The sequence below is a fragment of the Lacerta agilis genome, chromosome 14 (assembly GCF_009819535.1).
Source record: "Lacerta agilis isolate rLacAgi1 chromosome 14, rLacAgi1.pri, whole genome shotgun sequence".
Lineage (NCBI taxonomy): Eukaryota > Metazoa > Chordata > Lepidosauria > Squamata > Lacertidae > Lacerta > Lacerta agilis.
This window is the reverse complement of record NC_046325.1, coordinates 50,549,543-50,610,490: the sequence shown is the minus strand read 5'-3', so window position 1 is coordinate 50,610,490 and position 60,948 is coordinate 50,549,543. Positions and strand designations below refer to the sequence as shown.

Sequence of the window (60,948 nt, the reverse complement as noted above, 5' to 3'; positions counted from 1 at the left end):
AGGGCCACAGGCTCCCCACCCTTGGCACACACAACCCATGCCCTGTTTCTAAGCATATGACCACATGATTGTGCTGGTCATGCAACTCAGCAGCCATTGGGGGGGGGCAGACTAAACAGATCTATTTGGAAGAACAGTGTTGCTGGATAAAAATGGCACAAAGAAACTTTGGGTTTTCTGTGCAACCTGAGCATCTGAGAGGGAGAAAGAGGCCTCCTTGGGCACCCATGTCTATTGAAGGCAAGGGGCGGAGGGTGCCCAACATGGGGTGAGATGCAGCAGTGTGACTTGTTCACAGTGACCCGGCAGACTCCCTGCCTGTTGCACGCTTGCACCCCACTCTCTCCACCAGGCAAGACAAGGAGGGGCAGCTGACATACTTTGGCTTTTATTACTAAATAAATAATCAGATAAGACCTTGTGCAAAATAAAACTATGTGGAGTAAGAAATGCAGCAGCCAGCCCTTGGGCCATTTGCCCCGGCTCATCATCACAGAAGTTAACCCTGAATTTAGAGCCCGCTTGGACACAAAGAGCCACTCCAGGAGTCACTGGCCACTTCAAACAGCCCCCGCAAGAGTCACCGTCGCCACCCTGCCTCCTATAACGTCAGCGTCATGGAGCTCGTAGCCTGGCTGCACAGGACGATGTTCCCAGTCACCAGCCTCTGCAGCTTCCACCCACTGGTGTATAATTTGGTATTGTGACAACCCTGTTTTTTGTGTACAAAAGCAAACCCATGGAGATGTGCCTCTGCTGTCCACCTCAAGTTGATAACCTGGGGAAGGCTCATCCCCCTGCTGCTCTGGAGGGGGCAGGTGGGCCACATTCTGCAGACTATAAGTGGGACCCTCACGTGAAGGTGCAGGAGCAAGAGGAAGCTCCCTCCGCACAGGGTCCAAGCTGCGCTGTGCCCGCCAAGTGCTTGCAGGTGGCAAAGAGGCTGGGCAGCTTCTTGATCCTAGTCCAGAGACCAGCTCCCTCTGCCCCTGCTCCTTGCGCATCCATTAGATGTGGGAGTCCTCCTTCCTCCAGCTCTGGGGGTAGCTGGGCTTGTGCTCATTTGCTGCAGGGGAGCGCATGCTGTCCAGGGGAACAACCACCTCATCTGGCTGCGAGTTCTTGTTCAGCTCCACCACCCGCGGCACCACGGTGGACCACCGGTCTACAGGGAGACAAAAAGAATCACGGAATCATAACACTGTAGGGTTAGTCGAACCCCCTGCAATGCAGGAATCTCAACTAGATCATACATGACAGGTGGCCATCCAATCTCTGCTTAAAAACCTCCAGGGAAGGAGAGTCCTCTCCCTTCCGAGGTTGTCCATTCCACTGTCCAACAGCTCTCACGGTCCAACAGCTCTCTCCTTGCTATTTGAGTGCATTGGTTTGGATCCCACCCTCCAGAGCAGGAGAAGACAAGTGGGCTCCATCTTCTAGGTGACAGCTCTTCAGGTGATTGAAGGCAGCTATCCTGTCCTTTCAGTCTCCTCTTCTCCAGGCGAAACCTACCCAAATCCCTCAACCATTCCCCACAAAGGAGGATTGGCCTCCACAGTTCCACTTGGGCACCGACGTCGGAGAGAAGCCTGCCCAGCCCACTCCCTGGGTTCTGCACAGCCTCCACAACCAAGTGCCTCTGATTTGGGGCAGGGCAGCTGCACCTCTGGACTTCATTCCCCAAGCAACACTTTTGCTGTTTCTACCAACCTTCCAGGTGTTCACAACTACAACTCGCACCCGCCCAGATCTGCTGCAGGGCTCCAGGATGGCGAAGCAATGGATCACATCCCTCATCCAGCTGCCAGAGCCTCATCTCCAGCAACTGGCATTGGGAATCCTTTCTGCCTCCAACTGCAATCAGAGCAGCTGCTGGAAGCCTCACCCTCTTCCATGAATTTGTCCTGTCCTCTTTTACAGCCATCTGAGTGGGGGGGGGGCATTGCTGCCTGTTGCAGGAGCAGGTTCCTCCGTGTAGACTCTAGCAGCACCCCACTCTCCTGTGGGCAAGCTGACAAGTGTCTGCTTCCAGGATGCCCCCCCCGATCCCTTGACCTGTTCCAGCCCCCCACCCCACCCCTCCAGCAATCAACAGCACTTACCTCTGCGGAGGCGGCCCACTGTGTGGGAAAAGCCATAGTACTGGTAAGTGTCGTTCTTGCCGGGGTCCTCATTGATGATGCCCAAGTTCTGGTTCCAGTGAGACCAGTTCACCTCGTCCACTCTAGGAAGGAAGCATTGTGGCATTTGAGGTATTGGCAGGGGGAGGGGGGAGAGAGGTGTCAGCTGAGGACTTCCTGGGCGGTCTGAAATGTAACCTGGACAGTGCTATAGAGTGGTTAGAGTGCTGGGCTAGGTCTGGGGAGACTAGGCTTCAAATCCCTGCTCAACTGTAAAACTCACAGTGTGACCTTGGGACTGTCACAGTCTCTTGGCCTCGCCTACCTCACAGGGTTGCTGTGAGGATAAAATGGGTGCCACCTTGAGCATATTGGAGAAGAAGGTGGGGCATCCATGTGATAAGGGCAGGCAGGCAGGCAGGCAAGGCTTGTGGCTCTGGGGCAGAGCGTCTTCCTTGGATGCAGGAGCTCCCGCGTTCTCCAGGGAGGGCTGGGAAAGGGTCCCTCTCTGAAACTCTGGGGAGCCTCTGCCAGTCAGTGTAGACACTACTGAGTCAGATCTGATTCTGCAGAAGGCAATGCCCTGCACTCCTGTGACAAGAAAGGGCCTAGGACCATCTTCCACCAAAGCTTCAGACCTGGTTCAGGGTCTAAATCCTCACCCACCACTCAATCAAATGCCATCCCAAATACCCCCCCCCCACTTCTGGCTCTCTTATATCCCTACGTTGCTGTCTCGGCACCATGAAGGGTCCTGACAAAAAACGGCTGGTTTGGGAGCACTGTCTAATTTAAAACAGGCGTTGCCTGGCCTGGTCTTAAATTTATAGGGCAGAATACAAAAAAGAAAAATATTCCAGTTTGGAGAGCACCTTCTAAATCAGGGGTAGGCAACCTAAGGCCCGTGGGCCGGATGCAGCCCAATCGCCTTCTCAATCTGGCCCGTGGACAGTCCGGGAATCAGCGTGTTTTTACATGAGTAGAATGTGTCCTTTTATTTAAAATGCATCTCTAGGTTATTTGTGGGGCATAGGAATTTGTTCATCCCCCCCCCAAAAAAAAATAGTCTGGCCCACCACATGGTCTGAGGGATGGTGGACTGGCCCACGGCTGAAAAAGGTTGCTGGCCCCTGTTCTAAATGTTGGAAAGATCTCTCTCTGCTGATGTAAGGCTTTCTGCAAAGCGTCAAGAACCCGGCACCATTTGCAGAGGCAAAAAGGAAGACTGCGTGTCAGAATGGAATCATAGAGTTGGAAGAGACCACAAGGGCCATCCAGTCCAACTCCCTGCCAAGCAGGTGCACCCAAGGCTTTTTTCAGCCAGAACTCACCAGAACTCAGTTCTGGCACCTCTCAAGTGGGCACCATTGCCATTTTAAGAGAACAAGGGAAGCGTTCATGGCAAGTTCTGGCGCCTCTTTTTCTAGAAAAATAGCACTGGGTGCACTTGTGTTCCAGCAGGAGTGCAGAAAATGTAACCCTAATCCAGGATGCAGTTTCCTGAGTATCTCAAGTGCCTAGTCCTCATGGATGTGAAGAGATGGTTGGAAGGGCATGGGCAATGCCTGCTGACACCCCAGGTGGGGTGGGGGGGTTTCCTTGGGGCAAAATTTGGGATGTCACCCAGACTGGCGCAGAATTTCCAACAGACAACTCTGGCTCAAGGGCCTAATCCAGAAATGGAAAGGTCTCCCTGCTGAACCCCTGCCCCGCCCTTACCTGAAACACCATCTCCGGTCTGGCGTCCCATCCAAGGACTTCCCAACGGTGACCATCTCTCCTGAGCGGAAGGCTTTCCTGACAAACACGGGGAAGAACCTCTCAATATCCAGAATGGTGGTAGCCCACTGCAAGCAGAGAAGTCAGGAGAAATATGAGAGTCCACTCCTGACAGGGTTTCAGTGGTTCTACTGATCCAGATGTCAGTCTCAGGATGACACCCTCAGGCTAATCCAAGGACAAATTCAGGCAACCCACTTGATGCAAAGAACTTTTTTAATTATTTTTTTTGAGTGTTTGAATTACAGCAAGTCAAAACTATGTTGTCGGAAGTGATCTATTGCACAATTGCCTCTGCAGCCTTTTTGGATGCTACCAATGCTGAGGTCATCTTAGCATGGAGTCAAATCACATGCCAGGGCATGAGAAAGTCCATTTGCTGGAATCAACCTTATAATCATTCAAACTCAATTTCATACTATTCATGAAAACAGCAAGAAACAAACACACCCACCATAAAGTCTTCTACAACTTTTGCCTACACTATAAAGCTCCAAATTTCTCAAATCATACAAATTTTTCCCCAAGAAATGATTAAGGAATCCCGCATTGCAAACTTGTGATTTCTTGTGTTGTTTTGACAGTGCACTGCATTTTACTAAGCCACTCCCTTACAACTGGGTTTTGTCTAGGCTTTAATTTAGATCTGAATGGGGAACCGGGGAGTCCTCTCTGCCCCAATCTGCAGGACGGGAGTTCAAGTCTAGAAGCAACGGAAGAGATGCAAGCATCCCATCCCTGTGCTATGAAACTTCAATAAAACCTATTATTATCATATTACCATTTATTAAATTTGTTACCTGCCCTTCACTAGCAGGTTCCAGGGTGGGTTACAGCAGCTTAGAATTCAGAACTGAAGACATTGCATTCACGAACACAGGGTGGTTCCAGAACATCAAGGTGTGTTCTGGACTTGCCTACCTGCAGCTTCCAGATCTGCTTGCTCTCCTTGGACACCTGCCCCACCGTCTCCCCCATGAGGGCGATCAGCATGTTCAGCAAAAGGACGAAGGTGAGGATGATGTAGGTGACAAGGAGGATGACAAAGACCCCAGGGTACTTGGCGTTCTCGATCATCTCCAGGTCCCCCATTCCGATGGTCAGCTTGAAGAGGTCGAGGAGGAAATTGCTGAAGGTCTTGCTGTCCCGGCAGGAAGGGTAGGCAGGGGCTGTGCAGTTGGAGCGCTCCTCGTTGCAGGCCTCGCTGCTGGGGCAGGGGTTCAGCAGGGAGACCAGTGCTGCAGGGAAGCCAAGGAGGTCCTGAGCAGTTGCACTAGCCCTGGGAGAGTTGCCATCGAGGGGCCCTCTAGGTGCTGCACACTGAGCATTGGCCATTTGGCTGACTGGGGCTGATGGGAGCTGGAGTCTAAATGATCTGGAGGGCACCACGTCACCTTCCTCTGGATGAGAACGTGGTGTCAAGGCTAAACAGTCCCGATTTCAGTCACACTTCAAAAGCTGCATTCATAGGACAGTTTAGTGCATTTTATTCTTACTGTGATTTCATTACTGACTTTATATTCCACCTTTTTTTCTCTAAGGATCTCAAGGTGCATGAGTCTCCTCCTCCTCCTCCTCCTCCTTTAACTCCCACAACAATCCTGTGAGGTAGGTGAGGATGAGAGTCACCCAGTGAGCTCCATGGCCAAGTGTGGATTCGAACCCTGGTCTCCCAAGTCCGATCCCAACACTCTAACCACTGCACCATACCTCCTCCCATTTTCCTGAAGTTTTCCTAACTGCTCAATATCTGCCTCATATTTGGGCTTTCACATGATGTAAAAGCCACTTCCAGAAAACAAATGTGTTATTTTTGTTGTTCAGTCGTTCAGTCGTGTCCGACTCTTCGTGACCCCATGGACCAGAGCACGAATGTGTTATTAGATTCCAGCAAAAAACAAAAACAGGAAACTGTTTGCAGGCCTTTTAACCTGAAAAACCGCAGTACAGTGACAAAATCGGGGGGGGGGGGGGGTGTCCTACCGGCTTAGTTCCTTCCTTCCGTTTTCATGGAGGAATTATTGAGGAGCACATGCAGGCATGTTCAGAAAGGCTGGCAGAGTAGCAATGCTGCCCAGTGGTGCCGATTGTCGGGCCGCCACCCCACAGTGTGAATGAAATTTAGCACACCTTGCCGCTATATTGGTCACAAAGCCATAGTTCACAGCAACAGGCATGCCATGCAGAAGGCTAATCAGAAAACAGGGCAAGAGTTCTAACCTCAGGAAAATTCACACAATATTCACAATGTCTGAAGGCACCCAAGGAGATGTTGTTCCTGCTTTGAATATTTTTTTACAGCAGTGCTTCTAGTTATAAATATTGTTGGATTTATAAGTTTTTTTGGGGGAGAAACAAGGTTTAAAAATACCAAGCCTGTCATTTTGCTGCTTAATGTCATCAAACTCCAAATGTTTATCTATAGGAATTAAACCTGCCTGCCGACTGAGCGCCAGAAAAATTTCAACCAATTTGAGCGTGAAAATTCACTCTATTGAGCATGCAAAATTCAAATCTCAGCTTTAGGTGGGCAGGAAAGAGCAACACTAGGTCATCCCACTTCTATTGAACAGGACCATTTTAAAAAATGCTTCTCCAAAATGGTTTTAAATATCGACCAAAGTGTGGCAATGTAACACAATCCTGAGGGCGAACAGAGTGCAGAAGAAAAAGGACTCATTTGGGGAAATATGGAAAGTGTTTGTTTACTATACAATTGTAAAGGATAAGTCTGCCCCCCACCCCTGATATACTCTATCCCAGTGGCTCTCCCCTTGATTCCATAAACTCACCCCCAGCACCCCCTACCTTACCCTATAGAAAGCATTATTCAGTATAGCGGGTTGCCTGACCCACCAAGGAAGATATTAACAAAATAACAAAACCACAACAATTAGTTGCACCTTTATTCAAAAGCCATTTAAAACTATTTTGTTTAATTATGTCAATAAATTGATGGACTTGATGCAGTGATAGCCGCTTACGCCTTCAGCGCCCCCCCCCCGCCCCCTGCTGCCTGCTTGCCTCTTATGTCAGGGACTGGACTGAACAGGGGGAATGGGAATTGAGCCCTCGCTCTGATCGGCTCCTCTCAGAAGAGGAGGAGGAGGAGTGGGAAGTTTCAACCCTGTGTCTCCAGCAGTTTCAGGAGGAGAGGGAGACAGTGTTGATGTACAGCTGAATGAGAAAATCCCTATAGTGGAGGAGGGGGGGGGGAGTTAGAGAGCAGACAGCAGAGACCTCCCGGGAGAGTCTGGGAGACCCTCCTGCTCCAAGCGCTCACCGGTCCCTCCGCATTCAAGAACACCAAATGCAGAGGGATGTGACTCCTCTGACTTCCCGTAGGTTTCCAGGAATGTTGTGGGAGATGGAAGAAGAGGGACTCCTTTGCATGGAGACATGGATCCTTTGTCTTGCAACCAGACGACTGAATAAAAATCCATAAAATGTGAGTTCTTCTTGCCTCTGAGGCTACCGGGGGAGGAGAGGATACTACACGCCTGACATCGTAGCACCCGTAGGAAATCCCATGGCCCCCCAGTGGGGAGGAGACCCCTCTTTGGGAACTACTGGGAAAGACAATGGACTTTCTGAGTTATCTCTCCATCTTGAAACTCCATAAAGAAAATATAGAGGAAGGAAGTTATAAGGTTGTCTAGTTATTGAGCTGTCTCAAACCTCTAACATCCATAACTCACCCTTTGCATCTGTCTCCTTTCATTTCATTTTTAGTTTGTATTTCATAACTATTCAATAAATAAATATTTTTAAAACAAACCAGTTCATTCAGGAAAAGCAGTGGAAACTTGGCTGTTCAGGAATGTGGTTGGGTGATTGAAATGTTCTTTCTGTTTTGCTGCTAACCAGACTTGTTAGATTTGCTGTTTTGAGTTTTGTGGTTTCCAAATTGTAATTGATTTGTTTTAATTTATGTGCTAATAGATTGCTTGATGTCTAAGTCTCAGTAATAAACATTTGGAAGTGCCTTACAGCAGCTTGTCAGAGTCAGCATCTTTTACACCTTGGAGGCTGTTTTTAAAAACCTCAAAATCCAACAATATTTGTGTCAAGAAATGTTGCTCCCCGAGAAGAGCCTTGGCAAGGCCCGTTCCAAGCTTTGCAGGTATGTGAGGAGCTTGCTCAGCTGAGCAGCAGGGAGCAGCAGATCTTCAAATATAGGAAAGCCAAGGAGCCCAGAAACCAGCACTCCAAAAAGGGCAGCCACCTTACCAGACGCGTAGCCAATCATGAAAAGCACATAGACCAGCAGGAAGCGGAAAAGGTCCTTGAACAGGATCTGCAACCAGAGAGGGAAGGCAGCCACTCAACACACCAGGGCAAAGGCTCAAGGCAGCTGCTTCTGGGGTGAGCCCCACATTAGTCGTCTAACAGTCTGAAGCCAGAGTGAGGAAATTCAGGGACAAATGTGGCCCTCAGTGCCACTCCCTTCGGCCCTGATTCCCACTCTCCTTCCGTGTTCCTGCCTGGCTGGGATGTCTCTTGGCTATGGCCAGAGATGTTGGCAGACTCTGGGGGCCAAAACCTGGCCCTTTGCGCTTCTCTGTCTGGCCCTCAGAACCCTCCCCAGGGCACACTTTTCACTGCCCCCAAGTGCCTGCCTGGAATGTGTCTTTGACCTCTTGCTTGCCCAGAGGGAGAGGGGCATGGGAGCATGTGTAGAAACTGAAGATAAAAAATGCATTTGTTGCTCTGCCCACTTCCGCCTCCAGCCCCACCCATCACTGCCATGCGGCCCTTGGGAGGCTGTCCAGAAAGGAATGTGGCCCCTGGGCTAAAAAAGGTTCCCGTTACTGATCTGAAGGAACATTTGCAGCAAGGAGCCAGAGCAACTCTTGCACGGTTGGAGGGGTGGCGGCAACACCCCACATTCCACAAGTGTTCCACAACTTGGGGACCAAAACAGCTTCTTGACACCATCAGCCGAACCAGGGAGTTAACCTCCAGGAATCAGCAGCTGTATATTTGAACACAGCGCATGTGCAGAGGTTTCTTTGGGTCCCCCTGCCAGGCAAGCGCAGGGTGGGGGGGGCGCTTCACTGTTGTTCTCCAGCAATGCTGGCGGAGCTTCAGGCAGCATGACTCTGAAGATCATGCCAGCCCCTGCGCTGCAGAGTTTAGCACTTCCCAGAGTGAGGAGGAAAAAGCCAAGGCTTCACAGTGCAGTGCCCTTAGGATAAAGTTCTGTGTGAGACTCTGTTTATTAAGGCAAGGCGGTTGCCCCGGAGAAGACCCCATCAGCCACACACTCTTCTGAGCAGATGTCTTTTAGAGGGATGACAACCTGATGGGTTTTGCAAAGATAAGCACACAGGAATGCAGCCTTGTTGGTGAAACCCCTTGAGCATCCCATAGTCCCTTCAGCTTTTTGCCCACCTTCAAAGGAGCCGGCCCAGACCTCCTCACAGGCCCCGGACACTGCGCTCTGCTTTGCCCAGACCCAGAGGGGCCCCCTCACCTTCTGGATCATGATGCTGTAGGTCCCAGTCAGCTTGAGGCCGCGGGTGAAGTAGAGGGCATTCATCCAGCCCAAGACCAGGGCAAAGACCATGACAGCCAGGTAGGCTTCGATGCCTGTCAGGTACAGGGCAGCTGCCACTAACACCAGGACAGAGTAGATGAAGCTGGAGGCAAGAAGCATCAAAGCCCAGTCAGGAGCAGGCAGGGTGGGGTGCAGTGGGTCAGGGGGTGCGCACTTCAACACTGCAACCACCAGATAACCTCACCCAGGAGGGCTTCCACAGAGGGCAGATTCACACCATAGTTTTAAAGTACATCTAATGTGCATTTAAAGCACATGTTACCCCCCCCCCTGCAAGAATTGTGGAAACAGTAGTTTAACCCCTCGCAGAGCTACAATCTGCCAGTCCCCTTAGCAAACAACCATTCCCAGGATTCTTTGGGGGAAGTCATGTGACTTTCCTGGCTCCCTCCCCCAAATGAATTGAGGGGGGAGCCAGAAAGCACCCCAGCAGGTGCCCTGGAATGTGTGGCCCCCACACTCTAAAATGCAGGGGTGGCTAGCCTTTTGGCCCGAGGGCCACATTTGTCCCTCGTTGATCTGTCGGGGGCCACACAGGCCACAAATTTGATAATGCTGCACTCTGGTTTCTTTCTTTTTACTTACTAGAGCAACTGAAAGGAGCCATCAATGAAGAAAGAATTCACCCCAGGGCACTTCTTCATGAAGAGGTCTTTTATCTGGGGAGGAAGAGAAGACAAAATGTCCACAACGGAGAGGAGGCAGAAGCTACTCAAGGAACTGGGCATTTTTAGTCCAGCCTTCCTCCACCTGGTTGCCCTCTAGACATTTTGCACAGCAGCTCCCATCCATCTCAGCTTAGCCACCCAACTCTCTTCCCAGGGAACTCTGGGAATTGTAGCTCTAGGACGGGAACTGGGGTCTCCTCACAACTCTCAGCACCCTTAACAGACGACAGCTCCCAGAATTCTTTGGGGGAAGCCATGGCTGGGTTGTGGGTTTTTTTTGGGGGGGGGGAGTATTTTTGTTGACTTTTATCCATATAACCCAAAAACCAAATTGGAACTTCATGAGTCAAAAGCATAAAAATTAAACCAGCCCAAACCAAGGTTGGCAAGGGATGTTACATTCACAAGAAGGAAAGATAAATCTGCATGTTTGCGATGAGATGCAGACAGGCAAGTGGAAAGAAACATCCTAAGAAATGAGAGCTCAAGCAACGTGGCACACAGGAGTTGCAAGAGATGCAGAAACATTAATGTATGGCTGAAACCGTCAGAGGCACAAGGAGAACCAATAATAAATGGCTCTCTATCGCATCAAGAAAATGTATCAACCAAGCAGATGTTACTTATTCCAGATTTTTTGACATATTTATGGAAGAGACAAATGCAAATTTTCTCTTTCTAACATTTCCACAGAGGCTTAACTGTCAATCCTTCTTCCCAGGGATCTCTGGGAATCGTAGGCCTTTGAGGGGGAACAGGGACTTGCTTACCACTCAGCAACTACAGCTCCCAGAATTCTCTGGGAGAAGCCATGACTGTTTAAAGCAGTATCAAAGCAGTGTAAAAGTATGAAGAGAATGTGGCCTACAAGCTCTGTAATCAGGCAATGAGTATCCTCTAGAGCAGGTACGTCCAACTCCCAACAGACTGTGATCTACTCACAGAATAAGAAGACCGGCTGTGATCTACCCATTGTCATTGCTAGGAGTTGTTGAGATTGGGGCGGGGGGGGGGTTGGCATAAGTTTTTTTAAGGGGAGGGTTGGCCAAAGGCGATCACTACACTTCATACACACACTCCGCGATTTACCATTGGATCGCGATCTACCTGTTGGGCATGCCTGTTGTAGAGACACAGAATGGCAGGAGGAGCCCACAAAAGGGGAAAAGAAAAACACACCTGCTAAATTGGCAAGGAAGAAGGGGGCAACAGTGGGGGGAAGGGGGAGGAGGAGATCCCTTTGCCAAGTAACACACGGCTCACACTTACGTTGGTGAAGAAGAAAAGGACACCCGTGAAGAGTGTGACAATCTCCCCGGCGAGACGCAGATAGTCGGTGGTGGTGGTGTACGGGTACGGGGGCTGCAGAGGGGAAGAGACAGTGCTGAGAGGCTGTGCCAAAAGACACCTGCTAAGCATGCAGCAATGGCCACGCTCCAACGGGATGGCCAGCTTCAGCATGTTGCCTTCCCAAAAGCAGCCGGGTAAAGAGCACCTCCGGGAAGGTCACAAGGTGATGGAAGGGACTCACAGGGGCCATCTAGTCCAACCCCCTGCAAAGCAGGAATCTCAGCTAAAGAATCTCTGGCCACCCAACCTCTGCTTAAAAACCTCCAAGAAGGAGAGTCCACCACCTCCCAAGAGAGACATTTCCACTACTGAACAGCTCTAGCTGTCAGAAAGTTCTTCCTGATGTTTAGTCTGAATCTCCTTTCTTGTAACTTGAAGCCATTAGTTTGAGCAGGAGAAAGTGATCTCCCTCCCTCTTCCCTGGGACAGCCCTTGAGATAGCAGAAGATGGCTATCGTGATGCTCAGGTGATGGAAACAGCTCCCCCTGCCTCACTCTCAATCCCAAGCGTCTAATCAAAGGAGGTAGATTGTCTTTGAACCCGGAGGTGCCATTCTTACCCTATCAACAGATACAATGCCTTATACAGACTTGTTTCATAAGTCAGAGTTTATTCATTGGTGATTTATTTATCTATCCTGAGCTTGCCTCCCCAAGGAACTTACAAACTTGTGAGGTAAGTCACACACATACACACCCTCCCCGTCTGTGAGCTTCTTGCTAAACTAGGGTGTTTAATTAGCAAGGCCAATTAGGAGCCCATTGCTTGCCTACCTTAAGCCTGAGGGGCTTCCTCCATTTCACTCAACTCCAATAATACTTCCCCCGCTCCAAGTTAAAGAAGCATTTAGAGATTATAGACCCATAGCACGATGGAATTGTAGACTTGGAAGGAAACCCAAAGGTCCTCTAGTCCATCCCCCTGAAATGCAGGGCTGAACAGCTTTTTCACTCCCCACAACTACTTTTCTTGCGGAATTGCCAGACTGAAGTTCTGGGTATAAATAAAGCAAGCTGATAAGTCATGGGTTCCTCATTATTTACCATGTTCAAATGCCTGAGAGGATCAAAGCAAATCAATTCAATTCAATAACCTTTATTAGGCATAACAGAGCAGACAATTTCAGAGCAGATATTGTATATAAAATATTTAAGCTATAAACTCAACAAATCAAGGCTTGTATTAATTAAATCTTTAGCACTAAAATTCACTACTAATCCATAAAAAAATAACTTCAAATTTCTCATAACAAACCTAAGTTAAAACTTCAGATGGCAAAAATGATATAACAATATATCAATTCCGTTTTACTATTTAATTAAGATCCCTTAATCCTCTTTGTAACGGCTTATCTTTCTGCATGGACTAAGCTTAAAAATTCTCCCACTATTGAAGTGATTTTATCATTACTATCCGATAGTTGTATTTGAGTGGTTGGAAACATAGAGGTAGACCTGTCCATTTGTAAAGCATTTAATAGTTGACTTCTAGCATTAGTGCCAAAATTACAAGATATGGACCAATGTATCAAGTTCATTCTTACTGCATTTACAGAAACGTTCAGATTTTGGAAGAGCGAAATACCTTCCTCTTACCATCATGGAGGGAAACATGTTAAATCTAGCCAACATAAACAATCTACAGGATTCGTGGTTCTTAAGATTTGTAATATATCCCTTTTGGAAATCTCGGCATAAAGGGAGATTTTAGCAAGTGCTGTACTTAGCGACATCAAGAATGGAGAGAAGACTATTTTCTAAAAGCTTCTTCCTAATAATTGCCCAAATATATTTAGGGTCAGAATTTTCGAGGCCAATTAAGTTAAACCCTATGGAACTCAGTTTTCTTCTGCACATCTCAGACAGATTGCAAATTACATTATCACTTAAAAGATCGTAAAGGAGAGAGGAGGCAGATAGGGCTCTGTAATGAAGGAAGATCCAATATTTCAAGGTTCTCAACCATGCTCTTACTGATAAGGGAAGTATTCCTAACTCACAACATATTGATTCGTCTCCTAACTCACAACATATTGCAAACTCAGTAGTTTGCAAGTCCTAGTAATGACCTGAGAAGGGATTCATGAAATTTATCCAACCTCATAAGATCACCTAAAATCCACACTGGGCTACCATATAAAAGTTTGGCACAAAGTTTCATATCAATCACTTGCAAAACAGCTGGGATATATCTATTTCCTAAGGGAGAGAAAAAATAAGATTTGATATGATGCGCCGTCACTTTAGCCTTAGCTATTGCAGCACAAATATGTGATTTCCAGTTCATGTTGTTTTTAAATACAATCCCCAGATAATTAAAATGCTTAACTTCTTGAATGAGATGTCCATCTATTATCCAATTTTTTGGGTCCCCCCTCTTTGTAAATTGCATGATTTTTGTCTTATCATAATTAATTTTGAGATTATTGAGAGAACAGTAATTTGAGAAACTCTTAAGTAATTTTTTTAAGCCAGGGAAGAGAGTGAAATTATTGTAGTGTGGTCTGCATAAAGTAATATGAAAACTGGAATATTATTTAAATAGGGAATATGAGTGGTTACATTTTGAAGATAAGATGGAAGGTCGGATAAAAAAAGATTGAATAGGGTGGGAGCCAGGATACAACCTTGCCTAACTCCTCAGTTGTTCACAATTGGACCTGCAAGTCTACCATCTTTTGTAACTTTAACGTATATTTGATTGTTCAGTTGTTGAATCAATGAGAGTACGTAGGGATCAACACCAAAGAGTTCCAATCACCCCACGTTGACCAATCTCTTACCAGCCCCAGCACAGCACAGCAACATTTTGCTGGGGCATCATGGGAACTGGAAGTGGGAGGCTGTGCCCCAAGCCTCAGAGCCCCAATTTAAATCGCAGCCCCTCTGCCCCGCTCGGCAGCCTTCGAGATCCATGGCGGAGTAGGTGCAGTACTCACAGTGCCCTCCAGGGGGCGGTAGTAGGCCACCATGGTGAAGATGATCATGGCACAGAGGTAGGAGACCACACTGATGTAGAATGAAACGGCCCCAAACTTCCGCCACTTGTCCCGAAGCAGCTCGTTGATGGGCTCCACGGCCAACATCTCATGCCGGTTCTGCAGGGAGAGGGGCCCAGTGAACAAAGACGGCGGCAGCCCCCACTTGGCCACACCAAAGGCCCAGCACTGTCAACCCAAGCTGCCTTGATCTGCAGCTTCCTTCTCTGCCCCCCGTCCCGGAGCCTCACCTCCATCTTGCTATTGTACACCAGGATCTCCAGCACCGAGACCTCCTCCCCACACGTGTCCAGGGAGGAGAGGTCGTAGAGGGAGGAGTAGACAGGGCCATAGGCCCAGTCCTTGAACTTGCGGGAGAGGTGCCGAACATCTTCGTCCTTGATCTCCCGCCGGATGATGTGCTGGAAGGTCTGCAAGACAAGTGGGGAGGAGGGTCAGGCAGATGACGGGAAGGCCCTCCCCTTGCAGCGCAGAGCTGAACTGTGAAACTCCCTCCTGCAGGAGGCAGCAATGTCCACCATCGTGGAAAGGCACTCTGGACATGCTCAGAAAGACACCCCAATTGCAGGACATCCTCTGGGACCATTAAGTCTTGAAACGGAAGATTCAGGACAGTGAAAGAAAGGGCTCCTTCACCATGCAGTGCGTAGTTAACCTATGGAACTCGCTTCTGCAGGAGACTGCGATGGCCACCAACTTGGATGGCTTTGGAAGGGCGTGGAAAAATCCATGGGAGAGAAAGCTATGGATGGGAACCAGCTGGGAAAGCCAGCTGGAACAAAAATGTCTTCAGCTGTTTCCAGAAAGTGGGAGCCTGTCATGCCTCGACAGGGATGCTGTTCTAGAGAACAAGAGCAGCCACAGTACAAGTCCTGCACCAAGTCACATGACAGCTAGGGCTGACAGGAATTGTGCTTGAAGGGCGCCTGGGGGTGGAAAGAGGCCCCTTTCCATCACCCGCCTGCTCAGAAGCTCCTCTTCCCTGGAGATTCTGCCTGGGCAACCCACCTGCTCTCTTGTGGAGCCTCACTCCTCCCTACACCCTCTAAGTCGCTCAGGACTTTGGGCATGGCTCCCCCCATGATTATTTTATTTTAATTTATTTATTTCAAAAAAGTTATATACCCCATGACTGTCAAAGCTCAAAGTGGTTTACAAAAAGAATGAAACAAAAAAAATGGCAAGAAAAGCATTTAAATACAGCAGATTTAAATATTCAAAAAGTAATTAAAATCAGTGATAAGCTAAAAAAACACACCACCAGATGTCAACATTCCCCATATCCAGGGAGACTTGTCTAAACAAAAATATTTTTCTCAGGAGCTGCAAAGAGTGCCGTGAAGATGCCTGCCTGGTATCCATAGTCAGGCAGTTCCAAGGCTGCCGCTTCTTACATTCCTATCCTCACAACACCCCTGTGAGGTTGTTCGCCCTGGGGCACCCGGTGTGCTGCCAGGCCTTGGGCCAACAGGGCTGGCTTGTTTCCGAGCAGCTCCCTTCCCTCCGGACGCCCATCTCACCCCAATCTTGCCCGTCTTGGCAGCCATCATCAGTGGCGACAGACCGTCGTTGTTCAGCAGGGCCTCCAGATTGGTTTCCGGGAAGAGCTTGGCGCATTTGATGAGGAGGAGGTCATACATCTTGGTGACAAACTTGGTGTTCTCACGAGTGTTGTCTGCGATGGCCACCAAGGCGTGGAGCACCGTGTTGCCACGAGAGTCCTGGCGCCGCAGGTCGGCCTGCTTGTGGGCATTCTCCGTCAGGTAGTGGACAATGTGCGGCTGGTTGGTGCAAGCCGCCAAGGAGAGGGGCAGCTCACCTGGGCAGGAGGGCGGAAGGAAAGAGGGAAGATGGAAGATGGAGCAAGCTGGTTTCCTGCTGCTCCAGAGCAGGGGACCTGAGCCAACAGAGTCAAATGACAAGAAAGGAGAGTCCAACAAGCCGTTAGGAATAACTTTCTGGTGGTCAGAGCTGTTGCACAGTGGAACAGACTCCCTTGGAAAGCGGTGGGCTCTCCTTCATTGGAAGCTTTTGTGACTCCTGCACTGCAGGGGTTGGGCTAGAGGACCCTTAGGGTCACCCTTCCAACTCTATAATTTTATGAGTCTATGAAAAAGAGAAAGACAACCAAATCAGTCACAGAGCGCTCTGCTTCCTCAAATAGGGCTGCTGGATGGATGTGTCTCCACAAAGCCTGGGTGAAAAAGGGACTCCTGGCCTTTGAGTGCTGCAATGCACAGAGGCTTCTTGCAAGAGCAGCGGACTTTTATTGGGGGTGCCTGTTTCTTAAAATTCTCACTCACTGAGTGCACCCCCTCCTTTAATGCTTACAAGGGTGCACTTGAGGTCTTTCCCTGACACCCACAAATCTTCTGAAATCATTCCCTTTGCTCCCTTGGTGGTGAGGGGGTGATCTTCCCACTCCTAAACACAAGAGCATCAGCAGAGTCTGCTGGACCAGGCCAAAGGAGGCTCATCTAGGCCAGCATCCTGTCCTCACAGTGGCCGACCAGATGCCTCTTCTGGAAAGTCCTCAGGCAGGACCCACTGATATGGAGAAGCATGGCTGGCGCTGGCTCCAGCTGTGGAGGCAGAGCAGAGCCACTGGGTCTAGGAGCCATCAAGAGCCATCTCCTCCTCCAAGAACGTGTCTAATCCCCTTTCACAGCCATCCAAGTCAGTTGCCATCACTGACTCCGATGGCACGGAGTTCCCTAGTTTATGGATCCAATGGCACTCGCTTAAAATCCAAATGTGCCCATGGCGAAACTTGTCCTACTCGGTGCCCCTGTCTACCTCCAGATCTCATATCTCCATGCACCTAAATGCACCTCCATCTACAGTTAACCAAACCTACAACATCTGTAGGTGTGGTTTGTTCTCCTCATTCTGCCATGCCTCTCTCTCCTCCTCTGTTGTGTTCTTTGCTGGAAAAAGAATCAGATTGTAAGCTCCTCTTTTGTACACTTTTGCAAAAAGAACAGTATTTATGAGGCGGCGGCGGCAGCAATCGGCAGAAATCAGGCCAGACCCCATGGAGGGACCTCGAGGCTTCCCTGTCCCACTCACCGAAGTAGAAGTAGCCGCCCTCATCCTTGGGCTGGAAGAAACGGCCCCGGGCTTGTGCGTGGACGTCTGCCCCCTTCTCCACCAGCAGCTCCACATAGTGCTTGCAGCGCCGCTCAATCGCAATGTGCAGCGCAGTCTGGCCTGCAGGGGGCACACAACCCAAACCACAATTCAGGCACAAGCCACTAGGCTTCACCACTAGGCCTGCCAGCCAATCTCCCATCTCATTGCTGCCAAGCCTGTGGCCCCTCTGATATGTTTCCTTGCGATTCCACCACAAATCAGACCCGAGTGCCACCGCCTGGTCAATTCGGCTCACTTGGAATCTCGCCTGCCAGCGGTAGGCGTGGCCAGAGGGGAAAGTGGGTGGAGCATGAGGTGTGACCCCCTGCCTTTGTACTGCATTATATGGCTCAGTACCTCAAGGACCAGCTCAGCTCATGCAAACCAGCCCAGAGCCTGCGCTCATCACCTGAGGCCCTGCTCCGTGTGGCAAGACAAGAATGGGGTCTTTTCAGTGGTTGCTGTCCCTGGGGAGGCTTGCCTGGCTGGTGCCATCATTACAAATCTTTAAGTGCCAGGCCAAAGCAATCCTCTTTCCTCAAGCCTTCCTGCGTGGGTGGAATGTTTTAGCGTAGATTGGATTTAGTTTTTTGATGCTGGCTTTCATGTATGTATGTGCTTGTTTTTTGCTTAAAATATTATTAGTCAGTTTGAGTTTCTGTGACAAGAAAAGTGATTGATAAATTTAATAAATAATAATAATAATAATGGTGTTCATTTAAAAACAAATGAACAAGTTTCTGGCCCTCAGGACTGAGAAACCCAGAAAGAAGTGCCTGGTGGAATCTCAGGGCTAGGTGTTCAGCTCTTTCCTGCTCTCCTTGAATAGCAGAACCAAAGTAAAAAGATGGGGAAATAGGAGCCTGTAGATAACTGGCTTGATCAGGACTCAAGCATGGGATTGAGGCCCCCTGGACAATAATTTCAAGGAGTGATTAAGGCCAAGTTCACCACAGCCTCCAGGCACGGTGACCTGTTCCCCACCTTGGAGCAGCTGCCCTCCCACCCAAACTGCTCCTGCCAGAGTCCCCCTCCCACCTCGGTAGTAGACATCCCGGAAGGGCGAGTTGATGAACTCCCGCGTGCTGCCCGTCTTCTCTGCGATGTCCAGCAGGAATGGGATGGTGTCGTTCTTGCCATTGTTCAGGTTCAGCAGGGCCTTTGGGAGGCAGGTCTTGCCGGTGGAGGGCTCTGGGGGGGGAGCAGGGGGGGGGCGGACAGAACAGGATGTTGCACCACAAACATGGAGCTCAGTATCTTGCTCACTCCCCAAGAAAGCACTTCTCTGGAGTATGCTCAGCAATTACTCCTTTACAATGTTCACCTCTCAACTTTTCACCAAGGAGATCAGGGCAGTGTACGTTGTTACCCCACCCCCCCACCCCCACCTCTTATTTTTAACAGACCTGTGAGGTAGTCTGAGAGACAGTGGCTGGCCCAAGTCACCTAGCAACTTTTGAGTCTGAGTGGGGGTTTTGAACCCAGGTCTCTCCAACCCTCATCAGGAACTGCAGACACTCTCCAGTCACTTTCTAGCAGTAACAGCCATTTGGCAGTGGAATGGTCTCCCTAGGAGGTTTTAAAACAGAGGTGGGATAGCTATCCATCAGGGATTCTTTAGCTGTGATTTCTGCATCGCAGGGGGTTGGACTAGATGACCCTTGGGGTCCCTTCCAGCTCTACAATTCTATGGTCCTATATGTGCATTTGCATCACCCCATGCTAACAAACTGAGGCCCATTCCCCCTCTCTTCTGCATGCTCCCCTACACACTGAGCATGTGCAAAGCACAATGTTCCAGTGCCCTGGCTCCACATCATCAATATTGCTGGGCACGAGCAATCAAGTGCATTCTGAGCTATAGTTTTGTGTTTTAAAGCGGCTTTCTACAGCTTTTATTTAAAGAAAGAAACCTGAAAAAGCTGGGCAGAATCTTGGGCTCAAGATGGACTGTGGCTTTGAAGTGAGCTGAATGAGAGCAAGGGACTGAAGAGCATGGCAAAGTATTTGTCAACCGTTTTGCTTTTTAAGAATTCTGATCCACCTGAGGAAATCTCATTGGAATGCTCTAAGAACATAATGGAAGGCCTTGCTGGTGCGGCCAGTGGGGGCCCACCTCGTCCTGTTCTCACAGTGGCCACCAGGATGCCCCCAATGGGAAGCCCGCAAGCAGCAGCACTGGAACACAAGAGCATCTCTGCCCTCCTGCACCTTCCAGCAGGTGGCATTCACTAGCATCTGCTGCCTCGGAGCGTGGAGGCAAGAGCACAGCCAGGGGGCTAGGAGACATGATCTAGTAGCACTCTTGGTAGGTGGTGAGGTTTGGTCTCTTTCTCCCCCCCCCCCGCCCCCCGGTGCTGGAGAAACCTGCATAAACAGGGAAACTGTCTTTGCTTCTAAAGGAAGGCACAGACACCCAGACACAGGCATCTTCTGCCCCACTGGAGTCTGTGGCCAAGCAGATTTTGAAACAATTTTTTAAAAAACACAAAACCTACCCAACCTGTTTGACTACAGGGACGAAAGCACAAGGAGTCTCCACAACACAATCCACAATTAATATTTGAAACGCTGGCCATGCTCTGGAAAAGCTCCTGTCCATCTCAAGCGGAGGAGGAGAACTGAGCAAGACTCCCAGCATCCAGTAGGCAGGAAAGAGCCAGGGTGGTGTCATGTCAGTCAAGGACCCGAGAGACCCAGGTTCAAAACCTCCGCTTGGTCTTGAAGCTCCCTGGATGACCCTGGGTGCCAGTCACTGCCTCTTGCCCGGACACACCGCACAGGGTTGTTGTGGCGATTAAACGAGGAGGAGGAGAGCCACCTTGAGCTCCTTGGAGAAAGCAGGGGGACAGAAGTCCCTGCCTTGCAGGCAATTGGACAAGGGACCCTTTGGGTGCCTTCCAACGCTACAATCCTGGGATTCTATGAAATGCAATAAAATAAAATAAACAACCCTGCCACACGTACCTCAAGGACAGGGACACCCTGCTGCCCCCCTTTTCCTTCCCTTGCCTGGGGCTGATCTACACTCATGGTTTATAATGTTAAGGAAGGGTTAAGGATTGGTTTTCATAACACAGATGGACACATTACATTCTGCTTTTAACACTCATAAGGCGTTATTAAAATGTGACACCAGAGGGCGCTGCAGAGGAACCAAGAACCAACAGTAGGAAAACAGTGTTTTTATGGAGAAAACAAGGTACAAAATGCTTTTAATTTACCAGTATGCCCTTTCACGTTTTAGAATGATATATCTAATTCCGTCCTAATAACGTTAAACAGGTCAGTGTAGATTCAGCTCTTGTCAGGTTAAAGAAGTAAGTCTGCATTTGCAGAATTCATGGCAGCTGCAGGCCCCCTGACCAGAGAGCACCCAGCTCCCTTGGCAGCACACCTCAGCCACTGCCTGCTCAACACCCTTCTTCACCGATGGGTGGCCCTGTCTCTCGTCCCCCTCACCTCGAAACTCCTCATCTGTCAGGCGCTTCTTGTGGGTTAGCAGGAAGGGCAGGAGCCCATCCAGGTCGGCAGTGGAGCCCCGGGAGACGATGTCGAAGAGGATGGGCCGGTTGAACACCTTGAGGATAGGTGGTGGGTGGGGGGCAGGTCCCTTGGTGCTGGGGGGTTTCTTCCTGGGGACAAAGCAAGCTGGTGAGCAAACCTCCATGTGCTGGACCAAACAAGCCTCAGAGGTGGCAGGCGACAGAGCGGCCTGGAAGAATTGAAGTCCATTACAAAGTTGCTAGGATTTATCACACTCTGCAGAGTTGATGCCTCAGTTTCCAGTCCTAGGTGTAGGAGAGGCGGCTTTGGTTGTTTGGGGCTGCAAAAGGGCACTGTAACCCATATTCCAGGCCTTGCAAATAGGTTTTGGGGCTGATCTCTGGCCTCTGTTTTTGTTTTTATATATACACCCTGTAGTTATAGATTAGGAGGGTCAGTCTGCATGATACCTGTTGGTTCCTTCCAAATCCATGGTTCTGTATCCGGTAAGGTTTACAGTCTAGCACAGGGGTGTCAAACTCAAATTCATCGGGGGCCGCATCAGCAGTTTGGTCACCCTCAAAGGGCCGGTTTTATCTGTAGGACTATGTGTCCACTCCGTGCACTACTTCAATCATTTTAACTCGGGGTGAAAGGAGAGCACGGTGGCACTGGTGTAAATCATGGCCCTTCTGATAGGACTAGCATACACAAACCCATTAATTAGTAAACAAGCACCATGCCTGTCACCATGTGAGAAGACCCAGGCACAAAGCAATCTGTTACATGCAGGAGGGAAGCTGAAGGGCATTTTCATAAGTGATGCTATACAAGCCTTTTAAACCACTTCTGAAACCGAATGTGAGGCACAAGCTTTAAATTGGATGTGCTTGTGGCTTTCCAAGGTGACACAGGTTTCACACTGCAAAAAATGGTCTCGGTTGAGTGTGAACCAGCAGAATTGGGGGTGCAAGGGAACCCGTGTGTGTGTGTGTGTGTGTGTGTGTGTGTGTGTGTCTTATTGGTTTGCTTTATTATGTATGTTGTGCTTTTTCATGTCGTGAACTATCCTGAGATCCAAGGGCAGCAAACAAATTTAACAAATAACAATAACAACCATAACAACCCCAAACTTTTTCCTCAGGGCAAACCCCGTCGACGCCCAGTAAACTCGCTCCCCATGCAACATGCATAGCTGTCAACTTTTCCCTTTTTTAAAGGGAAATTCCCTTATTCCGAATAGGATTCCTCGCAAGAAAAGGGAAAAGTTGACAGCTATGAACATGTGCACCGTGCAGTGGTGTTGGGCGAGGGCAGGGCCGCCAGCGGTCTACCTCCCAAGGTTGTTGTGTTGAAGTTGAAGCAGCAGCAGCAACCCTAACCCTAACCCACCATGGTGGGTGGACGAAAGAAAGAAGAGAGAGAAAAAAAGAAAGAAGGAAGGAGAGGAGAGGAGAGGAAAGGAAGGAAGGCAGCTTCTTGGATCCATCCGGTCTTCAGCTCCATCTCCCCGGCCCTCACTCACCTCGTCGCCCCACTTGAGCACGTCCTTGTGCCAGGGGCGTCGCTGGGGAGGGGCGGTAGGGACGGTACGCCCCCAGTGACAGGGTGACAAGCGGCGGGTGGGGGTGACAAGCGGCGGCCCCTCCCGCCACTCCCACATGCCGCCGCTCCCTCCGTCACCCCGGGAGCAGCAGCACATGGACGGGGTGCTTTCCGCGCTTGTCACCCCCTCCTCGCTGGCCACCCCCCCCCCCGCCGAAAAAAACGCTGGGGGCGGGGAAAGGAAGCAGAGCCGGTGCATTCAAACGCCGGCTCTGCTTCTTTTTCCCCTTTCCGCCGCTTTTTTCGGCGGGGGGGCGACCAGCAAGGGGGGGTGTCACGCTTGTCACCCCTCCTCGCTGGCCACCACCCCCCGCCAAAAAAAAGCCTCGGAAAGGGGGAAATTCCCCCTTTCTGCATCCACGTGCGGCGTGTCCCTCCCCCAGGGGGGTGCCTCTGTGCTGCCCCCACCCCCAGCAGCGCAGAGGCTAGCTACGCCTCTGCCTTGTGCCTCTCTCCCACCGCCTGGTAGATGTGCAGGAACTGGAGGATGCCGTGTTTGCGCACGTGCTCCGCGTGGCGCTGTGTCTTCTCCCAGCTCAGCGGGGAGCCCTGCGACAGGAGCCCCATGGCCCCCCAAGGGAGCGGCACAAGGGCGCGCGGGGAAAGGGAGGAGAGCCGGCCGGCAACGCCAAGGAGAAAAGCTACCTCCAGGCGGTGGCGGTGGCGGCAGGAAAGAGGAGCAGGAAGGAGAAGGATCCTCCGCCAGTGGCGAAACAGGAGGAGGAGATCGGCGCCGGCTGCTATTTCTCTCTTCCTCCCCGCCGCGGCGCCTCTTTCTCCGCGAGGCTCCCAGAGGGGAAGCGCCTGTGCCGGCTGCGGACGGAACAAGAGAGGCCAGCTGCGCGGCTGTGTGTGTGTGTGTGTGTAGATGCAGGGAGGGGGTGGTGCTGGTGACCGTCCCGGCAGCAGTGGGGCACGTGATCAGGGGGAAGGGGAAGGAGGTTGCTCTGTGTGCGCACGCCTGTGCGTGTGTGTTTGCGTGCGTGCAGTGAGCGCGCGCGCCCTCCCTCCCCGGTGCGGGCGGGCGGGCGCCGGGAGGGAGGGAGGTGCGCGCGGGCCACATGACGAGGTCTGGCGGGCCGGATTAGGCCCCCGGGCCTTGTGTTTGACACCCGTGGTCTAGCACAATAAGCCTCTAAACCAGCCACACCATTTTTGCTGCAAGGTAATGGCCTTGGCTGGTCAGGATAGTACCATCATTTACATATTTGATGCGGTTGCCATAGAGACAAATGGGCAGGCCTTTTCCCCACCTCACTGAGCTGGCTGCCTCCTCATCATCGCAGGATGGGGAATAACAGGCCAAGGAGTTTGTTTGAGGGAGTTTGTGGCTGATGCCTAAAGCTGGAGACACAGAGGCTGGACTTACTCTGTGCTAGACCCCAAAGCTGTGCCTTGCGGCTTCCCTGAGACCCTAAAGGAGAGGCAAGATCTGCTGGGGTGTTGGTGCTCTTGAGTCACTCCTTCCTCTGTTAAGGTTGTATATAGGTGCAAATAAAACACCCCCGTCTCTCCATCAGCCTTCATTCCCAGGAAACCAAACCTCGGAAAGCACAGGAACCCTTGGAGTTTCTTGGCACTCGAAGATTGTGGGGCACACAATGTTATATAAACACAGAGGAACAAAAGGTGTATCTATCGCCTCCCACAATGAATGACCCCTTTCTTCACCTCATCCATCTTCTGTCTCCAAAGCAGCCTGGAGGAGGGGTGGGGCTGGGCCTCAGAGAGAGAGAGAGAGAGAGAGAGAGAGAGAGAGAGGCAGCGTGCCCACCTCAGGCCTCCTGCCACCTTGTGGGGTTCTTGGCACCCGCGTGCCCCCGTTCCTCAAGCAGCGCGTTCATCTAGCTGGTGCAACCCCCCCTCCCTCCCCCCCTCCAGGCCCATCCAGCCAAGGCAGGAGGGCTCCACAGAGGACTCTTTGACCAGGTCCCACTCCTGCCACACCTGGCCCCAAAGAGCCATGTGGGAACAAGATGCTCTCCCTAGCTGGGGAGGGGAAGGAGCCCTTGCTGGGTTTCAACAGGGAAGGACATGGCAGGGCTCAAGCTGGGCTATCCAATCCCAGGAGAGGTGGGAGAGAGAGAGAGAGAGAGGCATTCTTCACATGCTCAAGGATCCTCTCTTTATCATCAAATCACAAATTACAGGGACCAAGTCTTGTGGGCTCCAGTAACGCTTCCTAACACCAGTTCTCCCTCCCGCTCTTTTTCCTCTTTTACCAAAAGGACCTCACGGCAGGGTACATTTTTAGTGTCAGAATTTGAAGAAGGGGGGGGGGGAATGAAACATCCTTTTTCATCCTGAATTTGATGTCCTGCCAAGTCAGTGCACACACTTCCTTTTGCAATACGTCCCACTAGAGGCTACACTCTGCTATTCGTTTGCTTAGGTGAAAAATGGCCCCTCATGGGAATGTATCCCACCACCCAAGACATTCATTTGGGGAAACAGTCTTGCAAAAATGCCCTTTCGTGGTGAATCCTACAAAATGTTTGTTTTCTAGTGGTGTTTCAAAACTATGTTAGTGGTCATTCCTCACTCCCTCACTCCACCCCATTTTCAACTTATTCAGGAAATTAACTGCAAAAAGTGGGAAGGTCCAGACGCAAATACAGAACTCCAGGGATCTTCCTTAGAAATTATGCATCTCATACCCAGGACAGACTTTTAGACATTACAGATATTCTATTTGTATTTTTATGTTGTGAACCACCCTGTGATCTTCAGATGGAGGGGTATAAAAATTTAATAAGAATACAACAACAACAACAACAACAACAACAACAACAACAACAACAACAATTTAAGAGCCACCCTTCAGTGTAAGCTCCCTGGGGCAGCATATAGTTGCAGCTCAGCAGCCAGATTACTGGCAGGGGTTCCCTTTAGATTTTGTACAACCCCAGTTTGTTTCTGGGTGGAAATCAAGGTGTTTGTGTTAGTGTTTAAAGCTGTAACTGATTCAGGTCAGGTCAGCTCCTTCCCTACAGACCCTCTTTTTAACTCCCCCTGAGACCTGCTGGTGAATCATCATTAAGCTTTTTTCTGACTGCTCCCCTTGTCTGGGTTTTAAAAAAATGTTCTTTGGGATATATTCTGCAGCTGAAAGGAGATTCTGACTAAATATTAGGAAGAACTAAAGCTAAACATTACGCAGAACATTCTGACAGTAAGAGCCGTTTGACAACGGAAGAGACTCCCTCAGGAGGTTGTGGAGACTCCTTCCTTGGAGGTTTCTAAGCAGAGCTTGGCTGTCCACTGGTCACGGATTCTTTAGCTGTGACTAAAGTCTGTGGACTAGATGGCCCTTTGGCTCCCTTCCAACTTCAGTTCTACATCCTACATTCTATATTCTGAGGCTGCACGGTTTGCCCTGACCCCAGCACCAGCCCAATGGTTTTGGCTCCCAGCCCCTTTCCAGCCCAAGAAGATGCCACCCTCCAGCAGGACCAGCCGCCATACTCACTCCAGGGCCTTCTTGCGCCTCCGCTTGTTGTCACTCGGGTGATGGCGGTACGTGCCGTAGTCAAAGAGGGAGTCCATGGGGGCTTTCTTGGGTCCTGGCACGACCGAAGACTCATAGATGGTGGACTCCAGCAGGTCCATGGGGTTTGGAACACCCTTCCGGAAAGCCCCGTGGAATTTCATCCGGAGATTCTGCTTTCCATCCCCGGCTCCTGGGGGGCTTCGTGCCGCCTCGGCCGAGGGGGCACCATCCTCATTCTCAAACAGGTTGGCCAGTGAGGAGAGTGGGAAGGAGTCGTTCTGTGGGGAAACCTCCTCACTCGGACTCTCGGCGGACTCACTGGGGCTGGCGTGGGCTGCGTCTTCCAAATTTGCCATGAGGGCTGTGGCGAGGGGCAGAAAGGGTCACACCTGGTCTGGGAGAGGGAAAAGGAATGGAATAAAATACAGAACAGAAGGGAGCATGCCCCAATTTTTACATATCTTTCTGAACATTGTTAACAACCCAAAAGGGGAGTAGCAGGAGATTATATCATACGGTATATACAAAGCAAGCAAACAATAAATAATAAGAGAAAGAAAAGGTGGAATGCCAATATACATCGAGACATCCATATGTAGAGTGCAGAGAGAGCATCTAAGTCCAAAGTCCACACACCCCACCCCGGAAATGTGCAGCTTGCATGCATTTTTATTTCTCAAGCTTTTCAAGGTTCAGAAAAGGGCCACCAAAAGGATCCTATGAAGAAAGGTTGCAGAATTTGGGACTTTTTAGTTTAGAGACAAAGCAAGCGAGAAGCTCCCCCCGCCCCCATAACAACTCATGGACATCCAACGAAGCTGAGTGTTGGAAGATTCAGGCAGGACAGATAAAAGAAAGTCCTTCTTCATGCAGTGCATAGCTGAATTGGGGAACTCCCTCCCACAGGAGGCTGCGAGGGACACCAACTTGGATGACTTTGAAAGAGGAGAGGGCTATCGAGGGCTATTAGCCACCATGGCTCTGCTCTGCCTCCACCGTTTCTGGAAACCACAGGCGCGCAGAGAGCCCTTGGCAAACCCTGTGAGAACAGGAGGCTGGGCTAGATGGGCCTCGGCTCATCCATGTCCAAAGCTCTCTAGAGCAACCAAGCTTTCATGCTGTGTGTTCACATATTCAGTAATGACAGCTGGGGGCGGGGGTGGTCCTAAGCACCCTTAACCCCCACCCCCTGACAAGCAAAGCCTTCAGATGTGTTGGGGGTGCTCAAGAGACCACCTTTTGCTTAGAAAGGACTCTGTAAACTCAGGGAATCCCTTGTCTTCATTTTTTGAAGACATATTCCTGCCTATGCCCCAAATGGCAAAATTTGGATACATCAAAAAAAGAAACAAAAGGTCAGTTCCTGTGGTCCCTATGGAATCCCTATGGAATTTCTGCCAGTCACCAAAATGTCTTGAAATCATTTCTACTAAAAGTGTACATTGGGTGGTGGGTGAGAGCCTGTAAATCTGCATGGAACTGCAGTGCTAACTGCAGGTAGCCTAATCTGCTTAAATTAAATTGACTTCATTTAATGAGCAGTTTTAATTCTTACCAAGCCATTAGGGCAAAACAACACCTGTTTGTGCCTCCAGAACGAAGAGGACTAGAAACTTGCTGTGTTGGGTTCCTTTGGTTGTTTTAAATGAAAGCCGAACGTGAGCTCAGTGGCACAGCATCTGCCTTGCATGCAGAAGAGCCTGGGTTCAATCCCAGGCATCACCAATGAAAGGGATCAGGAAGCAATGGCAAAGACCACTGGCTGCCTGAAACCCCAGAGAGCTGCTACCAGTCAGTGTGGACACTACTGAGCTAAGATGGACCAGGGGTCTGACTCAGGAAAAGTCAGCTCCTGTGTTCCTGTGCCAAGAAAGGGTCTGGAATACGCCTGCAAAGGCAAGGACCACACCACCCCAGCCTAACTTCAGACCTGGCTCTGGGCACAAATCCCCACCCCACCTGAAACTCCAATTGCGTTCCAAATACCACCCACCTCGGGCTCTCGACTGCAAAGAAGCTGGATTTGCCTGGCGCTCGTTCTCCTGGGCTGAAACGGCAACAATTTCCATGTGCCAGATGTGCTCCCCAGGCACACAGGAGAGTGATGTGGGGAGGAACTGGGGAAAGGAGGGAGGCTGGAGGAGGGAGGCTGGAGGAGGGAGGCTGGAGGAGGGAGGCTGGAGGAGGGAGGCTGGAGGAGCTCCACGCTCCTGCTGCTGCTCCTGCTGCTGCTCTGTCCCATCTGCCAGCCACCCCACCAGGGCCTGCTTCAAAGAGCGCCGTGGGGAGGACGGTGGGGCTGGCCACCAGCCCACCCACGCCCAGATGTGGTTGCTCTACGGCACAGATGCCAGCAGGGCAAGGAAACAAGGGCAGCTTTCACCAGCCCAACCCCACCCAAAGTCCAGCTTCCTCGGGATGTAGACAGGCAGGAGGATTTGAAGTTTCAGGGGCCCTGAGCCGCTCCATCACCAAGGCAAAGATTCCCGGAACAGCAAATTGTGTGCTAAGGAAGAAAAGGCTGCCTCTGAGCACATTCTGACAGAGGCAGATTTAGGGGAGCATGACCAGCTCAGTTGCACTGGGCACAGAGTATTGGGGGAACCACAACCACTATTCAGAATGAAGCGTGAGAGGCAGCAGGCGGCACATTTGAGGCCCAAGGTCCGGCTCTGGTTCTGAGCCCAGGGATTTGTTTTCAGGACCAGAATGGAACTGATCCTACCATCCTTTCCCATTGGAGTCAACTTCTGGCTTAGCTCTCTTCATTTCACCAGCCTAATCCGGAGCAGGGGAAGTCATTTTGATGCTGATGCTGCTAAATCCTTCCTGCAAGTTGCCCAGAGATCTACCAGTAGTTCCCAATCTACCTGCTGCTAAGCTTCTGGTGGATGCTCTGAGACTGACAGAGCACCTCTACACACCTATGCTCAGAGCTATGCAAAGAGGCCAACTCCCAGTTATTGCAGCCGCTGTCACAAACCAGCAAGGCACAAACACCCTTGGGCAGCCTCCCCAGCTCAGCAAACCTCCCCAATCAGCAACATGTGACCGATGATAATACTACTACTACTACTAATAATAATAGAAATAGTTGTGATCCCTGCATTGCAGGGGGTTGGACTAGATGATGCTTTGGGTCTGGACTTCTGCAAGGGAAGCACACTAAATAATTCGAATCACAGAATAGTAGGAAGGGACCCCAAGGGGTCATCTAGTCCAACCCCCTGCAATGCAGGATTCACAACTGAAGAATCCCTGACAGGTGGCCACTCAACCTCTGCTTAAAAACCTCCAATGAATTAATAAAGCACTTTCAGAGAGTTCAAAACACTTCACTCTAGAGTAAATCCAAGGTGGTGCTTTTAATTTTTACCATTGCTATGATAATGAGGTCTGAATCCTTGCTAAGATTCAGTTGAAACCTGTTGTAGTGATGTAGCAGTGATGGGAAGGCCCTCTGCAAATGCTTCTGATCTAGTAACTAAGCACCAGGATTGTAAACAAACTTCAGGGCTGAAACCAGAAATCTCCCCCCCCCCCGGGGGGGTAGGAGAAGGAGTTTTGCCCTCCAATAGTTGGAGCCGCAAGTCTGACAGTCACAATAAAAGGTGAAGGAGTCTGCCAAAGGGCCAAGCCTTCTGCCTCTCCTCTTCCTCATGCAATCAAAGCAGATGCAGTTCTGTGCAGCCTTTCCTCCAAGTTCTGGCAGGACAGGGAAGTGGGGTGGGGTGGGGGGGCGGGGGTGACCTGCAAAAGCCAGCCCCCCCCCTGTGATGTTCTACTTGGCGGCAGCCTTGTCTGACAAGCCCTCCCATGGGAGAGGCATGGCGCTGGCTTTGCATACCTCTCATTACGCAGCCTGTCATTACACTTGGTGGCTGCCAAGTCCCATCCAGTCCACTTGCCCAAGGGCTCTGCTCATCTGAGGTGGGGGCAGCCTGGGATCCCCAAGCCCCTCTGCAGCAGGATCCCCACTCCTCTTCACAGGGTGTTGTTTAGGGGTGCTGTAACAGGAGAAGCTGCAGCCCCCTGCAGCAGCCTTTTTGCAACTCCCATCACCCCAATCAGCTGGGGAGGGAGCACCAGTTTGGCAAAAAGGCTTCTCTCACACAGCCCTCCAGTTTTTCTTGGGGGGGAAACGCACATTTGAGTGTGCCATGAAGCAGTTCTGCAAAAGCAAAGCACCTTTTCCTTTTGGCAGGTGTGATCTTATTTGATACATCTTCACAAGCTTTCCAACAATGAGGGTGCAGGGTGCAAATTCTAGAGGACAGAAGCAACCCGCCATGCAAGGTTGTCGCAGGATTGAACAACCTGAGAATAAGCCCTGAATCAGACCAAAGGACATGGACAGCCAAGGACCTCTTGGGAAGCCCTCAAGCTTGGTGGGGGGCGGGGGGCGAGACCTAGAGAGGGGAAAGAGGGACTTGGAATCACAGAATTGTAGAGTTGGAAGGGACTACCAAGGGTCATTTAGTCCAACCCTGCTGCAAAGCAGGAATCACAGCTGAAGAATCCCTGACAGGTGGACACACGACCTCTGCTTAAATTCCTCCAATGACTTGATGCAGCAAAGAAATGAGAGTGAGAAGCAGGTTCTCTGCAGTGTCTGGCAGGTTTTGGAAATGCAGTTCTCTCCTTGGGGTGCAACCTGGGAAAACTCCAGGGCAGCAATGGGGAACCTCTACCCCCTCCCCGCCCCAGATGCTGTGGGGCCACACAGCTCCATCACCAGCAACTTCTGGCCATGCTGGCTTGGATGGAAGGAAATAGTCAAGTTAAGACAAGTTTATTGCATGCAGCCAAGATCCTTTACAATATATATAAGATTTTCAAAGCGATATGTGAATTGGTCTGGTTGGCCCCTCTGAGAACCGAATGCTGGACTAGATGGGCCATTGGCCTGATCCAGCAGCCTCTTATGATGCTCTAAACTACAGGAGAAATTTGTTTTGGAAAGACACAGGACTTCCTGCTATGTCTGTTGCCCTCCAGGGATAACAAAACACTGAATTAAAACATTATTATAATTGTTGATATGGCAAGAATGCAAAATTATTTATTATTAGTTATTATGGTGATGTTTTCATTCCATTCATTTGCCACCTTTTCCTCCACGGAGCTCAAGGTAGCATACCTGGTCCTCTATCTCCTCATTGAATCCCCATAACAACCCTGCGAGGTAGGTTGGGCTGAGAGGCTTCTGGGTTACTCAGTGAGCTTCATTACCAAGTGCACATTTGAACCCTGATCTCCCAGGTCCTGATCCGACTCTCTAACCAATACGCCACGCTGGATCTCCAAATTTAGCCACCAAATGCACAATGGTTTATCAGCTAGAAAGGCTGGGAAACGGAGGCAGCCCCTGGCTCTAGGGAGATGCCAGGCCGTGAGCTCAGCCTGAAGGAACACAGAGGCCCGTTTGTTCCCGTTCCGTTGGCTTGCTGGCCACCAAAATTTGGGGCCACCCACTGGCCATGCTCCCGTTTGCTTTTCAGACACACCTGAAGCACTGATGATTCATTTCCCTTCCTGTTGCTGTTTGGCCCTGCCTGACTGGAAGAGGCCTCAAGGACGGTCAGTGCCTCTGGATGACGGAGGGCTTGTGACTTCGAGGGCAGCAGCAAGCGCCAAGGCCTCTCCAGCTGCCCAGTCTTATTAAGAATAAAAATGTTAGTTCTTTGTCAAGGGCTGAGAAAATGAGGTGCTGTTCAGAAGGCATCAGAGGCCTGGTCTAAACAGGCCAAATTACGATGGAATGTAAGCAACCAGAATATGTGGACACTGGCTATGGCAGAGAAATGAACTCACAAATTATGTGTCTCTGAGGGTAAGGAAGACATTTCTATGCTGTTTGTTGGAATTTCATTTCTTATGCATCAAATTGTTTTAGCTGAAATTCCTGCATTGCAAGGGGTTGGACTGGATGACCCTCGGGATCCCTTCTAACTCTACAATTCTATGATTCTATGAGGTTCAGAAACGCAAAATGATCTTTCCTCCACTGAAATGGGGAAATTTGGCTTTCACAATGTGATTTGCTGCATTTATTTTTCTGCATGATCTTCCCTCTATTTATTTGGAAAACACAGCTTTTGTGCAGCTCTTACACCATGCAACTTTGATTGTGTTTTCTTCCTGATTGTGTTTTCTTCCTGATGCAATATCATCATCATCATCATTATTATTTTAAAAACATATTATGTATATTTAACGTAAGAAGAGACGACCCTTTGAGTCCAGCATCCTGTGTCCCTCCAGGTGCCCCGAAGGGAAGCCCCCAAACAGGGCAGGAGTGCAAGAGCAGCTACCCTCCCCACACCTGGCTAGTCGCTGTGGGGGACCTCTCTCCACAAGCCCTTTCCCATCCACCCTGCTGTGCACCAGCTCAAGGTGTTTTGGTACTCAGGGTGGAACACACAGGGCTTCAGAGGGGCCCAATCCACCAAGTTGTTCTCACTGAAACCTCTGGCCATTCTTCACCACCCAACCAAAAATGCAGGCGCCTGTCAGGTTGGCCAAGCAGCCCTCTCTCCCTGCATTGCAGGGGGTTGGACTGGATGACTTTGGGGGATCCTCCCAGCTCTGCAAGTCCCTGTGTTTTGAGCTCAGTCCCAGGGGGTCCCCCCTTTCTTCTCTGACACAAAGACCGGAGTGGGTGGGGTGCAAAACATGCTGCCTTCCTGCACTGCGTCACGGCTTCCCCCACCTCTGTCCCTAAAGCTGGGGTGCCCTTTGTACCCTGTACCCAGGGGGGCGGACGGAGTCCCCCGCAGATGTCGGACAAAAAGCAGCCGCCTATTGTGACTTTCAAGATTAATGTCCTGCCAGAAACTTCCATTCAGAAGACCTTTGCGGGTCTGAAGTGAACAGCTGTGGACCTGTTCCCCCCTCACCTGGCCAGATGCCACACCTGAGGCCCAGCGGGGCTGTGCATGGGAGAGGCCTGCGCATTTGGGCTGAGGAGACACAGGCATGACTTGCTCTGCGCTTGACCTCAAAGCTGTCCTTTAGGGCTTCCCTGGAGCCCCACTGAGGAAGCAAGAGCTGCTGGGCTTCGGATGCTGTGAGCCCCTTGTGAAGGACAGCTGAGCCAGAGCAGGGTCTGGAGGTGCAGTTCCTCAGAACTCCACCAGAGGGCTGAAGCCTCTCTGATTGGTTCCCAAGACAGTTGGTCAGAGGGGGGTGGAGCCAGCACTTTGGGAGGGAGTATAAAAGGAGAGCCGTTTCTGAGAAAGAGCTCGGATGGAGAGATGGTTGAAGAAAGAGCCGGAGGGAGAGAAGGAGAGCTGGTTCTGGTCTGTGTGGAACAACCATGCTGAGGAAAATATCTACAGCTAGAAAAGGAGCCTCTGAGCTTAGACTGGAAGACAGGAAGACAGTGTGTCATGTCTAGGGAAAGTATTCAGACAGGAGTGAACTGGAGGGCTGAGTTTGAGCCAGGAGAAGTAGAGCAGTGAGGATAGCATCTCCTTGGGTCTCATGTCAGTCATGAGGGGAGAGAAGAATCCCAAGCCAGTGAAGAGGGATGAGGGGACCCCCCGGGTCTGTTATACTGTACCCCAGGAGTGTGATTGATATAAGGCAGGGAAACTGACAGAATGTAGTGCCTTGTTTAAGAACCCAAGTATTAAGCTGAAACGCCTACTCCAGGGGTCAGCAAAGTTTTTGTAGCTTGGGCTGGTTCACGGACCTGCAGACGCTGCGGTGGGCTGCAGTCTGCACGCACATGCAAATGTTTTTTCCAGCGCTCCTTCCAGCACGGAGGGTTGCGTGCACAGCTTCCTGCAGCCAATGGGAAGCCGGCCAGTATCGCAGAAGGCGGACCCCGCTCTGTTCTGCACCGGTTTAGCGCGGCGCATGGGAGCCGATGGGGCAGACGGCGGGGGTCCCCGAGAGGGTGGCGGGGGTCCATGGGCTGGTTAAATGACCCCCATGGGCCACTTGTGCCCCATGGGCCTTAGGTTGTCAACCCCTGGCCTACGTAATTAAGTTTGGAAGTAACAAAATTGGAAATAAGCTAAGCATTTGCCATCTAAAACCTAAAAACCTGTAACATTTACCTCAAGTGAAATAACTGAACAGCAACTGAAGTTTAAAAGAAGCTGTGTTTGATTAAAAGCCTGTCACTTCCTTTAGATTTAATATAATTATTAATAGGTTAACTTTCCTGAAAAACATTGCCTCCTGATACATGCTGTGTTTTATCAACTTTGTTCTATAAAATAAATATTTCTTATTTGTTCAACCTCTGTCTGAGTCTCCAAGTATAAAAGTTTTCCTTCACACAAAATCCAAAAAGATAACCTGCAGTGATTATTAGAGAGTGTGTATGCAGTTTGGATCTGCCACAATTGGTATACGTAGATGTGATCCGCTACACCAGGGGTCAGCAACCTTTTTCAGCCGTGGGCCGGTCCACCGTCCTTCAGACCCTGTGGTGGGATGGACTATATTTCGAAGGGGAAAAATGAAGGAATTCCTGTGCCCCACAAATAACCCAGAGATGCATTTTAAATAAAAGCACACATTCTACTCATGTAAAAACATGCTGATTCCCGGACCGTCCATGGGCCAGATTGAGAAAGCGATTGGGCCGCATCCGGCCCACGGGCCTTGGGTTGCCTACCCCTGCGCTACACAATTGATGGTAGCTATGGAATCCATATGGTTGGACAGTGTTCTCGAAGCGACTAGCATGAGTTTGGCCAAACTGTGGGAGGCAGTGGAGGATAGGGGTGCCTGGCGTGCTCTGGTCCATGGGGTCACGAAGAGTCGGACACAACTGAACGACTGAACAACAACAACAATGGAATCCACTACATTCTTGGTATACAGAGGTGGGGTCTGCTACACCCCTCCATCCTGTCCTCGGGTTGTATATGTGTAAATAAAACCATGTTCACGGGTGTAAAGCACAACAAAGATAATTACAAAATTGTATTATTTACGGACGATATCCTTTTATTTATTACAAAACCAGAAGATACAATTCCAAAAATTATGGAGAAAATAAAAACCTTTGGCAGAATATCGGGATATTCCATAAATTGGACAAAATCAGAGATTGTACCAATAGGGCCAAGGGCTACATTGTATGGAAACCATCAGTTTTGGATGTGCAAAGACTTTATTAAATACTTGGATATAATTATTTCATCAGATATAGACCAAATTGTAAAATTAAATTTGAATCAAATAAATGAGATTTATTTTGATATTGAAAGGTGGGGACCTCTAAACCTCTCTCTTTGGGGAAAGGTTTATGTCCTCAAAATGCTTTTATACATTCTTAGAGGATTACCAATATATATTCCCAAATTATACTTCCAAAAAATAAGTCAACTATTTAGCTCGTGTCTGTGGGGCAGAAAGCCACCAAGAATGTCACTACATAAAATGCAACTTCCAGCTAAGGAAGGGGGCTTTGGGCTCCCAAATCTGGACTCATATCACCAGGCTTACCTGCTGAGTAAGACTAATTATTGGAGAGCTAGCAGGAATCCCAATTGGGATCCTCTTGAATATAGTTTCTTTGAATATAAATAAAAATAATAAGGATGACCCATATCAGCATGAGAAATTAACAATATGGGCCAACACAAAATTAAAAATTGGCAAAACTGGATGAAAAAAGGTATTTTGACATTGAGTCAATTAATTGATGAAAATTATAAATTTGTGGAATATAAGACTTTGCAAGTAAAGTTCGGATTAACCAGTGAAACACAATGGCAATACATCAGTTGAAACATATGTTGGAAAGGCAGTTTGGCCCTCCTCAACAGGAAGAAATATGATTTAGAATATGATAGACAAAAATGGAGTGAAGAGTTAGGGGTACAGATAACAAATGATATATGGGAGTCAAGTATAAAATCAACAGAAATAGCCTCTATGGATCTAAGACTAAGACTTATTCAACAGAAAATAATATTCAGAGTCCACTGGACTCCAGCAAAACTATATCAGAAGAAAATAACAAGTGCAGACAACTGCTGGAGATGTGGGAGTAAAATTGTGAACACATTGACGAACACAACACGCTGCATTCCTAACACGAGGTACAACTGTATTCAAATCTGAATTGTCAAATAGTGTAATTATTGTTATTATGGTTTTTGTTGTATGTGTCTTTTGCGGTTGATGTTTGTATTGAAAAAATGATTAAAATAAAATTAAATAAAACCATGTTCACCTTCTTTCCAAGGAAACCCAACCCTGGGGAAAGTGCAGGAACTCCTGGAGTCTCCCACCACTCAGAGATTGGCGTGCTGCAATAGTATTTTATTTTTGTATAGAGGGGTGGGAAGGGGGGGCTTCTGGAGAGCAGAAGAGCAGGGAAGTTGTGCTTTCCCCTGCCCTCCATCCTAAAACCTCCATTTTGTGTATGAGAGACACCCTTAATATTCCACAGATCTCAGAAGTCACTGAGCATGGGTCTTTGCTGGGCAGTTTTAGGGGTTTAAAATATATATTTAGGAGCCAATATATGTCTAGACCATGGGTAGGCAAACTAAGGCCCTGGGGCCGGATGCAGCCCAGTCGCCTTCTCAATGCGGCCCTTGGATGGTCCAGGAATCAGTGTGTTTTTACATGAGTAGAATGTGTCCTTTTATTTAAAATGCATCTCTGGGTTATTTGTGGGGCATAGGAATTTGTTCATTCCCCCCCCCAATATAGTCCAGCCCCCCACAAGGTCTGAGGGACAGTGGAAGGGCCCCCTGCTGAAAAAGGCTGCTGGCCCCTGGTCTAGACATTCCCACATCATGCAGAAATCACTACTATATTTATGGGCTGCCTGTTTTATTTCCCATCAGATTTTTTTAAAAATTCTGCTGCTTGAGAATGAAATAAGTGCAACAGTGCGTATAACCACACAGTTCTCTCTCTTTCTCTCAGTCATGCTGTTGTTTTTACATATTCTTAACGTAAAATTAGCAGTTGAAGCCAAATATCGGGAATGTGATGGAAGCTGAGCGATTCAGGCTCATCGGACGATCACTTGGAGAGCTTTCCACCACCAGCGTTTTCCAGGACTGCTTCCCAACCTGTCCTGACCGCACACAGGCCGCTCCCCATATTTGTCTGGTGAAAAGAGGCACCCAGCCCTCCCCATGCCACCTCTGGGGCCAGGGGTTTGTGACCATTGTTCCAGTGTCAGTTCTGATCTGGTGACAAAGAGTCACATAAGTTTGATGCCGGGTTGTTCTGTTTTCAGTTGGAACGTTTCTGGGAATCTGTTGCATATTCTTGCTCAAAATTTGAGAAGAGACTTCCTCCTGTTTGTCCGAGAACACACTTTGTTCCTTGCCACTATGACTGCATAGTTCCTCACCTGGGTTCCCAGACTAAGTTGCCATCCTCCCAGTTTCAATCTAATTCCTCATTTGCAACTACGCATTCCACTTAGCAAGAGCCTGCTCTGTTTTTCCACATTTTACTGTTGCCAAAAAAACTAAATACTGTAATAATATTGAGTTTACATTAAATGGATTTGGGGGCCCTCTACCTACCCTAATTTTGTGACTTTTGTTGCAAAAAAGTACACTGAAGAGGTCATACCAGGTGGACCACTTTAGCCTTGCACAGACACGCAGTATTTTGGAGAGTGGGCTTCTGTATAACTCAAGAGATGGCCATGTACAGCTAATGTGTTGCCACAGACACTAAATTGCTGGAGATCCTTCCAGAAGCAGGCATGTCTGGAGAAGAATGGGCTGGCAATCTTGAAAAAACAGGCAGTGGCCTGACTTGCCCTCTGAAACTTGCTCTCTGCAACAAGACGTGTTGTTGTGTGTAGAGCAGGATCTATTAGGAGTGTTGATGCTATTGATCCTTCCATCTCAAGCACAGCCTGGATAGATATGCAAATAATGCCTAATATCACAGAAACAACATCAGCCTCCAGTCACCTTCCTTCCAATGACACCAGAGTCAAGGCACAGGCCAGCACCACTCAGAAACCTCACCACTTTGAAAGAGGGGTGCATGGTGACCATATTTTGATTTGGGCATAGAAACTGTGTAAGAAAGTAAGAAGAACCTTCTGGATCAGGCCAGTTTGGCACTCTGTTCTCACAGGGCCAGCTAGATGCCCCAATGGAAAGCCCATAAGCAGGATTCAAGCACAAGAACACATTACCCGCAGAAGCATTGCTGGAGGCAGATCACAGCCATTGTGGCCAGAAGCCACTGAGAGCCCCCAACTCCATGAATCTGTCTAATCTGGTGGCCCATCACTGCTGTGAGTTCCATGGTTAAACTATACACTTTATTTTATCTGCCCTGAATCTTCCAACAGTCGACTTCATGGGATGCCCACAAGTTATAGAGTTGGGGGGGGGGGGACTTCTCTCTCTCAAATCTCTCCAGGGCATGCATCATTTTATAAACTTCTATCAAGGTGGAATGCGTAGTCCTCCTCCTCTCCACTTTGTCTAAAAAAATGTGTTTCATTGATTTTTAAGAAGGCATATTAATTTCAATAAATGCCCCCTCCCCTCTCCCTTCAGGACAGGGAATTTAGAAAATGTGGCACCCCATATTGCTAGATGTGACTCTGGTGGATACGCCCCTCCTCCCTAGTTTATCCTCACAACAGCCCTGTGAGGTATGCTAGGCTGAGAGGCAACGACTAGCCCAAGGACACTCGGTGGGCTTCGTGGCTGAGTGGGGATTCGAACCCTGGCCTCCCAGGTTTTAGTCTGCCACTCAAATCACTACACCACACAGGCTTTATTGCGGGACAGAGATTTCTGTGCTATTTTTCCTGCTGGTGATATTCTAGAAGCACATATGGGGGTGGGGGAACAGCAGCCTGCAGCTGGGCCTCCACCCCGTGTTACTATAGAAAGCAATCAAGAAAATAGACAAGGTTGCCAATGGTCAGATGGGAGGCGGCTGCCTCCATTCAGCCCACAGAACCACAGGGGGCGGGAGACCACATCAGAGGGAGCCCTGCGGTATCAAGACACAGGCCAGGAGGAGCATTGATGCTTATTTCCAGCCTGGCTCGCCTCCAGCGTGGCTCTGGGGCTGGGCTGTGGCGTAGCCTAATAACGTGGTACAGCTAACAACGTTCTGGACTGGCTGCTCCTCGGTTGGGAGCAGTCGGCATCCCCATGGTGGGAGGGGACAGATTTTGTAGGAGGCAAAGCCACCTATCAGAAGGGAGAGGGTGTCACCTGCCTCGGGACTGGTGCTCAGCAGCTCTTTCCAATATTTTGAATTACCGTGACTTTATTGAATTGCATTAACTGTTCCAGTGAATGCGCTGTTGTTGTCTGGTTTGTTTTTAGGCTACTCTGCTTGCAATGTTTGCTGCTTTTTGCTGCTGCTATTGTGACTATTTAACAACAACAACAACAACAACAATTTTATTATTTGTATGCCACCCATCTGACTGGGTTTCACCAGCCACTCTGGGCGACTCCCAACAGAATATTAAAAACACAATAAAACATCAAACATTAAAAAGCTTTGAACTCAACATTTGTTGTTGGAAAAGCGGAATCCAAATATTTAATCAAACCAAAGGAAATAGTAAAGGTTTATGACGGATCCTTTACCAGAGCACTGGTGGAGGAAGAGGGGGGGCAGTGGGAGAGCACCGCCCCCAGCAGCGCAATCCTGGTGGGGTCCCATTGCGGCTGCCCCCCTGCCCACGCTGGGCGCTCCACACCCCCAGGACGCGTGCCAGCCCCCCCCCCCGCCCCCGGTGCCAGAGCATGAAGCTCCGCCACTGCACCAGAGCCCTGAAAACAGCCTGCGACTCCCAGCCCTTCAGTCTCTGCCTGAGGATCATGTTCCCTAGAGAGGTTCTGTTTGAGAATGGAGGGCATTGAAAGATGCAGGGTGGGGCTGTTGGACCAACGTTTCCCAAAATATAGTCAGAGTGGCGTAGTAGTAAGCATGTCAGACTAGGGCCTGGGAGAGACTAGGGTTCGAAAGCCCCTTGGGCATGAATCTCAGGGCAGCCACTGCCCCTCTTAGCCTAACCTCCCCCACAGGATCAGGGAGAACCATGTACACTACCTTGTGCTCCTTGGAGAAAATAGGCAGGATACAAATACAATCATTAAAGCAGAATCACAGAACTGTAGTTGGAAGGGGGACCTCAAGGGTCATCTAATCCAACCCCCAGCAATGCAGGAATCACAGCTAAATAAACCAATAAAAAGTAGGGGCTTTCAGGTGCCCTGAAAATGGAATCCTACCCTAATGTCAATTCAGACATGATCTTCTGCCCTCATCTTTTATTTTATTTTCTTTTGTAAAAGTGGAAACAGACTACACAACTCAAAACCAAGCACTCTGGGCACTTAAAGGCAGACAGCCTGTCTATATCTGCCATCCCCAACCTGGCACCCTCCAGACGTTTTGAGCAGCAATCAACTGTGATCCCTGCATGGCAAGGGGTTGGACTGAATGACCCTTGGGGTCCCATCCAACTCACTGACTATATGTTGCCATCAGCCCCAGCATCATATAGCCACATTGACTGGGTGCTGGGGTGCTACTGCTAGGAGCCATCTCCCAAAACAGCTTGAGGGCACCAGGTGTGGGGAAGGCGGGTGTGTATCTGAGGCCACACCCTCCAGTGTGAGGGACGGGGAGGGCTGAGGTGGGGCAGGCAGCATCCCAGTGGAGTGGTCAAAGTCCCAGAGAAGTGGCCTGCTCCGGAGGGAGGCAGTGATTGGAGCCCTGCCCCAGGCGGAGTTTGCCTGCTCAGCCCCATAGGCAGGAGGGCCAACCTGCTGAGGTGACGGCAGCACAAGGGACTGATTCAGTTTTGGCCTCCCCGTCCCCCTCTCCCCTCCTCCTGACCATCCTGTTTGCTTAAGCCATTTGTAGAATTTCACAGGTTTAGGGATTCAAGCCTCACGTCCAGCTGCACAGAGCCAGGCTCTGTTCTCCAGCTCCAGGACAGCAGCGTGGAGGGAGGGAGGGAGGCAACCGCCCAGAGCAAACAGGGAGGTTCTGAGCTTCGTCACCATAGGCAGTGACTTCATTGGGGCTGAACGTCTGGCAGCACAGGATGGGAGAAGCAGCAGAAATCTATTCATCAGAGAATGAGGGGCCCTAATGCACCCCTGCAGGAGTCCCTGGCCAGCCAGCCTTCCAGGCTGCTTCCACTGGGCCTGGCCTGGATGGCTAATCCAAAGAAGAGAAGACTGAGAGGTGACAGGATGGATAGCCACCTTCACATACCTGAAGCATTGTCTCATGGAGCAAGCTTGTTTTCTCCTGCTCTGGAAGGTGGGACCTGAACCAGTGGTTTCAAGTTACAGGAAAAGAGACTCTGACTAAACCTTAGAAAGAACTTTCTGAGAGTAAGAGCTGTTCCACAGTGGAATGGACACCCCTGGAATGTGGCAGACTCTCCTTCTTGGAGGTTTTTGAACAGAACTTAGATGGCCATCTGTCAGGGATGGTTTGGCTCCAATTCCTGCATTTCGGGGGGTTGGACTTTTGGTGTGCCTTCCAACTCTACAGTTCTATGATTCTCTGATCTCTCCACCTGACTCATTCCATCATGCCCTGTGTGGAGAATCTTCTCAGAGAAGGCTGCCCAACTCATGAGCCAAGCAGAAAAAGCGACTACTATATTTTGCAAGCAAATAGTGTACATGCATGAACACACAGGAAGCCACTGGATCCCAAGTCAGATCCAGGCAGCAGGAATCTGGGTCCCCAAGCTCAGAACTCGCCACTTGAGATCCCAGAGGCGATTCAGCTTGAGGCGCTTGCATGCAAACACAAGAAGAGCCAATGGGGGCCCAACTAGCTCACAGTGGTCATCCAGGTGCCTGTGGGAAACCTGCAAGCAGGAGCCGAGCACAAGAACCTTCTCCTCTCCTGTGGTTTCCAGCAATTGGCATTCAGAAGCATTTACCGGTACATAGCCAGCTGGGCTAGTATCCACTGACAGCCCTCTTCTCCTCCATGAATGTGCCTAAGCCTCCCTTGAAGCTATTCAAGTGGGTGGCCATCACTGCCTCCTGTGGAAGGGAGTTCCGTAGTTTCACTGTGCGCTGCGTAAAAAGGTCTCTCTTTTATCTGTCCTGAATCTTTCGAAATTCAGCTCCACTGGATGCCCGTGATTTCTTGCCTTATGAGAGAAGGAGAAAGCTATCTATCCACTTCCTTCCTGCCAGGCATCATTTTATAAGCATCTATCCTGCCACCTCTTTCATTTGCCATCCCAAGCTGGTGCTAAGCCCCCAAGCTGCAGCCCTCACTCATCTTTGCCAACTTGGGCCCCTCCAGATGTTTTGGGCTGCAACTCTGGATGTAGCTTGAAACATCTGGAGGGCACCAAGTTGGCCACAACATTTCCTACACAGAGATCATTTCTGCAGAGGAAAAACGTAACTTTTGTGCAGCTGCCTAAATCAAGTGTCAGGAGTGGAGTTAGATGGAAAAGAGGCAACTTAACATGGGAAACATAGAGAGGAATACAAAACAACCTTGTATTGAACTCACTGCAATAGTGAATGCCCAGCCCAATGAACTAGAGTTTACTTATTATCGCGCCAGCCACCCTTAATCCTTCTTCAAACCCTGAGGAATGCAATAAAATTTGTGCGCAAATTCCAGGTGCTCTGTGACCCTTCTGTGAGTACTCTTTCAAACTCCTCGCTGAAAGTGCTGCCTGCCTGCTTGTATACACCAAACTTGGAACTGAGGGGACCTGGGTTCAAGTCCTGACTTTTTGGAATTCACAGGTTACAGCTATAACCATCTGTAAAATGGTTATAGCTGTAACCTGCTTGCAGGGCTGTGGTGATGGGTGTGACATTAAATCTAGTTTTAAGTACTTATGGTCATGATTTGACATATGGGAAGGGGTGTCAAAAGTACAGATGAGCAGATCTGTCCATTTCCTCTGTCCTCATTTTGCCCATCTGAAGTTCAGTTGCATATTATTGTTACTTTTGAAGTCCTCGTGAAAATTCAACAGCATTTTACTGCAAATTTATCCTAATAAACTCATTTTTGTATGCACTTCTATGTAATATACATATTTCTGAAGCAATTTCCCCTTAAATAATGCAATTTTTGCATGCTATTTTCACCAATATACATACATGCATATTTTACCAATATATGCATTTTGGTACCCACTGCTTTGCTGGAGAACTGCACTGCAAAACTCAGCAATGCGTGGATTTCAAAGGACTGTGTTTTGATTTGTGATCATTTCAGAAATCGTGAATTAGGTAGGTTCGTCGCTAAATGTGAACTGATTCGAATCCCCCTCCCCTCGTCAAGAGAGAATGGAATGCCCCATCCCCCACAGCCCCTAGGTTGGTGTGCTCTGTTTTTTGAATAAGTTTATTCTGTATAACTCATTCACAACCATCAATGGAAAAAGGTAGAAGCCACCATTTTACAAGTTCAGACACTCAAACCTCTGTGGAAAAGCTTCAAATATTCACCAGTATGGGGCAGGGGTGTCCTATCACCCAAATATTGCACAGGCAGGTTATTCTCTCATGGATATAAACAAAACATTAATCAGCAGTAGTATTAACAACCACTTATTAGTTTGTGTGTGTTTGAAACATTTAATCATAGAATTGTGGAGTTGGAAGGGACACCGAGGGTCATCTAGTCCAACCCCCTGCAAAGCATGAGTCTCAACTAAAACATTAAACAACCTCATGGAGCATGTAGGACCAAGAGACAAGGATGGTGAGGAAACAATCACAGCAATCACCCATGGCGTTTCTCTTCCTGCCGGAGAATATGCAAAATTACGCCTTCAGCAAACACAAGCTGACTGCCTTGCTGGAAGGGAAGGTGCAGCTTCCAGAAACTTGAGGCCTGCCTATCCACACTTGGACCTACTGGGTTAGATGAGGAGAAGGAAGATGGCACAATGCAGGAGATGAACCCCTGGAGGAACATGACGCACAGAAGCAGGACTGCCAGGAGCCATGCTGTGTCACTGGAGCTCACCTCAGACACCGATTCTGGGCCAGATGAGCAAGGACAGTGGTTGCAGATCTCAGAACACACTGGTGTACACTTGTGAATACTTCTATGAGCTGCAGCATGGAAGGCAGACTGAAAGTATATGGGTAAAAATTGTAGGAGAGAGGAACAACATTGACCTTACTGTGGGCGTCTGCTATAGACCTCCAAGCCAGACTGCAATGATGCCTGGATGATGCCTTCCTACAGCAGATTACCAAACATTCATAGAATCATAGAGTTGGAAGGGATCCAAGCATCATCTAGTCCAACCCCCTGCAATGCAGGAATCTCAAATAAAGCATCCATGACAGATGGCCATCCAACCTCTGTTTAAAAGCCTCCAAGGAAGGAGAGCCCACAACCCCTTATGAGAGTCTGTTCCACTGCCGAACAGCTCTTACTGTCAGAAAGTTTTGTTTTTTTAATGTTTAGTCAGAATCTCCTTTCTTGTAATTTGAAGCCATTGGTCCTATCCTCCAGAGCAGGAGAAAACAAGCTTGCTCCATCCTCCATGTGACAGCCCTTAAGATACTTGAAGATAGCCATCATATCTCCTCTCTGTTTCCTCTTCTCCTGGCTAAATATCCCCAGCTCCTTCAACCGTTCCTCATAAGGCTTGGTTTCCAGAGCCTTGATCATCTTGGTCTCCCTCTTCTGCACACGTTCCAACTTGTCAACATCCTTCTTAAATTGTGGCACCCAGAATGGGACACAGGACTCCAGGTGTGGTCTAACCAAGGCAGAAAAGTGTGGGACTATGACTTCCCTTGACCTGGACTCTACACTTCTGTTCTCGAGATTCCTTACATGGGGATGCTGGATAGCATCCAAGACTCCTGGCATGCAAGATGACTTTGCCACTTGAGATTCCACTGTTCCATAGCAATCATAGCTGGCCCACCCCCATCCCATCTAGGATTCAACAGAGTCCCTCTCACCTTCCCAAATCTGCCCCACTTGTCCTTACCTGAATGTCAGGAGGCTGGCCCCACACACCAAACAGAGATGTCTCAAGGAGCTCCACAGAGGGGTTTCCTTGCCTCAGTTTCCCTGTGTCCAAAATCTCATTCCCAAGTGCCACACAGGACCACCAAAGCCGGCTTCTTGCTAGTTGCTCTGCTGTTGCTGAATAAATGTGACTCCTGCAAGCGTCATTCCAAGGAACCAGGAATGCATCCAAAGTGGGGAGTGGATGGCAGGGGGGGGGGAGAAGATTTGCCAAAGTCTCTCAGAGGAGATCAGCATTCAGCTCCAGTCCTAAGGAATGTTGACTCCACCTACAAATGGAATCATTTGTGGCAACTCCAGACCACTCCTTGCTTCTATGGGGGCACGTAGGAACACATCGAGTGCAGCACCACCCACTTCCTGGTATGTCCCCGCAGGAAAGGAGCTGCTTTCCCCACAAAGCCTACCCTGTAGCCGAAGCCCCACACCTGACACTGGCTCCTGCCGGCTGCCCCAGCAAGCCTCACTTCCTTCATACTGCCTGAACTGAAATGAAACAACCTCATGGAGCACGTAGGACCAAGAGACAAGGATGGTGAGGAAACAACCACAGCAATCACCCATGCCGTTTCTCTTCCTGCCTGAGAATGTGCAAAACTACACCTGCAGTGGGACATGGGTGGCGCTGTGGGTTAAACCACAGAGCCTAGGGCTTGCCGATCAGAAGGTCGACGGTTCCCGCAACTGGGTGAGCTCCCATTGCTTGGTCCTTGCTCCTGCCAACCTAGCAGTTCGAAAGCACGTCAAAGTGCAAGTAGATAAATAGGTACCGATCCGGCAGGAAGGTAAATGGTTTTTCCGTGCGCTGCTCTGGTTCGCCAGAAGCGGCTTAGTCATGCTGGCCACATGACCCAGAAGCTGTCTGCGGATAAACGCCGGCTCCCTCGGCATGTAAAGTGAGATGAGTGCCGCAACCCCAGAGTCATCCACGACTGAACCTAATGGTCAGGGGTCCCTTTACCTTTACCTTAACACCTGCAGCAAACACAAGCTGACTGCCTTTGCTGAAGAGAAGGTGCAGCTTCCAGAAACTTGAGGCCTGTCTATCCACACTTTGACCTACCAGGTTAGATGAGGCATTTCTCAATAGAGCAGAGAAATCAGAGATTACCAAACATTCATAGAATCATAGAGTTGGAAGGGACCCAAGTGTCATCTAGTCTAACCCCCTGCAATGCAGGAATCTCAGCTAAAGCATCTATGACAGATGGCCATCCAACCTCTGTTTAAAAACCTCCAAGGAAGGAGAGCCCACAACCTCTTATGGGAGTCTGTTCCACTGCCAAACAGCTCTTATTGCTCAAATACAGCTGCAACACATGGCTAATAAGTATGGTAAATGTATTATTAGTAGTAGTTAGAATATAATCCAAAATTTACAAATCATAAACATCATTATATAATGTATGTATAAATCCATAAACAAGAAATAATCAATGTAATGAATTGCTGTCAGGGAACACCACAACACAGGCAGAATGCCTTTCAATAGATAAGAATAGATAATAGAACAGCTCTTACTGTCAGAAAGTTCTTCCATATGTTTAGTCAGAATCTCCTTTCTTGTAATTTGAAGCCATTGGTTTGAGTCCTATCCTCCAGAGCAGGAGAAAACAAGCTTGCTCCATCCTCCATGTGACAGCCCTTAAGATACTTGAAGATAGCCATCATATCTCCTCTCAGTCTCCTCTTCTCCTGGCTAAATATCCCCAGCTCCTTCAACCATTCTTCATAAGGCCTGGTTTCCAGACCCTTGATCATCTTAGTTGCCCTCCTCTGCACACATTCTAGCTTGTCAACATCCTTCTTTAATTGTGGTACCCAGAACTAGACACAGTACTCTAGGTGGGAGTCTAACCAAGACAGAATAGAGTGGGATGATGACTTCTCCTGATTTGTACTCTAGACTTCTGTTGGTGCAGCCTAGAATAGTGTTAGCTTTTTTTTTTCAAAAAGGAGTGGTGTAATAACCATGGGAGACTTCAACTATCCTGATATCTGTTGGAACACATACTCTGCCAAGATTCCAACAAATTCCTCCATTGCCTCGCTGAAAATTTCATTTCCCAGAAGGTCGAAGAAGCAACAAGGGGATCATCTATGTTGGACCTGGTCCTCACCAACAAGGAGGGACTGATAGATAAAGTGGAAGTACTCGGAAACTTGAGGAAGTGACCATGTCCTCTTGGGTTTCATTATAAACTGGGATAGAATAGACTCCCTCGGGAGGTGGTGGACTCTCCTTCCTTGGAGGTTTCTAAGCAGAGGTTGGGTGGCCCTCTGTCATGGATGCTTTAGCTGAGATTCCTGCATTGCAGGGGGCTGGACTAAATGACCCTCAGGGTACCTTCCAACTCCACAAATCTATAATTTTATGTTTCATGGCAAAAATAAAAATTGGAGAAAACCCCCATATATTCTGAAATAATTTTTTATGGTCTTAACAGAAAGCAAAACTGAAATATCCAAGCTTTTGGATCAAAAGCACACAGGATTGTTGTTGTTTTAAAATATATGTATTTTAGAAAAAATATCAACAACCTCAGATATGCTGATGATACAACCTTGATGGCAGAAAGTGAGGAGGAATTAAAGAACCTTTTAATGAGGGTGAAAGGGGGGAGTGCAAAATATGGTCTGAAGCTCAACATCAAAAAAACTAAGATCATGGCCACTGGTCCCATCACCTCCTGGCAAATGGAAGGGGAAGAAATGGAGGCAGTGAGAGATTTCACTTTCTTGGGTTCCATGATCACTGCAGATGATGACAGCAGTCACGAAATTAGAAGACGCCTGCTTTTGGGAGAAAAGCAATGACAAACCTAGACAGCATCTTAAAAAGCAAAGACATCACCTTGCCGACAAAGGTCCGTATAGTTAAAGCTATGGTTTTCCCAGTAGTAATGTACGGAAGTGAGAGCTGGACCATAAAGAAGACTGATCGCCGAAGAATTGATGCTTTTGAATTATGGTGCTGGAGGAGACTCTTGAGAGTCCCGTGGACTGCAAGAAGATCAAACCTATCCATTCTTAAAGAAATCAGCCCTGAGTGCTCACTGGAAGGACAGATCCTGAAGCTGAAGCTCCAGTACTTTGGCCACCTCATGAGAAGAGAAGACTCCCTAGAAAAGACCCTGATGTTGGGAAAGATGGAGGGCACAAGGAGAAGGGGACGACAGAGGATGAGATGGTTGGACAGTGTTCTCGAAGCTACTAACATGAGTCTGACCAAACTGCGAGAGGCAGTGAAGGATAGGCGTGCCTGGCGTGCTCTGGTCCATGGGGTCACGAAGAGTCGGACACGACTGAACAACAACAACATTTTAGAAAAAACACCGCCACAATACTATGCAAACTTATTTGGAAGTAAATTCCCATTTGAGTTTATTCCTGAACAAACATGAATAAGGGAGTTCTGTGGCTCAGTGGCAGAACATCTGCTTTGTGTGCAGAAGGTCTCAGGTTCCTGCCTGAAACCCTGGACAGCCACTGCCACGCAGTGTAGACAGGAGGACTGAATAAGATAGGCTAAGATTGCAAGGTAGGGTGTGAAATGTCACAGGCGCTTTCTCCCCTCCTGTGCTTGCCAGCAACTGGGATTCAGAAGCATTGGTGCCTCCAGTTGTGGAGGCAGAGCAGAGCCATCCTGGCTAGGAGCCACCGGCAGCCCTCTCCTCTGAGCCTCTTTAAAGCCCTCTGAGTTGCTGGCCTCACTACCTCCTGTGGGAGGGAGTTCCATAGTTTCACTATGCGCTGCATGAAGAAGTAAAAGCCACGCTTGGCTTGCAAAGGCTTCATCACCTCCCAGGCACATGTGTGGTGGTGGGGGGGGGGATCTTCAAAAGACAGAGGCACAACCTGGACTCCCAGATACCAGAAAGCGTTTCTCTAGTCTACACAAACCATCTGCTAGTCTTCCATAGCTGTGTATTGTGTCACAGTTAGAGGGATGGACCTGGGAGAGACCCGGATTCAAATCCTCACTCAACCATGAAGCTCCCTGAGTGACCCTGGGGTCCAGCCACTGGCTCTCTGCCTGGCCTAACTCGCAGGGTTGTGGTGTGGGTTAAATAAGCCAGCAGGGCCTTCTGAGGTTTCAGGTGCCAATATCGCATTAGCTTGGTCAGAAGAGAAGCACGTGTGAACAGGAAGACTCTAGGAAGAGCAGGGGTGGGGCCTGGATCAGCAAGGGTCCTCCTAGTCCTTCCCAACCACGGGGCTCCATGGATCGGCTCTCCTCCCCTTTCAACAGCGGGTAGAGGCTTCCCTTTGGAGACGTTGCCTCTGAGCGCGTGCAGAGGGCATTTCGCTCGCCATCAGCTCAGGTCCCCAGGCAGGCACGTGGCCAAGGCTCGAAAGTAAAGTTTTGCGTCCGGGGATCGGGCCCTCTCTCCTCCTCCAGGGCTACCATTCACGCGCCTTCAAGGCTTGGCCCGGCCGCCTAAAGGCTTGGAGAGGTTCGGGGGGCACAGCCCTGGAATGCGCGGTGGGGGGAGGGGCAGGGGCTTGACCCCACCCCCCACGCACCTTTGGCTAAAGCAAGGCAAGAGGTACTAGCTCCCAACCCCCCGCCCGCCCGCCCCGCCGGGGGAAGGGCGGTGGCCCCGATCCCCTACCTGGAGCCGCGCAGGAGGAGCCGTCGCCAGGTCTGCCCACCCCGCAGGCAGCCGGCCGGCCTCGCTGACCTTCCGCCCACCGGACGGGCCATCCTCCTCCGGGCAGCGCCTCCTCCTTTCTGCATCCCACGTGAGCTGGGCGCGTAGGGGGGCGCAGGACGCCTGGGTCCCGTCCTCCGCCGTCGCGCCCTTGCAGTGAGCGTTTCCTCGGAAGCAAGATACGATCCGCGACGGGGCGAAGGGGTTGCTCCTGAGTAAAGCCCGGTCGGTGCTTGAGATGAGGCAGGAAAGGGCCACCAAATGGATCCAGGGGCTTCCCTAGGAGGTGAGGTCAGGTGGCAGCGTTGGGGACTTTGCAGTTTAGGGAAAAGGCGAGAGGAAGGCGGCACGAGAGAAGTGTCTAAAATTATGCCTGGCATGGAGAACAGGAAAGTTTTTCTCCCTTTCTCTTAACACTAGAATTCGCGGACAACCAGTGAAACTGGAAGTTGGACGATTCAGGACGACAGATAAAATAAAGTACTAGGTAATCTATGGAACTCGCTCCCGCAGGAGGCAACGATGGCCAGCAATTTGGATGGACTGAAAAGAGGACTTGGCACATTCATGGAGGAGCGGATCCCAACGGCTGCTAGCCAGGATGACTCTCCTCTGCCTCCGCAGCTGGAGGCATCAAGGCTCCTGAATCCCAGTTGCTAGAACCTGCAGGAGGGGAGAGGGGGACTCTCGAGTTCAGGTCCTTCTGGTGAGGTTCCTTTTAGCGCATCTGGTTGGCCACTGTGAGAACAGAATGCTGAATTAGAAGGGCCACTGCCCACTGGCTTGATCCAGCAGGGCTCCTCTTCTCTTATGCCCAGTTCTCTGCACTTTTTCCTTGGAAGTAAGACCCACTCAGTTCTGGGAGCTTACTCTCAGGTAAGCATGTGTGGGATCACAGCCTCACCCACAGCACCCTATTGCCTCTTGCCAATGTTAAAAATGGGACCTGGCCTCCATTTTTGTTGTCGTTTTAAAATAGGCTTGATTCTGCTTGAATTTGCAAGCTTGTCAGTTTCACAGGATTCTTTGTCAGGAGGAGTGGAAAAGAAACATAGGAAGCTGCCTTAGTGGTCCATCTAGCTCAGTGTTGTTGACACTGGCCAGCAGCGGCTTTTCAAGGTTTCAGGCATGGAATCTTTTCCAACCCCTAACTGGAGATAGATCCTGGGGCCTTCTGCAGCCCAAGCAGCTCCTCTACCCCTGGGGTCAGGAACATATGAAGCTGCCTTATGCCGAGTCAGGCCTCTGCTCCATCTAGCTCACTACCACCTGCACAGACGGGCAGCAACTCTCTGGGGCTTCAGGCATGAGTCTTTCCCAGCCCTGTTGGGGACTGAACACTGGGACTTATGCAGCCCAAGCTGCTCTGCCACTGAGCTGTGGTCCTGGTGGCTGAATCCAGGCACCTTAAGTGGACAGCAACTGTGTTTCTGCTTCCAGCTCCACACACACCCCTTTGCACTCTTCTGGGTGATGGCAGGTGCTGTGAAGCTCAGCCCCTGCCTTGCCCAGTCCTATCAGCTAGTCTGATTAAAGTTATCCTTTTCCTTCTGTGGTCAGTGTGGTGCAAGGCTTAGAGTGTCAGACCAGGATCTGGGAGAGACCAGGGCACAAATCCGCACTCAGGCTTGAGGCTCACAGGGTGACCTTGGGCCAGTCACTGCCTCTCAGCCTGACCTACCTCGCAGGGTTGTTGTGGGGATTAAATGAGCAGTTGGAGACAACCATGTACACCACCTGGCGTTCCTTGGTCCTCCAGTGGAGACATGAATTAAAGAAACAAACAAACAAACTGGCCTTTGCTCAGGATGCGGGCCTGGGTGTCCCCAGTGGCGGAGCAAGCCGATCGGGCGCCTGGGGTTGTGCAAGTGCCCTGCGCCCAGGGGTGGAGCCAGCTGCCCACAGGCGCAGGGCGAGCCGGGGCAGGACGCTCCGTGGGGCCTCCAAGAAGTCTACCTGCCTCCTCCCACTCAGCCACCCTACAGCTGAGGGGGAGGCAGGAGGCGGACCATTTGGGGCAGCGCAGAGCCTGCAGGCGGCCAAACCACCCCATCGCTCCCAGGCCCCACAGTGAATGCTGCCCGACATTTTGTCACCCCCCTCAGTGGTGACACCTGGGGCAGACCACCCCCACCAGTCCCCCAGCTCTAGTTGGGGTCCAATCCCCATCTTGTCCATTGCCCAGCATGGCCAATGGTCAGGGGTGACCAGAGCTGTATTTCAGCAATGTTTGGGGTGCGGTCACCACAGGCTCTTCCTTCCAGGCCTATGTCTTGGGCAAGCAACCCACCATCAGCTGGAGTAATAGGAAGTAAGGGGAGTGCCTCTGCGGACATGCAGAGTGTGTTTTCGCTCACCTCTCAGTAACCAGCACAACTGGTAGCTGTATAACTGGCATTATTAGGTCACTCTGGGCCTGAGACCCTGGACAGCTGCTGCCAGTCAGTACTGGCACTACTGAGCTGTCAATGGACCCAGGGCTTGCATTGCTTGGCAGAAGGCACCTGCCTGGGCTTTCCATCTCTGTGGCTCCTCCAGTCCACCAGGCTGCTCTCAAAGTCCCCTCTGCGGCCACCCCAACCCTGTTTCCAGAGAGCAAAAGGCAGGGAGTTAATCCCCACCGGAATGCAGCCAGTGCACAAGGATTAGGGCAGACAGGCTGGGGGCCTTGGCAGGACAGAGGCACCAGAGCCTGATGCCCCCCTGGCTGAGTCTGCCTTCCCCCATCTGTCCTTGAGCTTCTTTCCAACCCTGCAGCTGGAGAGAAGGATCCAAACCCTTTGGAAGGACAACATCTGGTCTGCTTGCTGGGAGGGGGCTGCTGGCTTTTCTCCCTGAAGTCAGTGCCCTGAAGGCCGCAGGGGAGACAAAAGGAGGCTGGAGAGGAGCAGGCGGTGGGCGAAAGTGAGGGAGGCAGCAGGCAGCACCCTCTTCAGGCCCCCAACCTGCTGCCCCTCCCAGCTGCCCAGAGATCTTAGGGTTGTGGGGGATACCTTAGTGAAAACATGGACTCAGTCTGAGGTAGCATTGTAAAAGGCAGATTTAATGGTCAATATTATTAGAAAAGAGATTGGAAATAAGGCAGCCACTATTGTAATATACAGGTATTTATATGCATCTGTGGTCAGTGTTTGAAATTCCCCGCATTTTGCTATTGTCACAGATCCAGTTGCAACTATGTGGAGATTTCTGGGCACCAGGTTGGCAACCAACATCTCCATCGAGCCAGGAAAAGGCTTGGCTCCAATTAAATGCTCTTGTGGGCACACACACAGAGTATCCCTTGATGCTACTTTGTGAGCCAGGGTGGGCTTGGGGACGGCCCTGTACTTAGCATGCAATGGGCTAGAACTCTGCAAGGGAAGAATTTCTTAGTCAGCCCATGGAAGACATTGGTAATGCCGCCCACTGAAGTAGGGCAAAGCTACATAGATGATGAGATTAAGCTGGCTCACAGCCTCATTACATTAGTTTCTAATCTCTGGCAAAGAATGCAAAACGAAATGATGCGGTGTTTAAAAACAAACACAGCTTGAAAAGGTACCTGAGCAATGGACAAGTGGCGCCTGCAACAAAATGTTGCAGCGCAGTGGGCTGCTCCAGTTCAGGATTCCAGGGAGGGAGGGAGCTAGAGATCTTTCTGGTTACTCAATTCCATTTCCTCTTCCAGATTTCCTCTCCATTCCCATAGCCATCCAGCATTCTGAGCAGGCTCACTGGGTTGTTCCCTCCCCCAAGTGTTATGGAGTGTGGCATTCCTGCCCCTCTTACTTCTGCAGACCTGGGGTTCCCCCAAGCCCACTAGAAGCTAGCTACCCAAAGGGGCAGCTTCACAGTCTGGGGGTGCTTCTGGATGCAGCTCAGTCATGGAAGGCTCAGGTGGCCTCTCTGGGTAGAACTGCAACTGGTTTGACAACTACAACCAAGTCCTGGACTGGGAGAGCCTGGCCACAGGAGTTCATACACTGGTTCCTTCAAGGCTGGATTACTCTATGTGGGGTTTCCCTTGCGCTTGATCCGGAAGCTGGTTTAGTGCAGGATGCTGCAGCATGAATGCTGACAGGTGTGACGTCTTGCCAGCATCCAACCCCTGTGCTCAAGAGATCTACACTGGCATCGCTGTCATATATAAAGGCCTAAATGCCTTGGGGCCAGTTTGCCTGCAGGATGGCACCCCCCCCCCATATACACCCACCTGACTGCTTTGATCAGCAGAACTGGCACTGTGACAGATGCCACAGTCAGGGCTGTCTTACCCATAGGCGCCAGGGGTGTGGGGCACCTGGGCACCGGGCTCTCAGGGGTGCCAGGCTGAGAGTCAAGACCAGGCTGAAGAGCTTGCCCATCAGTCGGAGCAGCATGGCGGACTCTTCTGCTGTGAGCGGCTCTGCGCTGTGAGTTCAGGGGCCACCGAGCCAGTGAGACGCTGAGGCAGCTGACTGGCTCCACACTCCTGCACACCTGGGACTGGGCAACTGGGGGGGGGCACTGGGCAGATCTTTGCACCCCGGCGTCACATATGCTTAAGACAGCCCTTGCCACAGTTGTATGAATTTGAGCTCTGAGAGTGGCAGCACCCAAACTCTGGAACTCCCTGCCTCTTGATAACAGGCAGGCGCCTTCACTGTACTTTTTATGGCACTGCCTAAAAACATTTTTTGTTTATACAATTCTACCCAGATGTTTAGAAAGGCAACACAAGTTTTAATCTGTTTTCAGTCTATTATGATTTTAACTTTCCAAGTCTTTAATCATTGTTAATCCTTCTTATTGATAAATTGTTTGTTTTATTCTTTGTAAAACTTTTTTGAGGGTTTTTTTCACAAGCAAGTAGTGTATAAATTTTATGAAATAAATAGAAAGGGTCTACCCCCAGCACAGAAGGGAATGATAGAATTTGTGGAACAAGTGACCGATAACAAAATGTGCTGATGCAATAAGGAAGTTCAGGCTTCAGGGATGGAGAGACATCTGCCTGCCCTGAAGATGCCACAGGGCTCTTTAAAGCAGTTTGTGGCAACCAGGTCCCTTCCAGGTGTTTTGGATGAAATCCCCATTAGCGCCAGATCACACATCTGTGCTAGCCAGTCAGAAACATCTGGAATGCACCAGATGGGAAAGGCTGATTTAGAGGAAATTGGAGGAGCACCTCAACATCTTCAGGTCTGCATAATTAAACTTTTTTTTGCCTTGCCTAAGGAAATAGGCAGCAGGTCAATAAATGGAATTGTTTCCATGGAAATTTCCAGCTATGGATCTAGAAGCACCGAGATGCTACAATGGGTGGCTTCAAAGAATGCTTGGAGAACTGCAAAGAGGATCGGTCCCTTCAGCAGTCACAGGGCCACCCTCCACATTCAGGGACAGCAGACTTCCATGGCTGGGGCTCTCACAGAGGACAGATGGGAATCTCCATGAAACGTGAGTCTGATTGTTGCCAGCAGACTGAATGCTGTATTGAGCTAAGCAACCATTTCATCTGACCCAGCAAAGGCAAAATTGTACATCACAAATTAACACAATGCTCTCCCTTGGCTGTCACCCGGGGCAGCCATTCCATCGGATGGAGAGATAGGAAGCGAGATTCATGCCATCAGCTTTGCTGAAAACCCAGCTCCATCTGGCGCCTCCTGTCCCTGAACTGCTGCTCATTATGGGAACAAAAGGCTCTTTAGAAACTGGTGCCTGAGCTTGGTTTTTCTTTTCCTCTTCCCTCCCAATCCCTTTCCCCTTGTGTGCCGTGGTTTTTTTTACATTGTAAGCCTGGGGGCAGGGAGCATCCTGTTGTAAGTGTACGTAAATCATTTCAGGAGCCTTTTTGGCCAAAAAACAAATGCTCTCAATAACCATAATGGCTGGATTCTGCACCAAGGAAAGCCCAATTGTGCAGCAGGTGAGAATTATGTAAAATTTGTTTAATTTTGCATTTCTCCCTCTCCTTCTCTCTAGTTGTATTGATTTATTTTCTATTGGTTTTACTATTTGACATCATGCGGGTGGCACTGTGGTCTAAACCACTGAGCCTTGGGCTTGCCGATAGGAAGATTGGCGGTTTGAATCCCCACAATGGGGTGAGCTCCCGTTGCTCAGTTCTGCTCCTGCCAACCTAGCTGTTTGAATGCACCCCAAAAAGTGCAAGTAGATAAATAGGTACCGCTCCGGCGGGAAGGTAACCGCTGTTTCCGTGCACTGCTCTGGTTCGCCATAAGCGGCTTAGTCATGCTGACCACATGACTCGGAAGCTGTATGCCGGCTCCCTCGGCCAGTAAAGCGAGATGAGCGCCGCAACCCCAGAGTCATTCATAACTGGACCTAACGGTCAGGGGTCCCTTTGCCTTTACTTTTACCCTGCTTTTGCCGTCACCAAAAGTGCTAAAGCCTAACCACTGGAAGTGTGATTCTCCCTACACTTTTTCCTTCTAAGAATTGGCCCAAACCTTCTCAAGCATATCTTCCACACTTCCACTTGCCCCCTGCCTAGAAAGCACAGGTCCAAGTGGTTTTCTGCTTGTCTCAGGCTTTCTATGCACAGCTCAGAGCAGTTTTACACTTGCTCTGAAAATCCACTCTTTAGTGCTGAATCAGAGCAAACCTCAATCCAGAGAAAACTAGACGAAGTTTGCTCTGATTCAGCAGTAAACAGCAGGTTTTCCCAGGGGAACGCAGAAGTGTGGGTGAGTCCTAACCGTTTAAAAAGAAAAAGACTGAGGTTCTGTCCCTCAATACCTCCTTCTGCAGGCATGATCTGCTCCTGTGGAACTGCAGCCTATGGACAGCTTTTAAACCTTCCAGGATGGAGGGGGCACCTCTATAGCAGGGGTTTGCAAAGCCTTCCCCTCAGTTGTCTGCAAAAGACACACAGGCCATAATCTCACTTTATACGGAAAGTGCTATGATACCACTATAAACAGTCATGGCTTCTCCCTAGTCAATCCCTCTTCACAGAGAAGTTTGCAAACTGAAGCTCCGGGAGGAAAACAGGGGCCTCCTCCCAACTCTCAGCCCCCTTAACAGACTACAGCTCCCATAATCCTTTGGGGGAAGCCAGGACTGTTTAAAATGGCATACTAGCCCTTTAAATGTGTGGAGTGAACATGGCTCAACTCTACAAATAAATTCACAGACACACATCTCCCACATCAGACTTTATTCTATTTATTTTTTTGTCTTCTCTGTTGCTACTCAAAGAAAATGTAAGGCTTGGATGAGCAGTGATCCACTTAAGGCCTAAAATGGTTCTTGTGCCTCAGAAACCAAGATATCTGAAAAGGCAACAATTGTTAAGTGGGGATAGGAGGCAGGTAATTCAAAGAGTGAGAAGTTATCCCTGAAGTAAACAGTTGCAAAAAGGAGTGAGAAAATATTTTGACTCCGGTGAGATTAAAAATGCCACTCAGGAAAGGTAACTGAAGGCTGGTTTTCATTATTACTTCTTTGTGCAAATCACACACACACACACACACACACACTTTGCTGGCATCTATTGTGGAGAAACACCTAATTCAGTCAGCACACCAAAAAAACCAGGCACAAACAGCCATACCTGGTGCACCATCGAGGCATCTAACTATACAGGAATCCCAAAATATACAGAGATTATAAAGTACATATATATATATATATATATATATATATATATATATATATAGGAATACAGTACCAGTTAGCTAAGCTTTATTGCCAGGTGCCCCTCATTTCCCAAGACTGGTTATAAATAAATCTGTTAGATAAAGATTATAAAATACTTTTTCAGCTCTTGAACGAGCAGGAGAAAAGGTTCAGGAAGATCCTGGAGATGATCTCAAGGTTGTATTGCTTCAGTTTCGGTAGAAAAGCATTTCTAAGTTGAGCTTCTCCGGAGGTTGAGACCCAGCCGGAGGGGCTGCTCACACTGACCAGGAGAACATCTGCTGAAGGAAGTGGGTGGGAGGCCTTCTTGGCCAAGGTGGGGCAGAGGGAGGCAGCTTGGTCAAGCCTTGTAGCTCAGTTCAGCATTCATCTTTGTGTACATTTCGTAGATTGCGTCCAGGATGGGTGTCGCCTTGGAGAGGAACTGGTGGATCTTCTCTAAGGTCTCCTCTTCCTTCACCTCTTTGCCTTTTTCCAGGGCTTTCAGCAAATCCGATTTGTAAGGGAGAGCATACACAGAGCCCTGAGTTGAGGACAATAGAGAGAGACAGAATAAACCCAAGTTGCATGAAGCAAGAAACTCCAGCTAGCTCAGTTGATAACGCCAAGGTTGCAGGTTTGATCCCCGTATGGGACAGCTGCACATTCCCGCATCACAGCAGGGTGAACTAGATCAAGCATGTCCAACTTCAAATAGGCTGCAACCCAGTATAAAAAACTGGCGGTGATCTACTCATTGTCATTGGAGGGACGAGGAGCGTGTGTGGGGTGTGTGTGTGGAAGGTGGCGGCTAACTGGACGCGGGAGGGGGGAGTTTAAGTGGGGGGGAAGGAGAGGGAAGCAAAAGTTCTCTCTTTGAGGAGCCAGTCAGCTTCTCTCTCCCCCCCCCAGCCAGCGCCCCCTCTCTCCTTAAGCAGCTCTCTCCCCTACCCCCAAGCCAGCCCCCTCTTTCCTTCCTAAAGCAGCTGCTGAAGCATGGCCAGAAAATAATTTAACGTGGATTGGTGACCTTTTCCTTCAAATTTATAGGCAGGCCTTCGTATGCCAGCTTCAGCATTTCCTTCATTGGGTTCAGGAATTTTATTGTCTATTTAAACAGGACTCTTCATTATTATCCAAGATATGGAGGGGGGGGGAGGAAAAGCAGGACATTCCAGGACCAAATCAGAAACCGGGATGGCTTCAGTAATTCTGGGACTGTCCCTGGAAAATCAGGACACTTGGAGAGGATGTGAATCTCTCTCTTTAGCTTTGCACTCATTTGTCATGTTTAGAGTGAGGCTTCATTCACATCATACATTTAAAGCAGTCTCAGACCACTTCAACAGTCATGGCTCCCCCCCCAAAGGGTTCTGGGAGCTGTAGTCTGCACGGTTGCTGAGAGCTGTTAGGACGGAGACTCCCATTTCCCTCAGAGGCCTATAATTCGCAGAGCTCCATTTGAAGCCGGGTTGATAGTTGAACCACCCTGGGAATTGTAGCTCTTTGAGGGGAACAGGGGACTCTCAACAGCCCTCGGCATCCTTCACTAACTACAGTTCCCAGAATTCTTTGGAGGGAGCCATGACTGTGCTTTCAATGTCTGGTGTGAATGAAGCCTGAGTTACCGGTATCTCTGCCCTCCTCGCCCAGAAGACCAATGCACAGGGCTGCCATCCCTCATCCCCCCCCCCCCCGGAAGAGTGGCCAACATGCCAAACATTCAGACGACGGAAGGTGTGGCAAAACCACCTGGAGTTAAACACCCACCCCACCTGAACTGCAGTAGAAAATAAATGTTGTACAACATGGAGAGCAGACCAACACACTCTTAGGGATGATCCACTGTTTTGTCTTGTTTAAGAAAAAAAGATAAAAAGAGAGGGAAGTACTTCTTTATCAGTTGAATGCAAATCTAGGGGAACTCTCTGCTCCCGGATGTTTGGGCATGTCTGCGTTCTGCAACTGGCAAGCACAGAAATGGATAGCGGGTGGGAGACCCAGTGTTGTGAGAATTTCAGTCCTCATGACCAGCAAGACAGACCTGAAAGCATGTGTAGAACAACAGCTAAAATCTCAGGAGCCAGAGAAGTGGGGAAGGAGAGGGAGGGGAGCTGGATTTCCATGAGTTGTGCCCTCAGCACCTTGTGCTGCTTCAGCCCTCCTAGTGACTAGCGGAATTACACACACACACAGGTGGGGGGAAATGACGCACATGGTAGAATTCACCTTGTTTTCCTGGTGCAAGACTCAGGTTACCTTAGTGCAGAATTCTTTCAAAATGCAAAACAGGTATAACTCTGGGTTAGATTTCTACACTGAGAACAGGTTAGTCAGTGGCTATTAGTCTTCATAGCCTGAAGCAGGATTCTCCTTAAGACCCATCTAGGTCAGCAACCAACAGGGGCCAACCAGACCATTCTGGGGCAAATCCACAACCAAGGCATCTCCTGTAGCTCTCCCTACCCCCGTAGTTGGCACTCAAAGATGGACTGCTTCAGAATAAGGAGGTTCCATTCAGCTATCATTTCTGGTTACCTCACAGCTCTGCCAACCTCACCACAAAAAAAGGATAAAAGGATACTGCAGAACTGGGAAAGGTTCAGGAAAGGGCCACCAAAACATCAAGAGGCTGGAGTGACTCCCCCATGAAACAAGTCTGCATTGTTTGGGGCTTTGTAGTTTAGAGAAAAGGTGGGTGAGAGGCGACACGACAGGGAGCTTATAAAATTAGGCATGCTCCACTCACCAAGAACAGCTTCTGTAGCATCCAGCCATGGTACTTCCTCAGTGCCAACTCATAGGCTTTGGTGGCATTGACCCGGATGAGGTTTGGGTTCTCCTCGTCCCTCTCGCCTTCACACAGGCTCTGCAGCAGAACTTGCATGAACTTCAGGCCCCTGTGGGGAGAAACGGGGCAGGTGAGGCGGGGGGGGGGGGGAAGACACCTGCCCTGTGAGAGGTGTGAATGGACTAAGTCCCAGCGAGGCTCCTGCCCGGCACAGACATGAAACACGGCACCCGAACCTTTTGTCACTTAAAACAGGGGTGCCCAATGTGGCGCCTATTGTGAACTAGAACTCCCACTGCCCCTGACCATTGGCTCCACTAGCTGAGGCTGAAGGGAGTGGCTGTTATTTGTATGCCACCCTCCATCAGATCATCCCAGGGTGGTTCACAACAGAAAAATACAAAATGAGAATGCAAAATACATCTTAAGACAAAACCAAAAACAAACCAATAACCACCACTCCCTCCCAAAAAACAAGCGGAGAAAATTGAGCAGCTGGAATCCTCTTGAGACCCTGGCTGGATTGAAGGCCAGCTCCGTTCTGGTCTCTCTCACAAAAGAGGTGAAATTGGACTGAGGACTGAAGACTTGATTGTTTTCATTCAAAGTAGGAGTGCTCTGGGGTACAAAGATTAAACTGACTGCATGCTGGAGTGGGCAGAGAAACACAGTGAACAGGTGAGCTCAGCCTCCTAAGCCTTGAAGAAGT

General features: G+C 49.6%; 2 protein-coding genes across 2 annotated transcripts in view; both read right to left on the bottom strand.

Moving 5' to 3' along the window:
• Positions 1-367: 367 nt before the first annotated feature.
• Positions 368-49,904, bottom strand: TRPV4 (transient receptor potential cation channel subfamily V member 4). Its single transcript, XM_033169580.1, has 16 exons — positions 49,802-49,904; positions 26,169-26,583; positions 21,071-21,243; positions 18,647-18,799; positions 17,546-17,686; positions 15,997-16,295; positions 14,707-14,886; positions 14,417-14,575; positions 11,397-11,489; positions 10,045-10,118; positions 9,376-9,541; positions 8,130-8,196; positions 4,821-5,137; positions 3,840-3,967; positions 2,103-2,224; positions 368-1,165 (listed from the first exon to the last, which is right to left on the bottom strand). The coding sequence occupies exons 2-16, from the start codon at positions 26,543-26,545 to the stop codon at positions 1,008-1,010; spliced, it is 2,607 nt and encodes an 868-aa protein (XP_033025471.1). The 5' UTR covers positions 26,546-26,583; positions 49,802-49,904; the 3' UTR covers positions 368-1,007.
• A 7,757-nt stretch (positions 49,905-57,661) lies between these two features.
• GLTP (glycolipid transfer protein) overlaps positions 57,662-60,948 on the bottom strand; it is an 18,161-nt gene continuing 14,874 nt past the window's right edge. Inside the window, exons 4-5 of the mRNA XM_033170107.1 lie at positions 60,198-60,348; positions 57,662-57,992 (exon numbers count right to left, since the gene is read on the bottom strand). Of these exons, the coding sequence (XP_033025998.1) occupies positions 57,810-57,992; positions 60,198-60,348 (334 nt within the window). The 3' untranslated portion in view covers positions 57,662-57,809. The remainder of the gene's footprint in view (positions 57,993-60,197; positions 60,349-60,948) is intronic.

What these genes read in the sequence shown, in the direction of transcription:
- TRPV4 (XM_033169580.1), bottom strand. Translation starts at nt 26,545, where the DNA reads ATGGCAAATTTGGAAGACGCAGCCCACGCCAGCCCCAGTGAGTCCGCC. An exon ending in GGGCGGCTACTTCTACTTCG is followed by an intron (nt 16,296 to 17,545) that starts GTGAGTGGGACA and finishes CCTCCTGCCCAG; the next exon opens with GTGAGCTGCCCCTCTCCTTG. An exon ending in TCCTTTTCTTCTTCACCAAC is followed by an intron (nt 10,119 to 11,396) that starts GTAAGTGTGAGC and finishes CTTCCTCCCCAG; the next exon opens with ATAAAAGACCTCTTCATGAA.